The following is a 72,089-nucleotide window of genomic DNA, read 5'->3' on the forward strand; positions in this document are numbered from 1 at the left end:
TGAAAGAGTACCGAGATGGGCATCGCCAGCGCCGCTTGTTGGAGGTACCCGCTGCTGTTTTCAAAGGCACTGACGCAAAGCCTTCGACTTCGATGTCGACGAGCGACCAAACCAATGAGTTCTGACAAGGGCATCGCCAACGCCGCTTGTCTAAGCTACCTGATGTTGTCATCGAAGGCGACTCGATGATTAAGCACATCGAGGGCCGACTCCTGAGCCGAAAACATCGAGTAGTCTGTCATCCGAACCCAGGGGCAACGGTGGCTGATATCTCCTCTAAGAAGGCTACTGAGGGTGTAAAGGCGAAAGGAGACGTCATTCTACATGTCGGGTCAAATGACTTGTCGAAAGGTAATGGTAGTACAACCACCGCCGATGACATCATAGCATTAGCAGACGTGATTGCAGCAAAAGGCTGTGATGTATGCTTGTCTGGTGTTATACACCGCAGATGGGAATCGGTTCACCAGAGGCGCTGTGTCGATGGGGTTAATGGGCGATTGAGAAGAGCTGCCCGTGAAAGGAGATGGGGTTTCGTTGACAACGAAAACATAGGTGACAGGCACCTCGGCAGAGATGGGGTCCACATCAATAAGGCAGGACAAGCTGTTCTTGCCTCTAATCTACGCCACTTTATTGAGCGACCTCAAGGGCCACCTACACCTACTCAGCAAACGTCCTACGCTGAAGTTGTTGGATCTTCAACGCAGGATTTCGAGATGATTGCTCCGAGAGGAAGGCTAAAGTCTGCACCTGCTCTTCCAATGTTTCCACTGACAAAAGCTCAACAGGGGTGGGACGAGCATCTACGTCTTGTCATGGCAACATGCTGTTAAACTCTGTCTCTGATACTGGCATACTACATCATAATCTTCAGGATCAATCTCATGAACTGAATAAGAGTAACATTAAACAGTTGGAAGGTGGTTCAGTTCCTCCGTTTAGAAACAGGGGCTTAAAATTTGCCCATTTGAATATTCATAGCTTAGTTGCTAAGATTGACGAACTTAGATTACTTCTGAGAAATGCATCATTTGATGTTATTGGTTTAAATGAAACATTTTGCGACTCCATGATTGATGATTCTGAATTGTATATAGATGATTATATTTTATTACGTAGAGACCGTACGAGACATGGTGGTGGTGTGGCTGTATATGTATCCAAGAGGTTCAATTATAAAAGAAGGGATGATTTGATTTCATCTACTTTAGAATGCCTTTGGTTTGAATTGCATTATCCAAATAAGTCTCCCATCCTGGTTGGAGAGTTTTACAGACCTCCAAATTCTCACGTTGATTTCTTTGAAGAATTAGACGAAAATTTGGACTCTGCTCTCTCGGAAGATATGAGCTGTATTATTTTAGGTGATTTCAATTGTGATTGTATGCCACACCAACTTGATCTGAATGCTGAAAAGTTAATGTTTTATACAAATATGTACGGGCTAAGTCAGCTAATTGATACTGCCACAAGAGTTACAAATACCTCTTCTACTTTAATTGATTTGATATTTGTATCAGACAAGGAACTATACAATGAATGGGGAATATTTGAAACTAGCATTAGTGATCATTATTTGGTGTATACGGTTCGCGATTTTAGTGCAAAGATCCATAACAAATCTGAATACGCAGAATTTCGCTCGTTTAAAAATCTTGACGAGGAGAAATTTTACAATGAATTGAGAAGTACTCCTTGGCAGGTCATAAAAGATATAGATAATGTTGATGTTGCGTGGGATATGTGGTTGACTCTATTCAATAATATAATCAACAAGCACATACCAGTATGTAAAAAGCGGATAAGAAAAAAGGCATGTCCATGGATATCTGACGAGATTGTTAAGCTTATGACGGAACGTGATAAAGTTCTCAAAGCTGCTAAAGCTAACAAAAGTGATGATCTTTGGGACACCTACAAATATCTAAAGAATACAGTTATTCATCTCATGAGGAAAAGAAAAAGAGAATATAATGCAGACCAGATCTCGCAAAATCATAACAATAGTAAGCAAATGTGGAGATGTTTGAGAAACCTGGTGCCTAAGTCATTACCTATATCTCCCAATAGCATAAATGTTGATGGTGCTAATGTGTCAGACAATGCAAATATTGCTGAAGCTTTTAATGACTTTTTCATTTCTAATGCTACTAAGATTACAAAGGACCTGCGAAGGAATAAGTCTCAACTGAGAGTAGACGAGGACAATAATATTGGTCCAACTCATTCGCAATTTAATTTGAATTTGATTACTGAGGATTTTGTATTGAAACAGATTGATAATCTGAGTATAGATAAAGCAACTGGTGAAGATCACATCAGCTGTAAACTTTTAAAGATGACGAAGAATGTTATCGCAGAGTCTCTTTGTGATATCATTAACAAATCCCTGTCTACAGGAGTTGTTCCACGTGAATGGAAAAAGGCTCGGGTAGTACCAATATTCAAATCTGGAGATATTTCTTCTTTGAATAATTACCGCCCCATTTCAATATTACCTATCGTGAGTAAAATTATAGAAAGGGCCGTCCACCAACAACTCAGTGAATTCTTGGACGTGAATCAATTATTACACCCTAATCAGTCTGGATTTAGACCTAAACATTCAACAGCTACTGCCCTTGCAAAACTTGTAAATCAATGGTCGTTGAATATTGATAACAAAGAAATTTCTGGAGTTGCCTTCATAGATCTTCGTAAGGCTTTTGATACTGTTGACCATGAGCTACTTCTACATAAACTAGCTTGTATAGGTTGTAGTAATAGGACTATTTATTGGTTCAAATCATATTTAGGGGATCGACAACAAGTGACCCAATTCAAAGGAGCCAAGTCGCATCCATCAACCATCAAATTAGGTGTGCCACAAGGTTCAATTCTTGGTCCCCTTTTATTTTCAATATATGTTAATAGTCTACCTGAATGTACTCCTGAAGGTATCATAGATATGTATGCTGACGATACGACACTTACCGTCAGTGCAAATGATGCAACTGTTGTGGAAGAAAAATTAACTGTTGCGTTAAACAGAGTCATGGCATGGATTAAGGAAAATCGTCTTGTTCTTAACACTGAAAAAACTTGTGTCATGTTAATAGGCTCTCCTGCTAATCTCAAGAAAATTGAATCTTTTACCATTTCATTAAACGGCAATTTGATCAAAAGAGTTCAATTCACCAAATGCTTAGGACTTTTGATAGATGAAGAATTGAAATGGTCTAAACAAATCGAAAACGTAAGTAAACTTACCCAGAAAAACATTAGCATGATAAAGAGAGCAAAAAGTTTTTTGCCTCAAAAATCCTTAAAGTTACTTTATAACAGTCTAGTGTTGCCACGATTAGATTACTGCTCTGTTGTATGGTCGAACCGATTTCATTCTCATACAACTAAGCTGCAAAAAATTCAAAAGAGGGCCGCAAGAATAATATTGAACAAGACATATGACACACCGTCGGCTGATTTGTTCACAAGTCTTAAATGGATGACACTAGACAAGCGGTTTGAGTTAAGTCGCGTTATGATGATATATAAATGCGTTCATAACTTAGCACCTTCTTACCTTCAGGTAGGCTTAATCAATCCTAATGATGTACATGAGCATCATACAAGGCAAATAGACAGTGGATGTTTACGTGTGCCTAGATTTCACACTGATTGTTATAAGTGTAGCCCAATTGTTTCTTCCATATTTGAATGGAATAAGCTAGATAATTCATTGAGAACGGCTTCCTCTGTCAATTCATTTAAGAGATTGTTTAAACAAAGTTGTAATTTGTGAATGGCTCAGCCGTACATACACTACGTGCATGTTCTGTAATATTTACATGACTTATTCACATAATTGCGACTTAATTAATATTTTCCTATTGACATTACTGTTTACTAGGTTAATGATTATATTTATTTTGCAAACGAGTATTATTTTTGTAACTGTTCTGTATAAATGTTATAAACGATGTAAATATGTTCATTCAGGGCCCCATGGAAGACCACTACTTGTTGGTGAATGGGCTACCCTGTCAAAATATTAGAAATAAATAAAATAAATCAAAAAAAGAGGGCGACATACATTGATTAAAAATATATTCATTTCACCAGCTGGTTAATATAACACCGAAAAGTGACCGGCCAGGAAAATATAACAATTTGGATCCTCACAATTGATATCACGTGACGAGCTCTGGACCAATCACATCTCGGTATCTGTCTAAGCTATCTAATATTACCGTATATAACATATTGCAATTTAGTATGGCCAACAGCGCAAAAAACCAAAATCAACTCTATTGCAAAAAATAGAAAGCCCTTCGTACATGTACTGGTTCCCCATATTTATCTCACATAAGTTCAATATTTTACAAACTGAAAACACTAACAGTATTCGACATAAATTCGCTACAAAGTTTACTGATCATGTTTAAGTATTTTAATAATATGCTCCCTCTTTCATTTCAAAACTTTTACACTATGAATAAATCCATTCACTCTTACCCTACCCGTAATTCCTCAAATTTTCATCTAGTAAACCCGAAATTACTAATTGCCCATAGATTCTTAAGACACCATGGTCCTGACCTATGAAACTCTCTCCCAGAATCTATTAAATCATGTTGCTCCCTCTACTCATTTACGGCAAAAGTTTAAACGATGTTATTATCAAAATATTCAAGGTAGAATTTCTGTGACAACTCTTCACTCTGTATCATAATGTCATCTCTTCTTTCATTCGAATCATCATCACCATCATCACCATCATCATCACCATCATCATCATCATCATCATCATCATCATCATCCTCATCACCATCATCATCTGTATTGTCAATATCACCATCATCAAAATTTGTATTTTCAATTACCTATCCGTTCTGCTTAATAATAATCTATTTCATGGGTTTTGTTTGGGTCTGCCGTATTATCAAGCAATCTGCTTACAATGATGTCCTTCTTCCGCAAATAATTGTATTATGTTATATAACGTTTGAGAAAATTAGTATTTATGACAGTTTATCAATTCGTTTTTGTAAATAACAACTTTTATATATACAGTGTGAGTCAAAAAAAAGTTTACACCTAGAAAATTGCTAATTATTTTAAAAATTATCTATGAACAGTAAATGCTTATACATCTTATGAAAGAGTGTTTTATTCCACATCATTTGGTATCATTTTTGTGTGGTATGTGTTCACGCTTGGATGAACAGAAGGCATCGTTTGCGAGAGTGCAAAAATCGATTTGCGCCAAAGTTGCTTGTGTGATGTTTGAATAAAACAATTGGGATTTGAGTATTAATTCGGTCTTTGCAGATCCAAATAACATCCTGAACACAATTAATCATGCCACACAATTATCAAATATCGAATAACAAATATCAACGAACATTTGTGCGCGCGTGTGTGTGTGACTTTGCTTCTGCATGTGCAATGCATTTCATTAAACTTTCAATTCATTCTCTCACTCCGCCAATTCCAACATAATACATGCTGTAGGCATCACTTTGGCGCTAGTCGATGTTTGCACTCTCGCAAACAATGTCTCATGTTCATCCAAGCGTGAACACATACCACATAAAAATGATACCAAATGATTTGGGATAAAACACTCTTTCATAAGATGTATGATAATTTACTGTCCATAGATGATTATTAAAATAATTAGCAATTTTCTAGGTGTTAACTTTTTTTAACTCACACGGTATATATATATATATATTTGATTATTTATGATTCATTTTCAGAAAAATACTGATTGTACTTTATATTTTTATTGTTATCGAAAAACTGTGTACTTGCATGAATACACACTCAAAAAAAAAAAGTGCTAAATTTAGCACTTAAAGATTCAATTTTAGCACTTTTTAGGAGCTCGCATAGTGACTGCACTCGAAGTGCTGATTTAGCACTTGCACCCGGGCTACTTTGCTAGCACCCAAAGGAGCTGACTGTTGTGCTAAATTTAGCACTTAAAGATTCAATTTTAGCACTTTTTAGGAGCTCGCATAGTGACTGCACTCGAAGTGCTGAGTTAGCACTTGCACCCGGGCTACTTTGCTAGCACCCAAAGGAGCTGACTGTTGTGCACTTAAAGTGCCAAGTTTTGCTCTCTTTTGGGTGCTAGCAGAATAGCCCTTGTGCAAGTGCTAACTCATGCGTTGTTTGACATGCCCCATCTACATTTGGTATGTGGTCAAGGTGGATGTCCTTCGTCATTTACCACTTTCAACTCTTACAGGAAACATTTATTAAACCAACATCCACAAGAAGAACCTGAACCTGAAGTTGTACAGGGTATGGAGGGTCTAGTTGATGCTGATTTGGGTGTTGCTGTTGGTGAAGTGCATAATCCTGCAGAAGATGATGCATTTGATGATGATGATGATAGGATAGGCCTACTACAAGAACAAGATGGAGCAATGCATAATGACAGTACAAGACACTATGAATATGACAGACAATGAAAGCGGACAAAATATACAGTTCCTTAGGTAGACAAAGGAACATCCCTTCACTGCTATTATGTAAAAATGTGTAGAACAGGTGTCACATGCATATTCACCTGTTCTACACATTTTACATAATAGCAGTCAAGGGATGTTCCTTTGTCTACCTGAGGAACTGTATATTTTGTCCGCTTTCATTGTCTGTCATGTTCATAGTGAGAACAGCTGCATTTTTCATTGGTTCTCTTTTATCAAACACCAACATGACCCATGCTATGACAAACAGAGTGTTATCTGCTGCAACAGCTTTGAATACTGATGTTGTTGACAGTTTAAGGAGCAAAGTTATTCAGACTTTTGAGGCCTTGGGTATTGACCTGGAGAATGAAGAATGTAAGAATCTCTTAGCTGAATTTGATTCAAAAACAAATATTCACAAGGTAACAGCTATTATACTAACCGACCAATCAGATCAGGTTATGCAGTCAGCACTCGATGTTAAGTGCTGCATATTGTTATAGCACTCGTTTTCTGCACTCAAATATTCAGCACGTTTCGGTTTCATTGTTAAAGTTAACCCGTCAAGTGCTGATTTTGGCACTTCAAGTGCAGAATCTCACTCAGCACCCAACATTTAGCACCTCAGTTTTTTGCGTGCAGAAGAAAATCAAATCAAATCAAAATCAAATCTAAAATATCTCATGAAGAGATAGTCATTTCTGTGTACTATGAAATAAAGGATATTTGTTTTATCTTGCATGTTGAATACTGAATGAATACTCATAGCTATAGTCCTCAATTTACGCATGTTACGTTTGTATACCGTTCAGGTCGGACAGACTTCGCAGTTCACGCACCGCAGCACCTTATGAATAATGCTGAAATATCATTCACATATTTCATATTTCGATCTATTTACAAATGAGGCGGGGCTTACCTTTGGCTATTTTTCTATTCTATCTATTTGCCTATTTTGCGCGAAAACAATCGTTTGCTTTTTAACGGCATTCGTGGTGTCAGGTTCGGTTTAGTTGGATGGTATACATTTAGACGCCATAGGGACTTGCGCAAATCACCAGTACATTTTCGAATAGTTCAACTTCAAGCGAAGTTTTAACATCAAAGAACAGCCAATCGAGGAGGTGAACTTTCTTTCGGACTTCAAAATACGAAGGTAAGAACAGCAAATTTTGAAGTGTCGGTAGTGAACTGGGTCTTTTTGATGGGGGCGTGGATAATTATCATGTCGTAAACATAGAAATGAAAGGAAAAGGGAGACAGAGAGAGAGGGGGAGATTGTTAAAGAGTAGAGATAGAGAGAGAGAGATGCACAGCGCAAGAGAAGGAGAGCGGGAAGAAAAAGAAAGGAGAAGGGAAACAGAAAAGAGAGATGAGAGGGAGAGAGAGAGAGAAAGAGAGAGATGCAATGGAGGATGGTGCATTCAATATTTCCAGCATAAATATGATTGAATATTTACTACACTGTCGCTCATATAGTTGGAATATTTTTTTTTTACCTCAATTTATGGAATTATTTTGACAATGATTTATTCCCAATAGATCTAGATAATGTAGTATTCTGGTAAGTCGAGAGAAGGGGGGGGCGGTTGTCAGGAAGAATGCACTACCAGAACACAATGACACGACTCGAGGTTGTAGGATATGAGCGGAATTTTATTCCCACTTGAGCTATCTGCATAAAGTTCGATACAAGAAGAAAAACCTCTGCAAAGGCAGAAAAGAAACAACAAAAGAAAGAACATCAGTAACTACATGTTCAAAATCTCTTCATGTAACAATTTAGAGTCAACAATAATGTACATCACTTTAAAACCAAGTCAATGATACTTCAATATTCATCGAGTGAGTAATTCAATGTAAAAGAAGAAAATGTATTTCTTATCATTCCAAAATATTCCCTCTAGCTATAGGTGACATATGATGAACTAATTTCTTCACTGAAAGTATATGAATAATTATACAGGTCACCAAAATATGAAAGCATTAACTCTATTAAAGATTAACATCAGAATAATCCCCTGAAATATGCATAGTCATGGATATTTATTCTAATTAATGTCTAATTAATGTACATTGACTGCCTACCTATAATTCATTATAGCACATTGTTATCAACACCTGAAACAGAAGTAATATAACAAGCAGTGTTTGTGTTCAAAACTATTTATCACGCTCTACCATCCTGACTCACCCAACTAGGACTGTTAAACAACTACTTGTTGCTACGAAGACAAACAATGGAACCAGCTTCTTCAACTCAACCGCTGGAATCTAGAACAAAGACAATATCACTACTTGCCATGAATAACTATTTAACTATATATCATCAAATTGTTATTATCAAAACATTATAATGCGATAATCTGACCATAACAATTTAAATCCTATTTATGAACGTAAAAATGCATCAAGTATATCAATTAACAGATGAATAATGTGGTATCTATACTCTACTAAAATTGTCACTGTTCATTCATGGCCCTGGGAAGCGGGGGTGCCGGGGGTGCTGCAGCACCCCCGGCAAATTTTCAGGGGGTGCACAGCACCCCTGCAATTTTGTTTGTATGATATATTTAATGTAGACTACATCATTATGCTTCGTTTACGAAATTGTCACAAAGCCGACAGCCAAAAATTATGCTTTTTATTATTTTTTTTTAAATAATTTTCTTTCACAAAATCCTATAACATACTCGCGACACACGTGCGTGGTTAATAGTACATGGGTCTGATGCCATGCAAAGCTTGCAGTATGCCAATCTATGTGTGCAGTGACGATTGCAATTTGTTTTAATAGTGTTAAATTTGTAGACATTGGGACATTGGAATTAATATACTTGTCGGTAATTGGTGGCTCGTTTTGTCGGTAATCGGTGGCCTCCACACCCCCCCCCCCCCTACTGAAAAAGGTATAGCGATCGACGCCTCTGATAACAACACAGTTTATACAATCGAAATAATTAAACTTACCAAATAAGTACCAGACCCAGGGGCGGATCCAGCCGGCGGCAGGGGAGGGGGCCCAATTCGTGAGAAAATATTTAGCGGCGAAACAGCCGGCCGATAATTCGCATAGTGGGGGAGGGGGTGAGGGGGGGGGGGGGGGGAGTGAGCACTAATTTTTTTTTTTTTTTGCTCCCGCAAATTGAAAATCGTGCCGGCCGATAATTCGTTCAGGCCAACCCCCCCCCCCCTCCTGGATCCACCACTGGTGTCCAACAATTTTCCACAAAATAACTAAAATTTCTATTTTGCAAAATGTATGACTCCGGAGAGTCTTTGCATTTTAGAGTTCCTAGATAATATGCTTTCAATAAGACTCATTACCTTAGCCTGCTTATACACTCTTTCAATTCAATGGACTTGAATTTCTCTGTGCATTAACCTGTACAACTATAATTACTTTTACCTCATTTATCTCTAATCTTTTTTTTTGAAGAGCACCTAAAAAAATTGTAAAATAGGTGTTTTTAGTAAAATTATAATCATGAAGTTTGTATCATTATGCACATAATCAAGAAACTAAGGTTACCTGTTTACGATTCTATTCCATATGGTGTTTTAATTATTATGATAATCAGAAAGATTTGATTGCCGTGCACTAATCAAGAACGTAAGGTTACCTGTTTACGATTCAATTCCATATGGTGTTTTTAATTATTATGATTTGAATTTGAATTTGAATTTGAATTTGAATTTGAATTGAATTTGAATTTATTAACAACAACACATCACAATAATGACAGTACATATGAACAATCATACAATGCAAAAAAAAAAATAATACTGATACATGTATACATAACATAAGAGTAATGTCGATTGAACAGTAATGGTTTTAAAACGATATTTTTTAGACATACATCTGCATACTATTAAATGTACAAAAGATATATACTTAAATATGTATATTACTATGTTTAGGTGAAGTTGTTAATGGGAACTAGAAGTTAGCACAAGTGCTAGTCGAGCCTAGTTCCATTCTTTGGCAAGTTTTTTTTTTGTTAATTTGTTTTTACATATGAATGTAAAACTTGTTTGTTTTGTATTTACATATATACAGCAAAATAATACAATATCATGTAACTTTTTTTCTTTACTAAAATGAAAAAATTAAAATAAAAAAGCTTAAGCGTTAAAGCATTATAATGAAAGAAAACAAATCTTTGAAGAAATAAAATCATCAATGTGTTCATAAAAATGAAAAAGATGTATTAATAAAAATAATCATACACATGTACGTACATGCACAAATCCTGTAAAAGCTTAAGGCCGCTATAAGTGTATACATATATAAAAGGAAGACAAGTAATATAAAAGGAAAAAAAGAAGGGGGTGGGATTGAGCCCATGTTATTTACATAGAAGGTAGGTGGAAAGATGTCTCCGAAAAGATAACCTTGATGTTTTTAATCTAATTTCATCTGGCAGATCATTCCACAGCTTTGTTCCTACAAACGAAATACAAAATTGCCCTTGCGTTGTCTTACATTTTGGTTGATAAAGTAAGCCACTTTCTTTTCTCCTAGTTGCATATCTATGCTGTATCATCTGACAATAATCCACTAAAGAGTGTGGTAAAAAAACCTTTTACCAAATCGTACATAAATGTTGATACAAGAAGTTCATGAAGTTGAAAAATATTTAAAATGTTTAGACTTTGGAAAAGAGCTTTGGAGTCTGTTCTAAGTGGACTGAATGTAAGTGCTCTCATTGCCATTTTTTGACTTAAATATATACAATTTAGATTACTTTTGTAAGTGCTCCCCCATACTTCTACTCCATAAGAGAGGTGAGGCTGTATAAAAGCCTTATATAATAACACAAGTATATTCTTGGGAACAAAATGTCTCAGTTTAAACAGAATACCTACTTTCTTTCTTATGCATTTGTTTATCGTCTGAATGTGTTCTTTCCATGAAAGGTGACAATCAATTTCAATTCCTACAAATGATGCAACAGATACCTCTTTAATATTTGATCTTGATATTCTCACAGATCCCTTTTTGTCTATTGATCTAGCTTTGGATTTCATAATCATATAGTTTGTTTTCTGTAAGTTAATTGTGACTTCATTTGCATTACACCATTCCTGCACCTTCATTAAATTTTCACTTACAATTTCTATATCAATTTCTTTTTGTCTAGGATTAAAAGTATGAAAAAGATTTGAGTCATCAGCAAATAATCTGAAATTGAAAAAGTTTGTGGAGTTAGGTAAGTCATTTATATATAGTAAAAATAATGTTGGTCCAGGAACGGAGCCTTGAGGGACACCACATGTTATATTCAATTTCAAAGACATTTTGTCTTTATATTGTATAAACTGTGATCGTTTACACAAATAATCTTCAAACCATTGCAAGGCTAACCCACGTATTCCATAGTGTGACATTTTTTTGAGGAGAATGCTGTGGTTTATAGTATCAAATGCCTTTTGAAAGTCAATAAAGATGCCAACTGTTGTTCTACCTTCATCAATGTATTTCAATAGTGTATTTGTAAGATTAATCAAAGATAACTTAGTGCTATGTACGTACGTTTCTTACGGAAACCGTACTGGTGTTGAAACAAGATATTATTTGCTTCCAAATAGTCAATTACACGATTATTTATTATTTTCTCAAAGATTTTACCCAGTATAGGTAAAACTGAAATAGGTCTGTAATTACCAGCTAGAACTAATCAGAAAGGTTTGATTGTCGTGCACTAATCAAGAACCTAAGGTTACCTGTTTACGATTCTATTCCATATGGTGTTTTAATTATTATGATAATCAGAAAGGTTTGATTGTCGTGCACTAATCAAGAACCTAAGGTTACCTGTTTACGATTCTATTCCATATGGTGTTTTAATTATTATGATAATCAGAAAGGTTTGATTGTCGTGCACTAATCAAGAACCTAAGGTTACCTGCTTGCTTACTACTATTCCAAACGGTGTGTTTATTGTAGCTTGTTTTATATGCTAAGGAGTAATGAATAATACACCAACTCCTAATAAACTCTACTCTCTAATAATAGTATGATATAATTTATATCAGGCACCAACACCAATCTACTGAAATAAGTAGACTCCTATGTCTAACTAACTGCACCATAAACCCTTCCAATGGAGGCTGCCATCTTATTTGTTTACAATGGAGTACCCCCTCTTATTTGAGAATATTGCTTACACAGCACAACACAGTCTTGACTGACTTTTACCCAAACATATCTATCTAATCAAATTCCCTTCAAACTTCCCTCAGTGCACTATACTCAAGCTACAGTATTCAATACCATAACATTAAATGTGTATTTACACTCATCAACATTATAATAAACATAAGATTTTCTGCCTTATGGCCCGGTCCCACTGGCCGACGGACACAAAACGTATGCATAAAGGACACAGCGGACGAGCAAAATTTCGGGGATGGCTCCATCCGTTTTCATCCGCTCCAGAAATGGACAAAATTTGCGAAAATTTGCGAAAACAGAACGGAAAATAACGGACGTGGGTAGTATGTAGCGGGGATGTTAAACGGATGTTCATCGGAAGCCTAGCGGATGAAAGCGGATGGAAGTGGATGACAGCTTTGAATACTTTATATACGAGATGCATACGCTTAATACATCCTTTCTATTTCCGTGCTACTAACGATGTATATACGTTCCATGTACCTTGTCTTTCCTCCCTCTTTCCGTTTTCAGCTGCAGCGGATGTGAGTTGCGAGGATGCCCAGAGGATGCAGAGAGGATACAGCGGACGTTTAACGGATAATAACGGACATAGAACGTTTGTTGCTCGTATTTGTCGCGGATTTACATCGTACACGGCGGAAGTTCATCCGTTCTAAAAGTTTTGTGCAGCTCAAAACTTTTTGCGCGGATGAAATCACAGTGGACGGATGCTCGACGGATAGAGCGTATGAAACACGTATGCAATGAGTACACAACGGATGCATAGCGTTTTCCAACGGATGGCAAGATTTTTTTACGTTTTACATCCTCTTTGCATCCGTAAGTGCAGTGGGACCGGGCCTTTACATCGTTTACAAAGCCACTACAACGAGGAGACGCATGGTCATTCATGCACAACAAATTACACGTGTGTACATTGTGTATCATGTACTAGGCCATACACTGTATGTGCTCATGACCTCTAAACAGTGATGCGATCTCTTCACTATTAATACTTCATTTTACTTCATTCTTTCTACTCAATATCAATAATAACATGACTATAGTCCTTATTCTACACTATAACAACATTCAATTAACATTCCTCGACAGAAACATGAAATATTCTGGATACTCTACTGCGAAACTCTGATTGCCAATCAGCTCTTCTCACTGAGTTGGTTGAACAATGCACTAAACTTTCTGTAGACACAAGAAAGTTCTTCCCAAACTGCCTAATCACTCTCTTAATATTCTTCCGCCTAAATCAATTATTTATTCTTTCTGCAACCTAAATATTTCTAAACAAAGATATCACTAGCGATATTATTTTCGAAAGATATGTTTAACTAAACATATCATCAATAACCTACATTTCCATAAACAATCCAGATTCAGTATAATTACAACTCTCTCAATTTGAACTATTTAGTATGTGAATTCTGAATTGTAATGAGGCAAAGTACACAGGCCCCTCTCTGTTGTTGTGTTTTGGTTTATTGGCGATTAGTCAGTAATTTGACTATTGTCACCAAAATACTTTACGGCACGTGTTATATCTCTCATTTTTTCATTTTTTTAAAATATATTTATTTCGTTTTATATTTATCTATCTTTTAAGATAGTATCGAAAAATAATATCGTAAGCAAAACATTCATGGGCTTTGTTAGTGTTTCTTAACAGTACGTGCAGATTATTTGTTATATCACATACACACCATACAAAAATGTATATAAGATAGTACCTACACAAGCCTCTATATTCAATAATCTTATCATACCATTTATCATTGTTGTTACTTTTTCTTATTTTATTTTCTTATTACATTATGTTATTATATTTTTAATGTACTGAGTGTAATTTAGCATATTTATAATATTATATTATGTTTACTTTTCTTATTTTATTTTCTTATTACATTATGTTATTATAATTTTAATGTACTGAGTGTAATTTAGCATATTATAATATTGTATTATGTTTTACTGTTCTTATTTTATTTTCTTATTACATTATGTTATTATATTTTTAATGTACTGAGTGTAATTTAGCATATTTATAATATTGTATTATGTTTTATTGTTCATCAAGGGAGGTATTACTTCCTGATAGGGAACCGTTTCGTTCTGTGAACGAACCGTACAACAACTTTTTGTATACTGGACTCACTCTTTTTTAAGTATTCCATAATTTTTTCCGGTTGGGATTCGTTTATTTCTGTTAAAAACATAGCCCTTTCTCTAATATAGTTAGGGCAATGTACTAACAAGTGTTTTACAGTCTCTATTTCACTGGGGCATCTATTACAGAAACCAGTAGCATGAATTTTCAATCTGAGGAGATCCTGGTTAAGTCCAAGGACTCCAAAGCGGAGTCGATGGATAATTGTTGAATGTTGTCTCTCTAATGAACATATATATTGTTTATTAACATCTTTTTGAAATGTTTTCAAATAAGAGTTAGTTTTGTTCCACCTTTCTTGCCAAAGGAGTTTGGAACTTGTAATAATTAAGCTTTTCATTTCTGACATATTTAGATTATTATTGACTTCTATTTTCTTTACTAATGCGGCCTTTGCGTGGAAATCCGCCATCTCGTTCCCTTTTATTCCACAATGTCCAGGTATCCACTTTACGTATATATCAACTCCTTTACTCTTTAAGTGAGTAGTCATGGTGAGAATTTCCAGAATAAAAGATTCGTCCTTCTGTTGTTGTTATGCAATAAGTGCACTCATTGAATCACTAAAAATAACAACCCCCACATAAATATCTAATTCATCTACCCATCTGAGAGCAAGAATGATGGCAGCCAATTCAGCCCTGTACGAAGAGGTAAAATTTGCTAACCTTTTGCTCCGATGTACAGAATAGTAAGGGACGTAAAAAGCAGCTGCAGAGGTCCCTCTTTCAGGTACTTTTGATCCATCGGTGTATATATGTAATTGAGTCGCCCATTTACTATGTATGATTTCCAGGCTGCTTTGTTTTTGCTGTGTAGGATGATCTGTTTTCTTTATTCGAGTACTTAATTCAGTTGACACTGCCGGAGGGTAGAATAACCATGGTGGAAATGGGGAGGGGGTTATCGTTTCTATTCGTTTTCCCAGCTTGCTTTGTATTCTATATCCAAAAGGTTTGTTTACGTTTTTCCCCTTCAAGTATTCAAATTGCCAACATGGTTCAATGTTTTTTAACAACGGATGGTTCGCCCATCTTTCGATGTTTTGTCGATATTTACTTGAAAGCATTTGTCTTCTTATATCCAAAGGCATTTCCACCTGCAGTGATTCTAAGGAGGTTAAGGGCAGACCACCTGCGCATATCCTCAGTGCTTGGTATTGGACAGAGTCAATGGCTTTTTTGGTGGTAGCAGCTGCACTACATACGCCTCACATCCGTAATCAAAAAGAGACCTTATAAGTGCTCTGTACACCATAATAAGTGATTTCGAGGAGCTTCCCCAATTTGTTCCAGTTAGACATCTTAAGATATTTAATTTTCTTTTACTTCTCGTGATTACATTTTCGATATGTGGTTGCCAAGTTAACCTTTTATCAAATATAACCCCTAAAAAGCGATGAGATTTGTTCGTACATTAGCACTTTTCCATTCAGTTCTATATCAGGCGGTAAAGCGGCATTCCAGCTATTCGTAAAAAATACGGGCACTGTTTTGACAGGTGAGAGTCGAAACCCCCACTCTTCAAACCAACAAATTAAAAGATTCAAATATTTCTGTATTTTTTCAGTAATATGTACAATGTTCCTGCCTGATATTCATATTGCGCAGTCATCTGCATACATAGATATTCTTACATCTTGGTCTGTCGGTATATCACCCATCATTATGTTATATAAAAGAGGACTTAAAACACTCCCTTGTGGTAACCCGTTATGCGTTTTATAAGTTTTAGATGCTGTATTTCCAATTCGAACTTGAAAAGTTCGTGCTGTTAGATAATTTTCTATATACCTCAGCATGTTCCCTTCTATTCCATTTTTTGCTAATTTAAAAACCAGACCCTTTATCCAAGCTGTGTCGAACGCTTTCTCGACATCCAAGAAAACTGCTATTACATGTTCGTTACAGTTTATACTCTTTTGGATGTCATTTTCTAATTGGACAATATTGTCCGTCACACTTCGACCTTTCCTGAATCCACTTAAAAAATTGGGTAATAATTCATGCTTTTCAACATACCATTGCAGTCTATTTTTTTTATCATTCGTTCAATAATCTTGGCAAAACATGATGTTAAAGCAATCGGTCTGTAAGATGATGTATTTCTAGGATCTTTTCCATGTTTAAGAATAGGGATTATTACAGAATGCTTTAGTTGAATTGGAATTTCCCCGGTTTTCCATATTAAGTTAATGATATTCAGCATGATTTCCTTGATTGCTTTTGGCAGATTTTCATAAACAACATATGGTATATTATCTTTTCCTGGGGCAGTCCTTTTTCGGGATTGCACTGCCTTTTCCAATTCTGTTATAAAAAAAGTTTCATTTATAACATGATCTACATTTAAAATATGAATGTCATTATTTGGTGCCTTCGGTAATTCCTTATTAGTATCCCTGTCTTTTATTCCTATTTTTTTAAAGTAATTTCCAAAGGCATTTGCTTTTTTCAGATCGGAGACAATATCTTTACTATTTACAATCAATTTTGACATATTTTTTGTTTTTGTTATTAGTACACCATTCAGCCGTTTTATACAAGCCCAGATCTTAGATTCTGGCATATACCGATCAAGCTTCGTGCAAAATGCTCGCCAGTAATTTCGTTCTGCTTGGCGGAGCACACGCTGTGCTTCTGCTTTCTTTCTTAAGTACTCATCTACCTTTTCGAAAGTTATTTTCCGTGACATCTTATTACACATTCTATTTCTCTCTTTGATTTTCTCTGTACATTCTTTGGTCCACCAAGGCACCGGATTTTTAGAGACATTTCTCCTTTTCGGTACAGTTTCTTTTATACACAGTATAAATATTTCATGAAATTATCATATATTTCCTGTATATCATTATTTATAAGTATGAGATCATTTGTAATCATCTCTTCACATTTCTTAGCAAATTTTTCAAATTTATATGTTTAAAGGAGATAAAATCATCTGCACTTCTTATTGAAGCATCTTTATATTCAGAGCTTTTCCCGTCTAAAGTTGTTTGGATATTTATTGGAAAGTGATCACTTCCAGAAAGGCTTTCCATGACTCTCCAAGTACTTCTACATGCCAGTGAAGGAGTGGTTATACATAAATCTAAGCATGACAGTTTTCCTGTTCGTGGATCCAGTCGGGTTCCTTCGCCATCATTCAAAACAGTTAGATTATGATGATTCACGAATTGTTCTATCACTTGTCCATTCTTGTCTGTTTTGTCACTTCCCCACATGGTACCATGAGCGTTAAAATCGCCTACTATAATATTAATAACTTTATCATTTTTATTCACGTTTTTTAATAGCACATTCATAGAATATTCATTTAATTTCTTACAAGGATTATAAAAGTTCACAATTGATAACTTTTCATTTCCTGCGTGTATGTTTACTTGCTGTATTTCTAAATTTACATCATTCATTGGACCTTCATACTTGATTTTATTATGAATGTATATCGCACATCCTCCCCTCGCCTGATTTTCCCTATTTCTTGGGAGACATGTGTATTCAGGAATTTGAAGAACTCTATTTTCCTGAAACCATGTTTCTTGTATACATATCAAATCATAGCAATTTTTGTGTGTATTCAAATACTTTATAAGTTCTTTTCCATGCCCTAGTAATCCCTGTGCATTCCATTGTAGTATGGAAAACAGTATCATCAATGTTTTAAGTATCGTTATCAACATTGTTAGCACTACTTATTTGCTGCAGCGATCTTTTCGCTGCGACCAGAACTAAATTATTTATTTCTTTGAGAGTTTTGCCCTCTGTGAGTGAGAGGATCAATTGACATATAAAGTCAATTATCTGATCATCATTTGCTGTAGCTATAAAGTTCAGGGGTACAGAAGGATTTTCTTTCTTTTCATTGTCTTTTTTTGAAGTGATTGTTGTTGATGTTGTTGAAGGATTTTGTGGGATTTTTCGAGGGATTTTCGAAGGATTTTTTGAGGTTGTTCGAGGTGGTAAGACATTTTGAGTTTGTGGTGTGCTGGTGGTTGCGGGAGGTACGCTTTGTGTGGTTGCAGCGTTGGCATATGAGCCAGGTATCGCATCATTTGGTTTAATTTGTGTGTTTTCTTGTTCCTCTTTCCTCATTCTGGAGGTTTGTGTGACAATGTTAGTTTGAGGGTGATTTTGTTTATTTGTCCATATTTGTGATGCTTTAGCATATGTGATTTTTTATGTGATTTTGATGTGTTGTACTTGTTTAGCTTTTTTTGCTTGTGTGCAACCATTATAAGCAGCAGAATGCTCTCCTCCATAGTTTACACATTTCGGGGTGTCTTTTTTGGTGCACTCCTCAAACTTGTGGCTTTCGCCGCATCTAACGCATCTCATGTTAGACCGGCACGTTGCTGCCCCATGCCCAAATCTTTGGCACTTGAAGCACCTGACTACTTTGGGAATGTATAATTTTACCAACTTTATTTGGTAACATATACTTATCGATGTTGGTAGAGTGGATGTACTAAAGGTCAGGATGACGCTTGTTAGAGGAATCTGCTTTGATTCGTTTGTTTCCATTTGATCTTTATCTTCTCCATTCTTCACCCTTTTTGTCATTCTTTTAACCGCTGTTACCTGTTGCGTTCTTAATTCAGACAAAATTTCTTCCTCGGTCATTTCTGTTGGAATGGCGTAAATTACCCCTTTGGCGCCTCTTGCACCCTCGGTCACTTTGACGGGAATATTCCCTATATTATCCAACTGTAGGATTGCTCGAACTTGTTTTGTGTTCTTACACTTAACTAGTAATCCACGACGAATGAGGATTTGGAAGATATTGCAAAGAAGAAGATAGCTTTGTGCATGAATAAGCCTACAAGTGATGATGAAATAGTGAAAATGCAATTCGCAAACATCCATAGATTACCTCGTCGACGTAACATGTCAGATCCTGAAGGAGATAAGGCCCCAGATGCTATCATTATGAGATTTGTCAAATTTTCTGACAAGGAGAAGGTCCTACGTGCATTCTACGCATACAATTCATATCAGAGCAGAAGGAAGAGGGGAGGTATAGCTGCTACTAGTGCTGATGCTACTCCTGGAGACAGAGACAAGGATGACCCATTGTTTCGCATATCCATTCGCACAGATTTGCCAAGAAAGATGAAGATAAAGAGAAGCCAGTTAGCCTCTAGAGCATATGAGCTGAGGAAGCAAGGATTTCTAACAAGAATCAGAGTAGTTGGCATTGATGTTATTCTTCAAACAAAGAAAGCGAGTGGTGGAGATGACTAGAAAAGAGATAAAGAGCAGTAGTTATGTAACAAAACAGTCATGAACTACACAGGCTGACAGCAAGAAGTAAGACATTAAAGAGACTTTATTTTTAAAGGAAATAAACACTTAACTTGTATAATTATTAGGCTCTCATGCTTATAGAAAAGTGATTCATCATGGGAGGGGGACCATGATGCATTTTGACCTGGAATCGAAGTTGTATTGTTTGTTTTGTATAGTTTTGTGCATGTTATGTTTTTTGTTTTGTGTAGTATTGTGTATGCTATGTGTAAAAAAAACAAAATCCCTCTAAAATATTTATGTACTTCATTTCTCTCTGCAGTGTTATCATCTTCAGAAGTAAGAATAATTTTGTATTGAACAATGCTTTCATTTGTTATGAATAGTAAAGATATAAAAATATTATCATTAAACTGCCGTGGACTTGGAGAACGTTGTAAAAGAAAGGATCTATTTAATTTTTTGAAAAAGAAAGATGCAAATATATAATGTCTACAAGACACTCATTATGTTTTTGAATGGGAAGAAGAAATATTAAAAGAGTGGGATGGAAGAGGTTTCTTTTCATATAAATCATCTAATGCTAGAGGAGTTGCAATATTATTTGACAAAAACACACATTTTGTTATAAAAAGAGTAAAGAGTGATACTGATGGAAACTACGTAGCCCTTAGAATTCAGTTTGGTTTTCTAGAATTTTCACTGATTGTATTATATGGGCCAAATAGTGACTTCCCAGAATTTGTTAGTTGTATAAAAAAAAAAACATCTTATTAGAGTATGATGATCCTCACAAAATTATTTGTGGTGATTGGAACCTGGTACAGAGTGTGGAGTTAGACACTTTTAATTACCTTCGACTTAGTAACAAAAAAGCAAGGGAAAAGGTACTTGAGATTTAAAAAAAAATGACTTTATTTGGTTGATCCATGGCGTCAACTTCATCCTGATACAAAATTATATACCTGGCGACAGCCTACACCATTGAAGCAAAGTAGGTTGGATTACTTTTTAATGTCTTCAGATATATTTTCCTTCGTTAGAAAATGTGAAATTGGTTTTGGCTATCGCACTGATCATTCAATGATCAGTTTAGACATTGTGTTAGATAAATGCCATAAGAGATTACCTATTGGAAGTTTAATAACTCATTTTTGAAAAAGTCTGAATTTGGTAATCTTATTAAGGAGAAGGTTAATGAAGTTTCCCTACAGTACCTTTATGTTGACTGTCTTGATGGTAAACAATTTGAACATGTTAGTAAAGAAGATCTGAAATTTACAATTAATGACCAGTTGTTTTTTGACACTTTGTTGATGGAGTTGCGGGCGGTTACAATAATGTATGCAATTCGACAGAAAAAGAAGGAAGAAAGTGTAGAAAAGGACCTTGAGACTTAGATAGTTAATTTAGAAAGATTGTTGGAACATAATACAAATACCAGAGAAAATTTAGAAAAAATTAAACTATTAAGAGATGAATTGGAGCAATTCAGACACCAGAAGCTTGACATGGCAGCCAAAAGACTACGGCTTCAAACAATGCTATATGGGGAAAAACCATCAAAATATTTTTTGAATCTAGAAAAACAAAGGATAGTGGAAAAAACGTTTGTAAAATTGATTGACGACAATGGTACAGTGTTGCAACAACAAGAGGATATCCTGAAAGAGGTTGGGTTATATTACAAACGTTTGTATAAATATCATCCGCATTGTGATGCAGAAGATCTTTTTTCTCACATAAGTGAAGAACATTTTCAAAGTCTCACAGAAGAAGAGAGTATTTCGTTAGAGGGAGAAATTTCTCACAGTGAAATTGAATATGCATTAAAGAATATGAAAAATAACTAGATTTGTAATACTTGTTTGGAACAAGTATAGGTGGGCTGATCCAACAAAAAATTTAGACAAAATAAAGGGTACATTTGAGATAGATTTTTGTCTCAGCTACAAAATACTCGAAGTTCAGCGTAAATGAAGCTAAAACGACGTAGTCATGTCCCATAGAGAATACACGCAAAATGTGAAAAATTGACATGCCTCCTTTAATCGCAAAAATACGCCATGATGCCTTTGTCAAAATAAAGAAAAGTAGTAACTGCATTTGTAGAAAATTGTCTCAGCTAGAAAATATCAAAATTTGAAAGAAAATCGATCAATATTTACAGAGATACAATCAATTTTCCATAAATATGCTGACGTCATAATATGCAAATTGGAATTTTGAGTTCGGAGGCCATTTTGATGACGTCATAAGTTAATTGAGGGTCAAATGAGACATGAAAAAATATCTCCGAATCATACTCTATTAAAAAATGAAAAAAAATTGGGGTCACCTTGCATCCTAAAGAGCTACAATGGATTTTGTATAGGCATGTTTTTGCCCGTATATGCTATGTATGACAAGAGCTCGCGCGCACGGAAATTTTTGTTAAACGGTCGATCATTCCGTTATTAATAGTCATAAAGAGACAAACATGGTAGCAATTTGTTTGTAAAAATATGTGAAATATTATGAAAGAAAAAAAAAATCGATTCTACATTGTGTAATAGTTTTACGCGCGAAAACGCGCGCGCATGCGCGTGTGCGCGATTTTTTATAATATGCTTAAAATGGCCTAAAACGTATGCAAAATGATTTAGAGACGATTTTGAGCACTTTAACATTTTGCGCGCGCATTGACGCGCGGACGTACGCGCACGTGCGCGTTATTTGACCTGAAATTGACCGGACGGATATTGACCTTGATCATGATAAATATGAATAAGAAATAACCATTAGTTATGAAGATATGATCATGAGTTGATTTTCGTAAAATTTTACAAAATGGCGCCTAGATGACGTCATCAGTGAAGGTCAATGTTGAAAACGTTATTGTGTTTTGTACATATGCCTACACATATGTGTGCTAAATTTGATTGAGCCATTTTCAAGTAATCGTGCTTACAAAAAAATGGTTCGAAATAAGAAAAATAACGAATAATAAATAAAGGCAATTCTAACGAAATTATAAGGTGGTCTGTACGTTATACAGCCCACCTGATAAAGCTCCTGGTCAGGATGGATTTACTGTGGAATTTGTCAAAGTTTTCTTTGAAGAATTAGGCATTTATATGATGCGTAGTATGAATTGTGCTTACACTTCTGGAAAATGATCTATCTCGCAAAATATTGGTTTGATTACATTACTTCCTAAAGGTGACAAAGTGAGACACTTTATCAAAAATTGGAGACCAATTTCTCTGTTGAATGTTGTTTATAAAATACTATCAAGCTGTATTGCTAATAGACTAAAAAGAGTATTACCTCATATTATACATGCTAATCAAACAGGTTTTATGTCTGGACGATTCATTGGTGAAAATATTAGAATTTTATATGACATTATTGCTTATACTGAAAAAGAAAATGTTCCTGGAATGATTTTGTTAATTGATTTTGAAAAAGCATTCGATACTGTTTCTCACCACTTTCTGTATAAAACACTTTCCCTTTTTAAGTTTGGTAGTTCGTTTATAAAGTGGATAAAGATATTGCTTAGTGATGCATACTCTAGTGTTATGGTTAATGGGCGAATAACATCAAGATTTCGTGTAGGAAGGGGATGTAGGCAAGGGGATCCAAATTCTCCATAATTGTTTTTGTTGTGCGCCGAAATTCTTGGGATTTTAATTCGAAATTCACACTCTGTGAAAGGAATTTCTGTCGGTTCAAAGGAATTTAAGATCCTTCAGTATGCAGATGACGCAATATTGTTTCTTGATGGCACAGCTGCTAGTTTTTGTAATGCACTACATATTTTGGACCTATTTGGAAACTGTAGTGGGCTGAAGATCAATATCCAAAAAACAAACGCAATTTGGATTGGGGCCTCAAAATGTAATGAAGATATAGAATTAGAAGGAAGACAAGTGAATTTTGTACATAATGATTTTTTTCGTTATCTTGGTGCTGACTTTCATGTTGTTATTGACAAAATACCAGATTATGTAAAACGCCAAAGTAAAGTAAAACGCCAGATGATTTCTTGGATCAAAAGGAACATTACGGTTCTTGGAAGAGTTACAGTTGCTAAATCATTACTGTTACCACAGTTTAATCATCTTTTTATGGCAATCCCAGATCCTTCAGCAAAGTTAATGAAAACCATAAAAGTTAAGTTCTTTAACTTTATATGGAAGAATAAGCCAGATAAAATTAGTAGGAAACAGGTTGTTGGTACATATGAAGAAGGGGGACTTAAAATACCAGATATTGAGTTTTTTAACATGTCACTAAAGTTAACATGGCTTCGAAGAATGGTTTTAGGAACATGTAAAGATGTTAGTCATTTAATGCAATCGTTTTTAACAAAACCATTTGTAGTAGGGTTTGGTGATGAATATTTTTCGGCATTGTCTCATGAAGTTGCTAATCCTTTTTGGAGACATGTGTTTCACGCTCTGTCTATGTTGAGTCGTATAGAGGGAGATGATTGGTTAACTTATCCGTTGTGGAGAAATAGCTCAATAAAAATTGGACAAAAATCTGTATTTTTTAAATCTTGGTATGAAAAAGGCATCAGATGTATAAATGATTTGATTGATGATAAGGGAAAACTTCTGACTCGTGAGCAATGTGAACAAAAATTCTGCTTGAAACTAAATTATTTGTCTTATTATTCTGTAACTCAAGCTATAAAGTTTCGATATCAAATGCATATTGAAAAATGTGAAAAAAATGTAGTAGATCCTCTAATGCCGTCACATATCAAAATATTAGTACATGACATAAAAGGTTGTCAATATATTTACAAAACTTTTCTTGGAAAAACCAATTGTGTTAACTCAATATGTATGAAATGGGAACGACATTTAGATTATACCCCTGAATGTATAAGAATGCAGAAATATCATAGAATGATATTTCGTTTTACTCCAGATATTGGTTTAAGATATTTTCAGTTTAAGATAGTAAATAGGATTCTGTATTTGAACAAGCAACTGTATAAGATGAAAATAGTGAGTAACGATAAATGTTCGTTTTGTAAAAAAGAGTTGGAAGATATTGTACTTTTCTTTTACAATTGTGAAATCAGTAAATCAATCTGGAATGAAACGGTGAAATGGATAAATGAAGGTTCTCGATTACAGATAGAGTTTAATTTAGAAAATGTAATTTTTGGTTTTGAAGACAAAAGAAACGATGCTTTAAATTGCATGGTGACTTTGATTAAGCATCAACTATTAATATTTTGTTCAAAAGCTTAATAACAAAATTCCAAATTTTTAGTTCTTTGAAGAAGAAAATTATTCAATATTATGAAGACGAGAGATATATCCATTCTATATCTGGTATGCATAACAAATTTGTTACTAAATGGCAGGCACTTCAACATTTGTTTGTATGAACAACAAGGAGAGAAATGTGAAAGTATTCTGTTTTGTTTGAGTTAAGGAAAGACTTAATTTCATTGAATCGTAAAAATGTTTGTTTGACTCAATAAAATAGCCTATGGAGGGCTAAAACGTTTAAAAAAAAAAAATAATATTAACAAATAAATTGCACTTTCTCTATACTTTTGTCGAAAAAAACGTAATAACCCAGCACAATGTCGTCTCTTTTTGCATTGCTTGGAGAAGAGCTAAATAGCGAGTTTCAATTGCACTTCGGCTGCTCTTGCAAGCCCTTACTCGTTCCATTGTGGTCAGGCGGCTTCGGGTGAGTGGCTTAATATACTCATCGTTAGCTTTCTTCTGGTATTAAACATATTTTGATTGGCTGTATATTGTTGACAGAATAAAGGAAACCTTATTTAAAAAACCTTCAGCGTCTGAATTGACTCTTTGACCTGTTCCAAATGCACGCACACTAGATGAAGCCAGTGGCCCGTGACCCCTGCAATCAACACTCAACTTCTTTTATGAGACAAGTTCAAGCAAACGTTTCCATAAGTGGGTAACCTTGTCAAAAAATACTACATGTATTTCCTTTTCTCTTGTATATCCCATAGTATATACTAATGCTTGATGAATACAATCAATCACTCCATCTTTGTTTTTGTTAAACGGCTAACTTTATTTTGACATGTAATGGGTCTCCACTTCTGCTACAATCTACTGCAGGAGACTGCTTTGATAGGTCCACTGCTGGATCCCGGCCAACCCTGCTACGTATACATTGAGCAAGCTTATCAATCCTTCGGATCTAGGCCACTCAGATACACAGTGTACTGCTATAACATGACGTCATTTGAGTTTCCTTGTTTTGGCCGATGTCGTTCTGTCTAGAACGAGCAAATTATTATATTTTAAATAAAGCAAAAACCAATAGAACAGTAGCATGCACTGGACATATAGACGGATAGACAGTGACTTACATCACAATTACGTTAACAGTTACGTAAAACGATAATATAGTACCCAACCAAAAACCAAAACAGGAGAGAGAGAGAAGAGAGAGAGAGAGAGAGAGAGAGATGGAGTGTTAAAGGATATCGTATTTCTTTGTTTGTCGTACATATCTTAATATAGTTCGTTGATTCTTTGGAGAGAGTACATTTTCTAGGCTTAGTGGTACATTTTTATTTATTTTGTCGTAGTTGTATTCTTTCTCTGTCGAACTGATAACAATCAATAATATAATGTTGTACATTTTCTGTTTTGTTACAATATAAACAAAGACCATTTTTATGTTTGCCTAGTTTGAAGAGAGTTTCGTTCAAAAGGCAACTACTGACTCCCAGTCGGTGACTTGTGCTTTCATCCCTTCTACTGTGCAAGTTGGATTCTAATGTAGGTTGAATTTTCGGTTGTATATGGTACAAAAAACGGCCTCTTTGGGAATTATCCCATTGGTGTTGCCAACAAAGTATAAGTATTACTCTTTAGAAACTACACTGGCTTACTGTAGAAAAGCGCATCATATTCAAACTCTTATTAATTATATTCAAGCACAATACAGTTTTTCTCTTCCATACCAGACTGATTTGCTCGAACAATACCACCCACCCCAAACCCTCCGTTCAAGCAAGCAATCATTACTTTGGGTACCAAAGGCCAATACTATATTCTATGGGGGCAGATCTTTTGCAGTTGATGGACCAAACCTTTGGAACAATCTTTCCAAATTCAAACAACAGGCACCCACTTCTGCAACGTTCAAATCTTTACTAAAACGCACCTCTTTGGCCTTATAATTAATAAGCTTAAACTATCCTTACTTACGTTATTTGTTTTGACCATGTTAGCTATCTTTTAATTATGAAAGTTTAAAGATATTCATTTTAGTAGTTATAAGATTTGTTTATTTCTCTTTGTTGATTCCTTTTATGTGATTATATTTCTCGTCATTCATGCTGGTACAGTGCATAGAGAAACTTATGTTTATCATGCGCTTTATAAATATTGTTTTAGTATTAGTATTATTATTGCCTCGTCGATTTATCTTGAATTTTTGAGAGCATCTCTTTACAGCTGGAAGGAGGAATATTTTCAATATCATGTGTTATTGCTGTTTTGGCTAAGCTGTCGGCCTTTTCAATTGCTAAAATGCCACAGTGGGATGGTATCCACTCACAGCATACACTTGTACCATTTTGTTATATTTGTGTTAAAGTGTTAACGATTTTCGACCCAATACTAGAAGGCTAGAAGGCCTTTGGTCTGTAGCTGGACTGTAGACAATTTATACTAACCCGATAATATAACAATTGTGATTTCCTTTAGCATTTGCGTAATACAAATCCATCATCATTAACTTTATTTATTCCGATTTAGAACATGCAGAGGATACTTAAAGCACCCATGATGCTGCGAAAGGTTTCTTGCATCGCCACGTTGTTGGTCTTATTACCAGTCGTTTCTGCAGTGGTGACTCTCCGTCCAGTTTCCACCATCTACTTGCCGTACAGCTATAACGGAGAAGAAGGTCTCTATGGCATTGATGCTGGAGCAGTGGAGCAGACCGGCTATGATTCTGCGACAAAAATTGGTTATTCTGCAGGTATTAATCTCCGCTTTTGGCCTTACATATCACAAAAATCTACTAAAACTCTATTAGGAATGTGCATCTTTAAAGTTATAGGTGTATTTCTATTTCAGAGGTCGGTGAAAAGATGCTTCGATTTCTCAAAGAGATAAGTCCGGGACGATATGAATATGCACAAAATTGACATTAAACGCTACGTGGGACTACAACTCTCCTGCACGTATCCCTATAGATGGGGCTACTCTCACGCTTTCGCGAACATTTCGCTAGTGGGTTCGTTGATGACAATTGCCTTCGATCTGTTCCAGCGATAACCGTGGGATAAACAATTATGAAAAGATATTTCGAGAAAAGCTTTGATATATTTAGATTTAACATTTATCGATCTGGCGTAATGACGGAAAATATGAAGAATACTGCAATATTTTCAGACAAAAAAATGGCTCTTTGTTTTGCCTAGTTTTCGCATATTAAACATAACTGCAATAATAATGAGTTAAATCAACTCTTCTTCTTCAATTTGACATATCAATCATTTCATTCGGTGGTTTTTAAAGTGAGATTTTACAGTTTACCGTAGCGATTTAGCATAAACAAGTTGTTTACTTTATGCAAATTAGGCTTCAAGGACAAAGCTTTCGCACAGTTAATTGTACCCTATAGCCCCGCACCTGCTCTTTCTTCTTGATTTGACCTACCTTGTACGCAGAGTTGACTTTCTGATAAAGGCATGATCTAAAATTTAGTGTATTTGCACGTGTTTGAACCCTAATAAACAGCTGAGAATGGGACCAAAAGTTTTAAGAATAATAATGCAAGGTCATGGGGATGTCAACTTCTATCTCTCTCAGCTTAATAGTCCGAACAATAGAATCAACCGAGCGGAATCAACAGAAATGTCTTAACAACAATCGAAACTTCTTCCATGAAGCCTTACATTAGATTTTTTTCTCTATTTAAATAGATCGTAAAGGCGGGTGAAGAGGATAATAATACTTCGTCGTTAGCCATGAGAATAACAATTTCTATATCTCTCTGCTAAATAATCCGAACAATAGAATCAACCACAAGTGGTCAACTGTTAATATACAAATACACACAGGTGTTTGTGCGTTATGGTCGATGCAGCGCATGAGGGTATTCAATATGGTGCAATAAATGTCTCCCCGCAACCTTCATCCACGGTTGTTATCACCAAAGTGCACGCCGTGCGGATAGTACCGTGCATATAGTAAAACAAAATTATGCAAGGTCACGTGATCCATTTTGACGCTTCTCATTGGCTATACATTCTTGAACCCATTTTATAAACGAATTTGTCATGAGTCCTGAAATTTCAATGTGTTACTGTACGTCATAGTAGTATTAAAGAGCAGCAATGGCGAACGATTGTTGCTAAAATTCAGAAATTGTTGCTTAGATTGCTTTTCCCTAAAAATTACCATGAGACATGAAGATACATTGAATTTTGATCAACAAACAAGGTATTGGTCTCGAAAACAGTCAGTAAACACTGGAACTAGTATGCATAAGTGCTTGCCTACTAAATTTGAAGGTTAATAGAAGCTTAAACTATATGTTATGATTACCCCAAGTTTACTGTATCCGTTTTTTTAGAAAAACACTCCATATCATCGTTGTTATTATGAGACGGGTTATAGCATCTAAGCAATCCGATTGGTCAATTGAAACCACGTGGGCGTGCGTTAGTTTTTCCCACCGTGCAAAAGAGCTCCCATCAAAAATTGATAACACTCGCTCGAAACCTGCCGATATCTCTTTCGCGTACTTCAGCCAAATTTAATTTGTGCATAAGACACCCTTACACGGTTACAAGAGTGCGCGTGCGCAGACATGGGCGCCATTTTAATTTACGGGTAATTTAAAATGGCGCCCATGCTAATACACCAGTTTACGGTTACATCAGTGCGCATGCGCAGACAGGCTGACCTCGGGTCATTGGCTTTGAAACAAAGCCAATGACCTGAGGTCAGTGGTATTTATGCGTAAATTAAGATTGCGCCCATATGCAAATGATGATGTGCGCGCACAACGCAGCGCGTAGGCAGTGATGTCATCATAATTTGCATTGGCGCAATCTTAATTTACGCATAAATACATGACTTCTAGGTCATTGGCTTTGATTAAAATGGCGCACATAACCGTAAACTGGTGTATACGACGTGACCGCATAGCGCAGGTAGTGACGCAACAATACATGCGCATTTGTAAACATTGATAACGCAATGTTTACGCGCAAATTAAAATGGCTGCCTTAACTGAAAAGGAATGTTTTGTCAATACACTGTATCTAGATCTAGATCTAGAATATTCTAGGCCTAGTTTAGTTAGATCTAACTTAGATCGATCTAGATCTAATATCTATCTACCGTATTCTCCAGATCTAGACTATATTGTAAGAATGCCGATCCGTCTTATAAAACAAATAATGTACTGTTTCGCTAGTGTGTTAGGTCAGTTCCAGTGCACTCAGTTTAATCAATGCGATATCGATAACGCACTTGCCCTGCGGGCGCGTGCATTTATGGGCACTGACTAAACTTCGTGCACTTGCCCTGCGCTAACACACACGTAACAGCGCATTATTTGTATACTGTTTTTTCCCGAACTCAGGTGATAACTACATCCACATCACTGATTGGTCGGATGTAACCACGCCCACAATTCTGGAGCGTTTTGCAGTCGACACGACATGTAATGATATCGAGACCTGCGGCGACTTTGTGGGATTCGTACTCGAGGGACCAAGGAAGACAGACGATGGAACTCTGCATGTTTACTCCCTCTACGACAAAGCATCTGGAGATTGGACAAAGCTCCATGAAATATCACGTACGATATATATATAAATACGTACACATCTGTCTATAAACTCTAAATGTGATCTATATATTAATGAAATAGTCATATCATAGTTCATCCGTTGTATGTATCATGTATGTATAACAATATAAAGGAAATGAACTTCATTATGTCGTTAAAGGAAAGATAAGTCAAGGGTGAGGTTTTGGAATAATAAACATTAAAAGAAACTTGATCAATGTTGATAAAACTGCATGCACAGCCCACGAAAACTGATATGTGGGACTATATGCCATGAGGTCTGAGAGTATGGTCTAACCATCTAATGATTATTCCTTTTTGGGAGACATTTGTAATTATTCTTCCAAAATGGCATACAACGAATGAAAAAGTTCACCAATTATAAAAAAAAACACTTTCTACTAGAACTTAATCTTCTCTTTCAACTTTGAATCTAGTTGGCAGCAAACCTGATATGCTTCATTTCTCTCACGATTGTCGTACTATCGTCGTCGCGAACGAGGGAGAAGCTGCACAGAATGCCGACCAGACAGAATTCATTAATCGAGAAGGATCTATTTCCATCATCCGATTATCTGTTGACGGTTCCACGTTCAAATCGACTTTGCTTAACTTCACACAGTTCAATGATAGGTAAACCATTAAGAAGATAGCATTGGTGATAATGAGTGTAATGATGATTACATTAGTGGTGGTGGTGTTGAAGATGATGATGATGGTGGTGGTGCGTAGTGACAATGATGAGGATGATGATGATGACTGTAATGGTAATTATTGTGGTGGTATTGGTGATGATGATGGTAGTAGTGGTTATAATGGTTGTGGTGATGGTGGTTGAGTTGACGGTGATATAGTATTAATGATGATGATGGTGGTGTTAGTGATGGCGTTGGAGGTGGTGATTTTGATGATTGTGATGGTGACGATGATGGATAATGATGATAATGGTGATAACGATAAATAATGCAGTTGGTAAAGATTATGATGAATTTTTTTTTAACTGACTTTTGTTGTTGTTTTGTTTAATTGTAAATTAAAATTGAGTCCAAGATGTCGATGATCCATTTCACGTCCTCCAACGCTTTTGCTTTCAACCTCTTAGGTCGGATGAATACGTTGCAAGAGGAGTACGTTACCCATACCACGGAGAGTTAGACGGTGCCAATGATACGTTCGCCCAAAATCTAGAGCCTGAATACATCACCTATAACTATGATGACACGAAAGCATTCGTTGGATTGCAGGTGAGCCAATTCCAAGATTATTGAGGACAACATCTGAAAAACAACAATCGAAGAATCGAATGAACATCCAAGGTGTTGGGAGATATAGCTAAATCTTTCCAATTTTGTTTTAATTGCCAATAATCGCAACGGATGTGCCTACAATTTCAAAAGCGTCATAATCGAGATTTATAGGTTTCACCCTACTGCGTCACAAATCACCAATAAAATGTTTGAATTGCTTCTTCAAAACTCGATTTGTTATAAACAGTTTCCATCTGTTCTTTGTTTTCTTAAAAGCTACTTCAAAATCAATCTAAAAACTGAATCGTAGACCGATCTGTACTATTGCTCTTTAAGGAAGAGTCACTTCAATTGAAGAGTTGAAAATGGTTAATTTTTAAAATATTTAAATCGAATGATGATCTTTCTCGTCCGCGGCATTTTCGCTTCCAAAATGAATAGTGTTTTTTGTTGCCTTTAAAGGAAAACAACGCCATCGCCGTGGTGGATCTACTGGCTGATGAAATAGAAGACATTTATCCCCTGGGTGAAAAAAGTTGGCTCAACCTGGATCTTGATGCAAGCGACAGAGATGATGGTAAGGAGATCGCTTCTAACTATTACCTGCTTACGTCACTCACTCAATCTATTTTTTTTAATTATTAATTTCTCTTTAAATAGCCTTGTGTCAACTATCAGAATGTGTGAACATGAGATTGCCATGCTTCGTATTCCGGACTTCGTTTTTGTAGGCAATACATTTAGGTTAAGATGAACATCTTGCCTCCAGTTTTTATATCAAGAGATTTTGTAATAAATTTATTAAGACAATCATCAACCAGCTAATCAATCCTGTGTCAATCGCGTTAAAATGAGAAGAAAACAGATCAAGCAAGTGATCGATTGAAGTTAATGCAATAGCAAGTTGGTTTGATAAAGAACTACTTACTTGCCAATTTTCATAGAACCAGAAATAAGGTTTTGTTTAAATTCGTTTCATTTTCAGGAACACAAAAAAAAAAAAATGTCAAGCCTTTAATATTATTGACGGAATTCGCTGAATATTGAGGAAAAACAATTGAGCCAACAATCAGTCGTTCAACCAATCAAAGAGTCGCCTAAATATAAAACTATAAAAGATAACACATATCGTCGTTTGCTTGACTGAGGGCCGCGTCAGTGACTGTTTTAGCCTGCCACACTTAATCTAAAATAAATAGTGCAAAATGAAAGGTGCAATTAACGTTAAAACTGCAACTTAAAGCCCCACTGTCCTACTTGTAGCTACTTGCTCCCTCTATATATAAAACTTCCCAATCGGTGCCTGTTGGTCCCCCCGATCCTCTTTTTCTTATGTTAGTTGAGAGCTGAGTTAACAAGTTAACCACCTGTCAGTGACCTCGCTGTGTGGTCTAATCCCTTCTGGCCCAGTCGTATTGACGGTCTTTAAAAGGCAAATGGCATTCATGGGCTCAATTAGCGCATGTACTGACGAGATATGAATAACGCCTCGTTTGAAATGGTCATTAATTGGATAAATTCACGGTGCGTCATATGTTTCTTTGCATCAGGAATCATATTCAGGAGAAACGACATCTTCAGCATTTACCAGCCAGATAGTATCAAGTATTTTGAAGTGGACGGAGTTGGTTATATCATCACGACCAATGAGGGCGAGTTTCTTGAGTACGAGCTAGGAAATGAGGAGTGGGCCGAAGATCAGAGAGGAAATGACTTTAAAGCTGGTAAATTATTCATGCATTATCTATTGTGATATGTAGGTGAGGATGTGCATGTGTGTGTGTGTGTGTGTGTGTGGGTGTTTGGGTATGTGTTTATGTATATGATATTGATTGCAAGAGGATTGACATCATTTCAATTTTGGGATTTTGACCAACTGATGTACATGACTATCACTAAAATAACAAATAACCTTTTTAATTGATAATTAAAATGTTAGCCTTCGAGTTTTTGTTCATTTTGTTGTTGTTGCTGTTTTTGTTACCTTTTTTCTTTGTGGCTAAAGTCAAGTAGAATTATTAACTGGATAGACATTATGATCTATGAACTGAACAACTTCAGTAATGTCAAATCAAAATTTCGTATTTTCTACGCTTATCATGTTTACAGGGGATTTCGCGGAAACATTTGACAATGAGCTGATTGCGAAACTTGATGACGATGATATTCTTGGTGAGTAATCAAATTCGAATATCTTTTCCCCTTCGCTTTCTTTCCTCCCCCCCCCCCCTTTTTTTTTTTTATTTATTGTTTCTTTTTTCGCTCTTAGTTCCAAGGGGACACGTATCCCAGTGTCTCCCCTTCCACAGCTATATAGAACATTAGATTAATGTTCTGATTTAACGCTCTGTATATACAGAACTTATAATCATGGGCATGAACCCATTTAGACTTTGGCTCGAAAGGTCCCATTTCAATTTTGTTAAGGCATTGTTCAAAAAATGCAAAATCTGAGATGCATGGCTCTACGTGTTATCAGTGTCTGTGATATGGTGTAATATAGAAGCCCTACACAAATTGAGCTTCAAAATTATCAGAAAGTGCTTTTAAAAACTTTTTAAAAACTTTGAGTTACCGGTTACACCATACTCATTTCCTCCAACTCTTAAATGTAATAATGGGTTCTTTTATAGCGCTCATGTCATGAACATTGCTACTCTTGGCGCTCCATTGGCGGACTTTACAGCTCTTAAGCACCTTAAGGAATTTATTCCTGCCAGGTACCCATTAACCTTACCTGGGTCGAGTTTGGCAAATGAAGTTTAATGTTTTGCCGAAGGACTTTAGTGACAGGGATTCGAAGCCGATACCTTGTGGTACACGAAGACTTCTCCACTGAGAAACAATACCTCTACACCTATTTCAATTTCTCTTTTTCTTACCACGGGTTGTTTACAGGACGTCTAGGATTCAGCAAAGTCGACGGCTTGGACAGCTCGGGAAAATTCGAGAAGCTTTATTTCTTTGGTGCTCGAGGCTTTTCCATCTTCAGGGCCTCCGACATCGCACTCGTCTATGACAGTGGCGACGAGGTGGCGAAGATCATTGCTAAGTTCTACCCCGACGTCTTCAGCACCGACACCAATACGGATGATCCAGCCAACGAAACACCGGAAGACTTGTTTGATAAACGCTCCGATAATCAGGTACAATTTCTTTCACCATTTCGACCAAATGAATTATCTTTATTTCTATAAAGCCTAAATCTGCCTCAAGATGAAATTTGCACAGCAAAGCAAGAGCTTACTTCGTACATGTCATACATCCGTTTTACATTGTTCAAACTTGTCTAGCAGGGCTCCCACTTAGCCGAGTTGTATTAGCGAGTTATGGGGAGTTGTGGTGAGTTGCCTCAAAGAGGCACTCGCAATAACTCGCGAATAATTTGGTATGGCTTAGCGTAACTCTTTACAACATTCCACGACTCTCCTCGAAGTCGCGAGCAGTTCCAAAATTTGGAACATGTTCAAAAAATTTCCCCGATTCGTTGCAATTCAAGGTGAACTCGCCTACACTCGTAATATAGACGCATTACTTGTAACAAGCTCCCGCTGCACTCTTCATAACTCGTAGCAACTAGCCACCTTATGAAGGGTGCAGAGCGAGCTTGCTACGAGTAATGCGAGTATATTACGAGTGTAAGCGAGTTCACCTCGAGTAACAACGAATTCACCTCGAGTAACAACGAATCAGTGAAAATTTTGAACATGTTCAAAATTTTCGCTGATTCGTTGTAGCTCGAGGTGAACTTGCTTAACACTCGTAGCAACTCGCCACCTTATGAAGAGTGCAGCGCGAGCTTGTTACAAGTAATGCGTGTATATTACGAGTGTAGGCGAGTTCACCTCGAATTGCAACGAATCGGGGAATTTTTTTGAACATATTCCAAATTTTGGAACTGCTCGCGACTTCGAGGAGAGTCGTGGAATGTTGTAAAGAGTTACGCTAAGCCATACCGAATTATTCGCGAGTTGTTGCGAGTGCCTCTTTGAGGCAACTCACCACAACTCCCCATAACTCGCTAATACAACTCGGCTAAGTGGGAGCCCTGCACGCACTTAAAGGCCCGAATTCACAAAGGAGGTTTGTCGACAAACCGAGGTTTATGTACGTCATATGACGCGTTTTGACGCGTTTTTTACAAACCTGGTTTGTAAAAACGCGTCGAAACGCGTCATATGACGCACGAAAACCAAGGTTTGTCGACAAACCTCCTTTGTGAATTCGGGCCATTGGCTCTAACATGTGTAATTAGCCGTATCCGGACACCTATCCCCTGGACATCCACCCCCGGATAACCACCCCCAGTCAACTACCCCCTAGGACAACCACCCTCTAGAACTACTACCCCCACGGCAATTTCCCTCTAGAACGACTACCCCCAGGACAGCTACCCCCGGACAACTACCCCCAGAAAATTCCCCCTAGGAAAACGACCCCCGGACAACTACCCCCTAGGACTACTACCTCCAGACAACTACCCCCTAGGACAGTTGTCCGGGGGATAGTTATCCTAGATGATGGCTGTCGTAGGGGGTAGTTGTCTGGGGGTAGTCGTCCTAGAGCGTGGTTGCCCTAGGGCCTAGGGGATAGTTGTCCTAGGGTGTGATTGTCCTAGGGGGTAGTTGACTATGGGTGGTCATCCGGGGGTGGATGTCAAGTGGGTAGTTGCCCTAGAACCGTAATTAGCTACTGCCATTAACATTATTTGGTAAAGTGAGGCCCTCGGTTCGTTCCTAGCTCAGTGACATCCCTTGGGAAGATGTTTTGCCCACATTTGCCCCTTTCAATTCAGATGTATCGAATGGGTACCTGGAAAGGCTGGGTTACTAATAACTACTTGACCAGCAGGGAGAGCAGGAGAGGCTTCTCTGGTTTCTGGGTTAACCAGACCAATTCATTAATTACTAAATATTTATATGACAGTTAATTTTTCATATTCCGACTAACGTTAGTATGTCTCATAAATACACCTCCTACTTAGGGTCCCGAATGTGAATCGGTGGAGATCGGCGAACTCGGTGGACGTCGTATTATTTTCGTCGGCATCGATCGTACATCGGCCATCCTAGTCTACTCTCTCGAATCTGGTGAGGTCGTACCGACGTTCGAAAGCGTGTACCGTGCTGGTGGTCGTAATGATACGTTCCAGAATCTTCTTGACGACCGTAACTTGGGCGACCTTGATCCTGACGATCTCAAGTAAAGGCAGCATTTTTAACACGATCGCTAGAACTTTCGAGAAATCAACCATGGGCAATTATGATAGTCTCGTCCATTACCTTTTGCAATGTGACGTGTTCCACAATCTGAAAATGGTTAACAATTAACAGGGAAATTAAATTGCCTTTGAGTAAATTTCTGGAAAGTATTTGCGATCGGTTTGTTATTCCCTTCAAAATTATTGGAAATTTGAAATTGTAAATGTCAATGCGCACCTGGACATGAGATTAAGTATTTTTTATAAGATAATTGTCAAGAATTAATTGGAAATTTTTGAGAGGAATTACTTCACTGGACCTTCTGTTGCCTTTTTCATAGTTCTTTTTTTTCTATTTTGTCTATTTTACCTAATGAAATTCATTATATCAAATTTGTGTGGATAATTGTTTGTACGACTCTTTTGTGTAAGAAATTGGTTTCCCTATATTTATGAATTGCACTTTATGTTTATTTTAAAATGGAGATAAACTAATGAACAATTTTGCAATGACTCTTTTGATAGCAGTCTTGCTGAAAAGCATATGCGCTTCACTCAGAAATTAAAGTTTGTTCCCGACTTGTCAGCTATTTTTCATTATGATAGCATTTGAAGAGCGATCCATCTCGGGAGACATTTATAGCATGACTTTTCCCTGGCTTACAAGGAATAGGAAAGCTCACAAATTATTTATCGTCTTTACCAGAACTCAACCTTCTCTTAAAGCTCACTGAGTGACCAAAATAGAAAATATCAAAAAAAGTATAATCAGATTTAGAACGTGTTTTTCTTATATCGTACATTGTTTATTTTAGATTCATCCCTGCATCCGCGAGTGTGACAGGAGTACCCATGCTGATGGTTACGAGTTCAGTCAGTGGGACTGTATCTCTCTACGAGGTTTATGACGATTCATCCCCTACAGGTACGTAAGACCCCCTCCCCCTATATCTGTGCCAGGGCCAAACCCATAATGCAATAGTAGTTCGTAACCCTCTTCATATTTGTATGGATGTAGACTATATTCTGGCCTGGGCTGCTCCTACAATAAGGGTTACAACGACTAATACTACTACTACTACTACTACTATCACGTCTACTACTATTACATTGGCCTATGATATTGTTAAAGGTACTATAAAGTTTTGGGAAATCTTAAAAATTGGCTGGATAGTGATTCTTTACAATTTTTTATATATCTGGATGCCCCTGTGGATGTATTATAAGCACTTGAAAATTTAGCCTCTAAAACACTTCTGCTTTCGAGAAAAATTGAAAATAAACATGTACCTGTGCTCCCGGTAAATGTTGATAAATTTCATATAGCACCTATGGCCGTACAATGGTAGCTGCGACCATGAACATCTCAGAATATGTAGTTGTGTTATATAATATCCAAACGGGAATAGCTAATTGATCGAGTTTAGTCATGAAACATTGTTTTATAGCTTAATTAATATATTGACCTTGAGAGAGAGCAATACAACATAAGGAATTTATTATTTCCAATTTCATAACTTTAGACTCGATTTCAACCGCGACGACGATCACTGAATATTGTAGGATCGCATATGCTTCCAATATGTTCATTTGAACCAAATCCATGACCCCATACCAAAACTTTGTATTATTACCTTTAAATATAGTTACACCAAATTATGTACGTCCTCATTTTGAAAACATGTTAAAACATCCCTGTTGAGATAAAAAAAAAAAAAAAAAATCTTTGATCCGATAAAGAAAGTGTGAATATCAAACTTTTTTGATATAAAAATGCGCTTGATGTTGGGGCTCTATTCCATCTTCTTAAATGAATTTTCCCGGGGGGAGGGGTACATAATGTACCTAATGAACAAAAGGACACTCGAAATCCTAATCTTTTTTCCCACTTCCCTTTTGCTGATTATACTTTCAAACATTTCTTCCACAGACAACAACGCCGCCATCTTGATTTCATCTCAAGTCGTCTTCTGTTTGACTCTGCTCTTTGTTTTTCTGCTTATCTAATCATAAGTTATTTCTATTAACGATTGGGCATCAGCTCTAAAGCTTCGAATAACTTTTAATAAATTAGTCATTACGGGATATTAAATTGGAAATGTTTAGTCATCGAGATGGTTAAAGGTATAGACCAGTTCTGGTCATGCGATTGCATTGTGAAAGAAATGTTGTGGAATCGATCAGAAAGGTTGATCATCTAGCATATATAAGTATTGGTGTGTACTGCAAGGTTCTGGAATCATCAAAATGATAAGAAATTTGGCCCAGTCTTGGTATAGTTACAAGCACTGTACACAGAAAAATGTATATGGGACTACGTAATATCTTTCCAGTCCGGATAGATAAAATAATTTACCACATATATCAACTAGTAGGCGGTTTCCCGGCAAAATTTGTATCATCACGTATTTAATAGTCAAAACATATTTTTTTCACATGATTGATAATAAGAGCTTCCATTTTATTTTTTGAGAGGAGGGCGTTTCCAAAACTGGTCTATACCTTTAACACTTGAAATTTCTTTTGTCATGGTTATTGCTCTCTTCCTTCCTCTCTCCCTCTCTCTCTCTCTCTCTCTCTTTCTCTTTCTCCTCATTTAATAATAAGTTATTTTAATTAATTAACTATTGGGCGTCACCTGTTAAGCTTCGAGTAACCTTTAACGAATTAGTCATGACAGTATATTTTATTTCAAATTTTTAGTCGTCAAGATGGTTAACACTTGTAATTTCTTTTGTCATCTTTATGAACGTCTCAAAATCTGTTGCGAATTTAAGGATTGTTTCGCAATTTTTTCCTGGTATCAAACGCCATATTGTATCGAAAAAGAGGCTCCTCTTGCTCATACATATCGATATCATACAGTCTGAAACAAAAGTCTTTGAGATAGCAATCATAATTTGCATGATCAGGTCAAAATAGGGCATTATTTCTTTGTTAGATGATATAGGCCTAAGTTTAATAAGGTCCTTCGCACTGTGAGGAGGCTGATGTAGGTATATAGTTTTTCTTTAAACATTTCTTATTCGCTACCTGGTTTCCATACTTTAAGTCTTTTTATAGGTGGTATTTATCGTTAAGATTATATTAGTCTTGTTAAGTAAATTTAAGAAGTAAGAAACCAAGATTTATGTAGAATGTGATGAAAAAATTGATTATGTAGTATATGATTGTCATGAAAGGAATTTTTTTCCAGGCGAGAATGGAAATGTACTACTCAAGGAAATGTACTACTCAAAGGAAATGTACTACTCTAAGGTCAATCATTTTGCATTTAAGATACACAGTATATGGGGTTTTTGATATGCATGATTTTGGGTTGGCTATTGAATGTAGATAGAAATAGAAATAGCTTGCATACCTAGGAGGTTTGAATGTGAAGGACATGGCAAAGAAAGGGGAAAGGGAAGTTGCTCTAGAATAATGGGCAGAACCCTTCAAGTCAGTGCTACGGTGCAGACGTTTAATGCACGAGGTAGATTTATTTAGTAGGAGAAACATTTTCTTCAGAGAGATCTTCACGTCGGGGCGAGATAAGCTATCAAGTCGACGGGGATTTCTACGCAGTCTAGAGACTGGCCAAGCGACCAGGGGAGTCATCGACAGAAATAGAGATGAGCTGCAAAGTCGACGGGGATATCTACGCAGTCTAGAGACTGGCCAAGCGACCAGGACCAGGAGGTTATGTTCTATTAAATTGTTTATGTTCTGATTTTGACGCCACGATTTGTAGGCTGAATATTAAACCTTCATTATACCTTTATACAATTGTGTTCTGGTGTGGTTTTCTGATGAGGTATAGCAGTGTAAATAATTTTTAAAAAGTCACTCACGTGACAATGATGTAATTTTCCGTTCGAAATAAATTGGCAACTGTCATGCTGGAGGTCTGACTTTGTGTGTTACTTCACGCTTAGAACCATCATAGTCGTTTCAAAGTCCAGAAGCTTCACACGGAAATTGGCGTGTGGGACTACAAAAAATGTAGCCAATGGCTGAGTATAAGCTTGCCCTAGGTCCCACCCCCCCCCCCCTCCCATTCAGTGTTATTTAGGGTACGCGTATACATGTTCCCTCCCTTTGAAAACGGGTCAATGTCGCTATTCATAAGGTCCGCTATTCATAAGGTCCGCTATTCATAAGGTCCGTTATTCATAAGGACCGCTATTCATAATCAAAGAAGAGGGTCGGTATTCATAATACGAGAAGAGGGTCGCTATTCATAATGCAAAATCGGGGTCGTTATTCATAAGGGTCGCTATTCATAATAGGAGAAGAGGGTCGCTATTCATAATACGGAATGAGGTTCGCTATTCATAATAGGAGAAGAGGGTCGCTATTCATAATAGGAGAAGAGGGTCGCTATTCATAAGGTTCATTATTCATAAGGACCGCTATTCATAATCAAAGAAGAGGGTCGGTATTCATAATACGAGAAGAGGGTCGCTATTCATAATGCAAAATCGGGGTCGTTATTCATAAGGGTCGCTATTCATAATAGGAGAAGAGGGTCGCTATTCATAATACGAAATGAGGTTCGCTATTCATAATAGGAGAAGAGGGTCGCTATTCATAATAGGAGAAGAGGGTCGCTATTCATAATAGGAGAAGAGGGTCGCTATTCATAATACGAAATGAGGGTCGCTATTCATAATAGGAGAAGAGGGTCGCTATTCATAATACGAAAGGAGGTTCGCTATTCATAATAGGAGAAGAGGGTCGCTATTCATAATAGGAGTAGAGGGTCGCTATTCATAATACGAAATGAGGGTCGCTATTCATAATAGGAGTAGAGGGTCGCTATTCATGATACGAAATGAGGTTCGCTATTCATAATAGAAGTAGAGGGTCGCTATTCATAATATAGAGTTAGGGTCGCTATTCATAATACGGGATGAGGGTTGTTATTCATAAAATGAAATAGGCCTAAGCAATATCCAAAATGCTCATAACAAATAGAAATATTGGACGGAGGACACCCCCAAGGCGACACATGGCCCTGAATATTTGTCTTGTTTTTAAGTAGGTTTTAAATTTCGTATTATGAATAGCGACCCTCTTCTCCTATTATGAATAGCGACCCTCTTCTCCTATTATGAATAGCGAACCTCATTTCGTATTATGAATAGCGACCCTTTTCTCCTATTATGAATAGCGAACCTCATTTCGTATTATGAATAGCGACCCTCTTCTCCTATTATGAATAGCGACCCTCATTTCGTATTATGAATAGCGACCCTCTTCCCGTGTTATGAATAGCGACCCTTATAAGTAATGAACCTTATTTCGTATTATGAATAGCGACCCTCTCGTCGTATTATGAATAGCGACCCTGATTTCATATTATGAATAGCGGTCCTTATGATTAATGACCCTTAATATGAATTATGAATAGCGACCCTCATCTCACGTTATGAATAGCGGTCCTTATGATTAACGAACCTTATTTCTTTATGAATATTGACCCTCTTTTGCCATTATGAATAGCGGACCAGGAAGTACGGGAATTTACACGTTATGAATAACGGTCCTTATGAATAGCGGACCTTATGAATAGCGGTCCTTATGAATAGCGAATAGACCCCTTGAAAACACCCCCTAAATTCGGTGTGTAAAGTCAATACAGGCCGATTTTATGTGGATTACGAGCCGGACTTTGTTGCGTGAAAAGTACCCCTTTACCGGAAATTTGGGGAACATGAATGCGGTCCCTCCGTTCTCGGAGTGGGGGGGGGGGGGGCAATGTATACTTCTAATTGATCTAACTAATCTGTTTTAATCTATAGTTTTAATATTTTAGTATGACATAATTTCAAAGGAAATTTCTTACGAGTAAATCACTGCAATCTTATTCATTGATATGGATATGAAGTGGGAAAAATAGAAGAAGAAAAAACTAAATAAAAAACATTAGAATATTTTTTTGTTCTACTTCTTTTAAGTTTTCAATCTGACACCCATCGTATGGGTAACTCATTTTAAGGTGGGCGCGATGTTAAGTGTGCGTGTGTGTTTGAGTTGGCAAGTGAATAGGAGAGATTTTCTTTTTTAAAGGATATAGAGGTGGAAATCTTTCATATTAATGTCCTTCCTTTAACATGTGCCTATTACAAAGGAAAATGGGCACCTATGGGATATTGATAGATGCATTTATCAGACGTGTGCAAAGGGGAATTTATGAGAAAGGGAAGTGGCTCTTATTTCTAAAAAAAGAAAAGGTGTATTTCTGAGTGGGGAGGAGGGGCACTTATTACAAAAGAAATGGGCACTTCTCAGACTGAATAGGGCAATTATCATCGGTAAAGGAGGGACTTATCAGAAGTGGTAAGAGGCAATTATAAGAATGTGGAACGGGCACATATTAGAAATAAAAAGGGGCACTTATCTGAGGTAAAAGGGGGCATGGGTACTTTAAAAAGTGTGTGATTTGTATGATATTCTGGACTGTACTCATGAAAGTTGCACAAACGAGCGGATTTATGGGTTCGCGAGTGTTAACACCCTACGATGATCGGCCGATTACACTAGGAGGACGTACAGCGGACATCGGCCGATGTCCGCCCGATGTGTACATCGTCGCCGAAAGTCGCCGCATGCGTGTTCCCGATCAGCAAAAACAGCAGGGCTGACCTTTGGTCACCCTAGGGTCACTGGCCGAAAAGGACCAAAAAACACGCATGCATACCATGACATGCTAAATAAGCTACCTCTCGCGGCCGGCCGTCGTCCACACTAGTATAAGCAAAGATGGCAGAGTGCCGCGGTTCCATGACACATGCTCCGCCGACGATTGCTCCGCCGACATTTACTCCGCAAAACGCGACAATTGCTCCGCGACATTTGCTCCGCGACATTTGCTCCGACGTCAAATGCTCCGCCGACAATTGCTCCGCCGACATTTGCTCCGCCGACATTTGCTCCGCCGACAATTGCTCCGCCGACAGATGCTCCGCCGACAATTGCTCGGCCGACATTTGCTCCGCCGACAATTGCTCCGCAAAACGCGACAATTGCTCCGGTGACAAATGCTCCTCGAACGACAGTTGCTCCGCCGACATTTGCTCCGCCGACAATTGCTCCTCCGACATTTGCTCCGCATGAAGCGACACTTGCTCCGGTGACATTTGCTCCGACGACATTTGCTCCGCCGACAATTGCTCCGCCGACAGATGCTCCGCCGACAATTGCTCCGCCGACAATTGCTCCTCCTACATTTGCTCCGCATGAAGCGATACTTGCTCCGGTGACATTTGCTCCGCCCAAAAAGTGTCCAATAAAATACAAATGATACTAGTACTACGACAAATGATTCGCCGACAATATTTTTTATCACGGGTTATTTTCGTTTCTTTTTTTCTTCATTTTCTGAATGCATTTCATGAAATATTGTAGATGAAATTAAAATTAATGAATGTTGATGATGGGAGGAAAAAGGAGTTACCTAAAAGTCATTTCGAATATACTGAAATAACCATCTATCACTGTACGTCCCATATAATGTACACTAAACATTTATTACATATCGTGGGAAGTTTAACAAAAAAAGTAGAGCAGCAAGCCACATTCCCCAATACGCGCATACCTCCTAGTTAATTTCAAACAGCTCATCAATATGTAAGACCTGACCTCAATGCAAGCAAGCACATGCATCTTACTAGGTAAACCATCATTACGTAAAGCATTATACAATGTACTAGGTCATCATGGAAGTTCTAGAAAACAACAGGGGAGGGATCAAAATAAGCTTTGAAGGGCACTTATACGTAAAAGAGAGAACTCATTCAGACGGGAAAATTAGATGGCAGCCTTTCTGCTTATTCCCGTTTATACAAATCATTTTGTTGCAGTTTGATGTTAGTTCTTCATGATAAGCCAATTGCTCTTCTTCCGGTGGTTCCGTGAGTCTCTTAAAGTCAGTGAAAACAAAGTACTCGAATGAGACGGGGTGTTTTACACACTAATATATATATATTTAGTAAAGCACTTAACTGAAGGAAAGAAACCTATAGAAAACGGACTGGATATTATTGAAAATACTATTCTAAACAAGAATGTACTTCATGTACTACATTACGTTACAATTTCACGAGAGAAATATAACTCGAGAGGGGGAGAAGAGAAGAAGTGATGAAAATGAAAGAAGACTAATAGCATGAGAGGAAAGAAAAGAGCTCAGGAGACAAGAAAAGGGTGTGAAAAGGAAAAGGAGGAGCAAGAGAGAGAGAGAAAGATAGCCTTGAGCTTTGGATCAGCCAATGAGTAATACATGAAACAGATTTTGAGCGGAGTAATTATCTTTCGCCGGAGAACTTGCATAAGGAGCTACAACTTGATTTTTTTTATAAATCAAACATTATAGGGAAAAGCAAAAAACGGCTGAGCATTTATTGCACTAATTGCCAGAGGAGCATTTATGTCTTCCACGAGGCCGCACTTTTGAATCAGAGAGCAATTTTATTGTCGTAGTAGCCTTTTTTTTTTACGGGTCACTTTTTGAGCGGAGCAAATGTCGGCGGAGCAAATGTCGGCGGAGCAAATGTCGGCGGAACAATTGTCGGCGGAGCAAATGTCGGCGGAGCAATTGTAGGCGGAGCAAATGTCACCGGAGCAAGTGTCGCTTCAGGCGGAGCAAATGTCGGCGGAGCAACTGTCGGCGGAGCAACTGTCGTTCGAGGAGCATTTGTCACCGGAGCAATTGTCGCGTTTTGCGGAGCAATTGTCGGCGGAGCAATTGTCGGCGGAGCAAATGTCGGCGGAGCAATTGTCGGCGGAGCAATTGTCGGCGGAGCAATTGTCGGCCGAGCAAATGTCGGCGGAGCAAATGTCGCGGAGCAATTGTCGCGTTTTGCGGAGTAAATGTCGGCGGAGCAATCGTCGGCGGAGCATGTGTCGGGATACCAGTGCCGCACGACTATCATCTTTGCTATAACTAGCTAGGCGGCGGCCGGTAGTCTCGCCAAAGAGCATTCATTACCCCCCCCCCCCCCCCTCCCCCTTTTCCCCCCATGTCTGGCCCTGAGGGATAGAACAATACCCTTAAACGCGTATACCGGCGCGTACAGCAGGATTTTGAATCGTTTTGAAAAATAATAATAATTACAGTGCTTATATAGCGCCAAACACTTTCTTTGTCAGAAGTCTCTAAGCGCTCTACAATAATGCAGCATAATTACCCTGGCATTAGCAGTGCAGCTGTTACGCGCGCTGCGTTTCAAGGAATAAAGTACCCTTTTTCTTAAAATTGTCCCCAAATTGACGTTTTTGATGTGATAGTAGAAGGGTCGTTATGAACCCCACTGAGGGAGTGATAATTTCCACCATCATCCGATTACAGAGCAGTCCATATTTGTTTTATATACTTCATCCTTTTTATTGCTTTATGAATAGGTCTAGCTGAAGGTCTAGCTTTAACTAGTAACAAACAGGAAACGAGATCAAGAGGATTTACTCACCAGAATAAGAAGAGTATTTGCTCCTCACACTAGTAATCAGTATCACAGTAACTAACATATTTACAGAGTCTTTTGTAGTTTAAAAATCCAACGCTAAAAGAAATTCAACATCAACAATCTTTGCTCTTCACAGTCAGTAACATATTTACAGTCTTTGCTGTGCAACTCGGGAACATATTTACACTCCTATAGGCCCGAGACTTAAGCCTATTTATTATAAATGTTTACAACACAGCCATGAAAATTAACATTTGTGTTAGCTGTGTTTGTTGATGTGACCTTCACCGAAGAATTTGTGATGTCTTGCAATATGGCTGGTGATTCGGCAATGTCGTTGAGGAGAATTTCAACCTGGCTATCACTCATTGAACGGTTTGTCAGGCTAACAGCCGCCGCACAGTGGGCCAGGGAGGAACCAAAGTGCGCCAAAACTCATTTTTGGTGATTTATTTTTTTCATTTTTTTTCTTGCCCAGTTGAAAGGTAACACATTGAGGAATACCTCAGCAAAATATTTAATTCCGGTATACACAATAAGGGTATAAATTGGTTCTAGGACAATTACCCCCTGGGCAATCACCCCCCGGAAATTTACCCCCCGGAAAACTACCCCCGAAGGACAATTACCCCCCGGAAAATTACCCCCCGGAGAATAACCCCCCGAGGACAACTACCCCCCAAGGACAATAACCCCCCGGAAAATTACCCCCCGGAGTATTACCCCCCGAGGACAACTACCCCCCGAGGACAATTACCCCCCGGAAAATTACCCCCCCGGACAACTACCCCCCGAGGACAACTACCCCCCGAGGACAACTACCCCCCGAGGACAACTACCCCCGAGGACAATTACCCCCCGAGGACAACTACCCCCGAGGACAATTACCCCCCCCCCCCGAGGACAACTACCCCCGAGGACAATTACCCCCCGAGGACAACTACCCCCGTGGACAATCAGGATTCAATAGCAAAAGACGATCTGATACATTGAGAGATGGCTACGAGCCTATAAGACCCCCTTCATGAACCCATATTCGCTCAAATACTAGCACGTTGTCTTCCTCGTTACTAAACATTTCCCTTTAATACATATACACTGTCGCTCATAAAGGTGGAATATTTTGTTTTTATACCAATTTATGGAATTATTTTAAAAATTATTTAAAAATAATAGATCTAGATAATAGTATACATTCTCAGATTTTATTGATCAATAATTTGCCAATGTGTGCTTTGCGTGACTGCTAAAGCATATGTATGCTACTATGCTTATTAACTAGGGGACCTATGCCCTTAAGTCATAAATGACAGTAATGAGGATTAATGCCCCGCAAAAGGGCACTAATATAGCACATCGACACGGTTTTGATCCTGGGGCCTCACAGTTACGAGGCCATTGCTTTGTCACTGAACCATGACTGTACGCAGCGGGGGCTAGGGTAGGGGGCAGTTTCCATAAATAAAATAAAACACAGAAAATGCAATAAATTTTCAATAATTTATTGTATTTTACCCCGGTTCCCAACATAAACAAATCTTCTGTGTGCCCATGCCTTGAGCCATAATGCAAAGCCGTCCAGAGGATTTTTTTATGTTGGGGACCGGGGTAAAATGCAATAAATTATTGAAAATTTATTGCATTTTCTGTGTTTTTTTTTAATTTATGGAAACTGCCCCCTACCCTAGTCCCCGCTGCGCACAGTCATAGTTCAGTGACAAAACAATGGCCTCGTAACTGTGAGGCCCCAGGATCAAAACCGTGTCGATGTGCTATATTAGTGCCCTTTTGTGGGGCATTAATCCTCATTACTGTCATTTATGACTTGAGGGCGTAAGTCCCCTAGTTAATAAGCATAGTAGCATACACATGTTTTAGCAGTCCCCGCAAAAACACACATTAGCAAATTATTATTCAATAAAATCTGAGAATGTAAACTATTATCTAGATCTATTATTTTTAAATAATTTTTAAAATAATTCCATAAATTGGGGTAAAACTAAAATATTCCACCTTTATGAGCGACAGTGTAAGTTATACAACGGCAGTGCGGCTGCTGATTTCCACGAAGGATGTAAGTTTTAGTTAATTGTCAAGCGCTTCTCAAAATGCATAGAAATACATTTCTCTTGAGCAGCGTTATTTCAACTTTTTGAGTCATGGTACCCTCTTAAAAAATGAAAAGTTTCTCCCATTTTGCATGACTCAGGCACTCGCCATGTTCATGGGTGTCGATCCCGGGGGGGGGGGGTGGGGGGATATATCCCCCCCCCCCCAAATATTTTAGGTTGGGGGGGGGTGGCCTGTCCAATCATCCCCCCCCCCAACAATTCACCATCAAAAAAAAAATGAAGAGAAACATTAATGATGAGAGCCCGATGAGAGTAGTTAATGGTTATTACTCGCAAGATGACCATCAATATACACATTTTGCTATCTCATTTTCATAATACATAAATGAGACATCCGTATATGAGACAAGAATAAATTGAATTCTCGCTCATACGGCTTCATCAGGAATTGATCAATTTATTCAGTCAACAGCATCATAGAAATGCAGTGCGCCAAATGCAAAGCCGCAGCGTTAAAAAGCAACGAGCTAAATATCAAGCGCAAAGCGCAAAAGTGCAAAAAAGAAGTAGAGAGTGGGAGAGAGAGATAATGAGAGACAGAAAGGATACAGGCGCGTATACAGGCGCGCGTAAAAAACGCAGGCCAAACAAAAAGAGAGAGAGAGAAAGAAAAAAGGAAGAGGACGTAGGAAGAAAAAAGATTAAGAGTCAAGAACGGTACAACGAATCGTCATCTTTCTCTTATAATGTGATGAAACGTCGAAGTTTCGCGCGGGAGGGGGGGGGGGAACTGAATTCAGACAAGGATTAAGAGTCGAGAATGGTACAACGAATCGTCTTCTTTCTTTAGTAACTTAATGAAACGTCAAAGCTTTCGCGCTTCGCGCGGGAGGGGGGGGGGGAACTGAAATCAGACAAGGATTAAGAGTCGAGAATGGTACAACGAATCGTCTTCTTTCTTTATCAATTTAATGAAATGTCAGAGCTTCCGCGCTACGCGCGAAGGAAGGGGAACTTTATTCAAACAAGGATTAAGAGTCGAAAACGGTACAACGAATCGTCTTCTTTCTCTAATAATTTAATTAAAGGTCAAAAGAAATTGAATTTAGACAAGGATTAAGAGTCGAGAACGGTACAACGAATCGTCTTCTTTCTCTAATAATTAAATGAAACATCAAAGCTTCCGCGCTTCGCGTGGGACGGGGAAAAACCCCCTCCCTGCAGCCACCCCCTTTAGGGAGCGCGCTTCGCGTGCTCACTACCGCCCCCCTAAAATAAAATCCTTGCTACGCGCTTGAGAGGATAATAACCCAAGTTGCAAGCCCACATGGGTCCCATATTCTCTGAAATGTTATCTTTATTGAGGGTGACTTGAAAAAATTAATAACTTGTAAGGGAGGGGGTGCAACCTGCCACACATTTCTACCTCTTGGTTGCTTTGATCCATTGCCGAAATTATTTTGGCACCTATCACCCCCCCCCCCCCCCCCAACCACGGATAAAAATCGACACCGTTGTGACCAACAATGACGGTCGCATACTACCGGGTACCCATTTAACACCTGGGTGGAGAGTAGCAAGTGCAGGTTAATATCTCGAAAAAGGATATTAGTGCCGGTGTCGTGATTCGAACCCTCGACCTGCGCATATCATACTCCCGCATGACAACATAATTATATAGATAACGTGAAGAAAACCTTAATTTCGGATCATGGTCGAGGGCCCATTATACAAATACACGATCAGCTTAAAAAGTGACAGAGGATGCATAAATGAAATATTACATCCTAATTTATTTGTTTTGCCATTGTTGGTGAGAGAGGCTGTAAGGCGTACTCATCTGCGCGCAATGTATTATTGAATTTCTTTAAAAAATGTAATTTCTGTTATTTACTCGGTAGCAAAACTTCGAGGGAATTGGGCAACTCCCACCCCTCCCCCTCCCACACTGAAATGAACTTCACAAATAACATAGAAATTGAAAGTTTATGAAATTTTCTATAAAGAGCAATTTGGAGAGAAGCTCGCATTATTTGTCACAGTGTTAGAAATTCCTCGGGGGTGATTGTCATCGGGGATAGTTGTCCTCGGAAGAGGGGGTAGTTGTACTTGGGGGGAATTGTTCTCGGGGGGTAATTGTTCTCGGGGGTAGTTGTCCTCGGGGGGTAATTGTCCTCGGGGGTAGTTGTCCTCGGGGGTAATTGTCCTCGGGGGGTAATTGTCCTCGGGGGGTAGTTGTCCTCGGGGGTAATTTTCCGGGGGGTAATTGTCCTTGGGGGGTAATTGTCCTCGGGGGTAATTCTCCGGGGGGTAATTTTCTGGGGGGTAATTGTCCTTGGGGGGTAATTGTCCTCGGGGGGTAATTCTCCGGGGGGTAATTTTCTGGGGGGTAATTGTCCGTGGGGGGTAGTTTTCCGGGTGGTAATTTTCCGGGGGGTGATTGCCCAGGGGGTAATTGTCCTGATACGGTATAAATTTACTCCTTCAAACAGCAAAATCCTACATATTCACAGTTTTAGTGCAAAGTGACTTATTTTATAAATCTTTCAATTAAACATGAAGTTTTTAAGTTATTGATATGAAATTGCTCTCACATATTTCTGATAGTTCATTTCGTTGCATGAATGGATTAAAATTAATAGAAACACAATCTTCATGATATACTTTAGGGTAATTCACTGAAAAATGGACTAATTATCCATGTTTTTGTATAAATCCAGAGGAAATGTTTAGAGTTCCGCTGAGTTCCGCTTAAATGTTAATACCACCATTTTCTCTGATGCCTCAACTTTAAGTTGATACCAAATTTGGCTGCCCGATCTTGCCCGTTGTTATGTTGGAGCCGATTTCCCTTGCCACATTGCCCCAAATTTGTTTTATTTTGGGGGGTCCGCGGCTGAATCATGAAGGATTCGCGGTCATAAATCACGGCGCGTGGGGGCGCGTGACACCGCGGACCAAAATAAACACATTTTTCGGTGCAATGTTGCAAGGAAAACGGCTCTAACATAATAACGGGCGGAATCAGGCAGCCAAATCTGGTATCAACTTAAAGCTTAGACATCAGAGAAAACGTTGGTAATAAAATTTAAGCGGAAATTCTTGGAAATCCAAACATTTCCTCTGGATTTATAAAAGAGAAATCTCCCAAAATGGGTTTTGACGCACTTTGCTTCCTCCCTGCCCCACTGTGCGCCGGTGCTAAACGTACTATGCTGGACAAAGACCTGGTCCTGTGACTAGGACTAGACCTAACTTCGCTAGGCCCAGGCTGTGGATCTAAAGTTGGCCTGACACCGAGGGCTGAATAACTTGCCTCAATGGTGCGACTGTAGTATTTGACAATAGTTTCTGATTGATGGCTCGCACCTGTCATGATGTGTCGTAGCGAAGCCGGGGATCGGGGATCCAGTGATGTGACACTCGTAGCGCGCAAGCAGTGGTTCAGTGGCGAATCCAGGGGGCCCGCCCGCGAATTTTTTTTTCCCAAACAGGTTTACCTATGAGAGTAAAATCCTGCCTCCTGATTGGTTCAGAGGTATACGCATCATGAATATTCATGACTGAGCTGAAAGATACTAGTAGTATTACGCATGCTCATCGAAATCCAAGTTTGAGTTCGTTGATGCAGCGCAGCTATAGTACGTAGGCTATACACTGCATGCATGGATATGCATGCGCAGTGATTGGCTCTAAGTTATAACTTTTACATGAGCTATTACTATTAGTATTATGGCGGAGTCTACAAGTAGGCCTACAACTCTCTGCAATTTTGGTATGCATATCAATAATAAAAGCTTGTCTTTGACATGTGTAGAGCCTGTATATATTACTTTATGTCCTTTGTTTTCTTTGGCCAGGTTCATCTGTCACAAAGGAACCAGAACCACTGATATGTTTGTTTGTTTTGTTTTATTTCCACTTTTTCATATCAATACAAAGAAACATACAAATAAATATAATGAATAACATGTAAGTTTGACAAAATTTGTTTCTAGTTAAAATAAAAGTTTCATACAAAAGGAAAAAGCAGGAGACCACATGTCGTAAGCGTAAATGCTTGAACATGACCGTGGCATCTGCTGAGTTAACAAAATAAAAGAACAACCCATGCAACTGCATTGTATTCAATGTTAAATAAGATATAAGTGAAGTGATTAAAAGTGAGCATGGCTGAATTAATTTTGAGTGAAAATAACAAAACAAATTTAGTGAAATATTTCGTGTTGAGAAGTGCATTTGTGCAAGGTGCAAAAATTAGCTTGGTGGAACAAAAAAGAGACTAATACCGTGATATTAATTGTGTGTTGGTTTCAGTTACGGGTGATAATATTAAATGTTTGTCAAGATATCATGCTCAGAGCAACACAGTGGCTTTGACCCACATCCAACCATCTCATGTCGGACCATCCTGATAAGATAATTCATACCCCTTGTGTGTGTCTATTGTGTATTCTTGACAGCTAGTGTGTGCATTTGTTGCTTATGTGTTTGTAAATACATGAGGGTGGGTGGGTGTGTGTTTATAGAGAGAGAGAGAGAGAGAGAGAGAGAGAGCGAGAGAAAGAGAGAGAGAGAGAGAGAAAGATAGTGTTTGTATGTATAGCCTATGTGTGAAATTGGAATATTAGTGTGTGTACTGTAAGTGAACTCTTTGAGAAAAAAAATCCGCAGTGTAAAACTATATAAACCAAGCACCAGAATAACCAGACATGTTCACAAACAAACAGACCCCCCCCCCTTCCCCCAATAAAAATCCCCTCGCACCACAGCTAGCTCACATACATTTTGTACACCTAAATGGCCAGCAAAACTGAAGTCCACGCGCATGCGTAATACATATACTGGTACTGCAGCTCAGCCACAGTGCTGTGAACTCAGCTCGTGAATATTCATGACGCGTATACCTCTGAACCAATCGGGAGGCAGGATTTTACACTCATAGGTAAACCTGTTTGGGAAAAAAAAATTCGCGGCCCGCCCCCCTCCCCCTTGGGAAAAAAACGTATAAAAACACGTTAATTTTACCTTTTTTTAAGATGGGCCCCCTCCTCTGGCGCTCAAGGGGGGGTGCGATTTTTGAAATTTTCGGGAGCAAAAAAAAAAATTGTGCTCACTCCAGTTTATACTTGGTTTGTAGCCTACACGATACACAAGACTTTATTCCATTTATCCTGATATCCAGCCGTCTAATAAGCCAATTTTCTTTGTCTGTATTCCCGAATTAATGGCTTTTTGTCCAGTAAGGCGGGCCCCTGGATGCTCATCTGACCGTAATTTAATGCTTAAAACCTATGAGCTTCTGGGGGCTCCGCTTCATGGATCCCAAGCCAATTTATGACCTGTTAGTGTCACAAATAAGGTATCAAAATATGCCAATTTGACATTTCATCTCTTGCATGATAGCCGACGTGTTGAGATTTGCGAAATCACTTATGGGTTCCTCAAGGCAACGCCATCTCTTGCCACAAACGCGCCATGTGCTTACTTGCCGCAGCTTGAGAAACTCCAATCATTTGTCCTTACCACGATGCAAAACTCAGCGCTATAAACAATCGACAGTTCCCTCTCTTGTTCGTTTGCTAAATTCAATCAACTGAAATCTTGTTAGACCTGTTTACAATGTATTTTCATTATTCAAATTCTCTCTCTCTCTCTCTCTCTCTCCGTCTCTCTCTCTCTCTCTCTCTCTTTCTCTTTCTCCTCTCCTCCCTTTCTCTAGCTTTTTCTCTCTCTTTCTCCTTTCCCTCCTCCCCTCTCCCACTATTTCTCTATTTCTGTCTTGTATTTCCTTTTCTCAATTCTCTGACAACGTGATAATTACTCGTTAATAATTTTCACCAATATGTTTAGGTCATTGACATTCACCAATGTTAATCAGTATAATAACAATTCCATAATGGCATTCGTATTAATGTATCGTTTGATATTTCCGTATTATGTGCATTTTACTTTTATAATGCTTCATTAAAGGTAAAGACCAGTTATGGTCATGCGATTGAATTGTGAAAGAAACGTTGTGGAATCGATCAGAAAAGGTTGATCATCTAGCATCTAGCATCTGCAAGGTTCTGGAATCATCAACATGATAAGAAATTTGGCCCATTCTTCGTAAAGTTACAAGCACTATACACAGAAAGATGTATATGGGACTACCCTATATCTCTCACAGGACCATGAGAGAAACAAATTTACCAAATATATGAATTAGTAGGCAGTTTCCCGGCAAATTTGTTATCATCATGTATTAGTCAAAACATATTCTTTCACATGATTGGTAATGAGAGCTTCCATTTCATTTTTTGAAATTGGGGCGTTACCAATACTGGTCTTTACCTTTAAGCTGAATCAACTCAATTCTCGTTCATTTGCTTACATTTTTTTGTCATAAATTGAACTCTCTTTTCTTTTTTTCTCTCTTTCTCTCATCCCTCATCTTGTTTCCATATTTTTGTCCTTCTCTCTCTCTTTCAAATTTGATCTCTCTTTATCATTTACCTCTCCCCTGTACCACTTTTCACTCTTTCTTTCTTCTCAATTCACTGACAAATTTATTATCACCATTTTATAATTTACAATCATTTTTTTCCACTTTTTTTTCGTACTTAAACGTATTACTAAATTTTTTAATTTACTGTTTTTAATGCATTTTTATATGATACAATGTGAGCCAATTATTGTTAGTCTTCGGACTTTTTATTTGGTATATTTATAATAAAACCGAAATTTAATTGAATTGAAGGAAAAAAAGGGTTACATATCTTTTTAATTCGGCATATTCCGCATGACAATTCAAGCAGATCGCATTATTTCAATGGTAAATTTGATTACAGAATAAAAACGTGGAGTATAATGCTACATAAATATGTGTCTCAGAAAACACAAGTTACAGAGAATCTACTTGTATATTGTACTCCCTCCTTCTTTCACAGAATTATCTCTCTGTATCTACAATCAGTCCTTCCCTTCTTTTCCCTCTTATCTGCACTCAAACAAAAAATGGAATTAACTAGTATAGTCTTGTGTAAAGCGATTTAAAATATATTTTAGATAACCATGTAGATGTTGAATATGTTTTAACTGCAGGGTCAGTCTCAAATAAAGGACCTTGTCCCTTTTTATTTGCTGCCTATACTTCATCATACATGATTTGCCTGTTTATAGTAATTATTTGACTCTTTGATGTGACGTATCTTGTCATTTTGAAATTCTCCTGTAATATTTAATGCTTCCGGTGTGTGGTGGACGATTTGGCGAACTAACTAGTTGCCCAAGACCCATAGTAATGACACCATGCACTGTAATTTGGTTATACACTGTAGCAGGCAAGGTTCAATCTGCGATTTAATAAAAGGATAAACAATAATAAGTCAACTTGCATAAACAGACATGAAAATAACATATCATGTATCAAATCCTAATAACTATCTGTTATCATAACAAAGGAAAACAAACAATGCTTTCTTCACTATATATCTGACTACGGTAAATACATGCAACAAATAATAACTCACCGACGGTGACTTTGACATTCTTCAAGGTCATATCATTATACTACTACTACGTACATGTACATTAAGACGCACTACCGTGCACGACAATTACGTAACCTACACACGTGTACAATCTTTCACTTGAACGATTCATTCATGTCATATTTCATCATCTCAAATTAGTGTCATAAACATCATATTTCATTAAGCTATCTAGCTGTAAAGACAATATAACTCATAAACTTCAAGATAACATATTCATTTCTACTTACATCATTGGGCTTGTATCACAAAATTAAACGAAAACTTAGGCAACTCTGGGAGGCAACTATCCCATGACGTGGAAAATCAGTAACACACAAAATCCAGTACGCCCTCAAGCGACCTAATCCATACACTTTCTACAAAGCGACGCCTGTGACATCACAAGAATCGGCTTAAAGCAAAACGTCATCCTGTACTCCACATTCCGGCCCTCTTAAATGAGAAGCCTTTCTGAACATTTAACAATACTTTGTTCATTTGAAACATTTCAAAATTAAGTCTATCCACAATTGCTACTCGCAATAAATCATTGTTCCTTTAAATTCTTCAACTTCTTATACTGTTCAAGTGACCTTTTTTTTCTTCACACCTTTAAATAACTAATCACCCTTAACCTATTCAATGATCTTGACCATTAATATCAACATAAAATATCTGAAGATTTTCTTTTCAGCAAACTACTAAGTAATTTCAAAAGCTTTGACATTTGCATAAAATGCACCAAGTGTATATCAAATGCACTTACATAAAACAAATATCCTTCTCAACATCACCATGACAACCCTATCAGAACTCCCAACATTCCTTGTCAGAATTTAGAATCATTTTGGTAAACATCGACGACTCCAAAGATAACTGTAAGCAACCACGCTGCTTCCTCACTATAATTCCCGACACCAGGAATGACACTAAAAATGTTTTAATCCAAAACTAAATCCTCCTACTGACTCAGACGATGGGAGATCTGAGAGTGATGTGTCAAGTTAAACATACAACCAACAACTTGACTGTACCGTAAACACACATTTTATGTTTGTAAGTAACTTTCTACTCGAGCTTCACATGAAGAGCTGAACTCTTGACCTTTCCTATTTTAATACCCTTTGTATTTGGAACACTGTACTAAAAGGCAAACTACATGTATACTACATGTGCCTTGACATGAGGAAGGATAAATTTCCAAATATGCTTAATTCCTGATAATCAGGCATACTTTCAAATAAAAATTTGCATATATATTGCATTAATCAACATGACAACTAGTAGAACCTTTCTACACACAACTCACATTTTCTGTGTCTGAATATATGAAATAATCTTTTACAACTTTACCACTATACTACCAAGAAAATGATATGCAAACCAATTCTGGAATAGATTCCATCTTAAACCAGAATTTTAAATGAAGCAATACATTTACATAATTGTATATACAGTAATCTGATAATCACTGAAGCTACAACTGCACATTTACTGCAACTTAAATGCTGCTAAATGCCATGTTTACATTTTACACTGGAAAAATAACAAATTGTGTGAAAATTTGCAAATTACTCCATAACTTCAAGTGTAATACACTAATGTTCATTAGTTCATGAGTCTTTGAATTGCAGACAGTCATTTTTCTATAAATGTATCAGTTTATGTCCTCTTCTTGTAAGCCGTTCAGTTTCTCAATTCTCAGTTATCAGTCACTATTGGGTTGCTATGGTGACTAAATCTGAATTGTCGGAGAGTTCCAGATCACTAGACGATTCATAACTCAACAAAAAATTATATCCTCGCGTTGAATACGAATTGTCACATTTTGACACTTTCACGTAAAATAAATGTTGGCGATATCATGACATCACATTTCATGATAATAACATTTCTGCTCTAATTGGATCCTTCTGATTTCCAATCAAAAATCACTGACAAACGATCTTCATATGATCATATCTCTGCGACGACATCCTCTGAGACACAAATTCTCCTTGATCATGAAATTTATATATCTCAAAAATTTCTCTTTCTTATATGATTAAACATCACGTGATCCATGAATTCCAAATGAGGGCAATTAACAATCTCCTTCCAAAATCAGGCACAATTTCGAGATAGGACGAACAATTACGCTATTCTTTGTCTTGATGTTCGCACTACGGGTGAAGCCTTTCTTGTCTGGGAAAGTTTGAAGTACTCTTCCCAGCAGCCACGAATTCCGCGGAGTGTTTGCATCGGCAACCAGCACCAAGTCACCAATCTGAAGATTGCGATGCGATCGATGGTACCCATCTTTCTCTTCTTTGCAACTGCGGTAAGTACTCTCTAGACCAGCGCCTCCAGAATACGTCGGCGAGATACTGTATTTGACGCCACCTCCTTCTCGAGTATACATCTGATCTGTCCGTCACTGTTGGTGGCAGTTGCGGCTTCCTGTTCAGCAGAAGTAGGTGATTGGGAGTCAAGGCCTCAAGATCATTGACATCATCTGATACACTTGTTAGAGGCCTGTTGTTGACGATGCTCTTAATTTCGCAGAAGAGAGTTGTCAGACTTTCACCTGAGAGCACCTGTTGCTTAGTTACTGCCAGTATGAGCTTTCTCACAGTCCCAATCTGCCTTTCCCAGACTCCTCCAAAATGGGAAGCAGTGGGTGGGTTGAATGTCCATTTGATGCCTTTCTGGAGCAGGTCTGCGCTGATTTGAGCTTTGTTCCATCCATCTATTTCTCTTTTCAGCTCTCTCTCAGCGCCCACAAGATTAGTGCCATTATCTGAGAGCATCTCCTTGATATTGCCCCTGCGAGCGATGAAACGACGAATGGCACTGATACAAGAGTCCGTATCCAAAGAATGAGCGACTTCCAAATGAATGGCGCGTGTGGTAAGACATGTAAACATGACTCCATATCTCTTCTCCATGCTGCGACCCCTTTTAACCTCAAAGGGGCCGAAATAGTCAATGCCAACCTTGGAAAATGGAGGCTCGTCAGGTAACAGTCTATTCTCAGGCAGGTCAGCCATCTTCTGACTCATCATCTTCCCTCTTTGCCGCCTGCACATGACACATCTGCTAATCATGCTCCTGATAGCTGCTCCTGCTCCAAGCATCCAATACTTCTCACGGAGCACAGAAAGGACATAATTTCTTCCACTATGCCCTGCCTTTACATGAACATCTCTCAAGATCAGATCTGACACATGACTTCCCTTGGGTAAGACGACTGGGTGTTTAGCCTCTAATGGTAGAGCTGATCTCTCTAATCTTCCTCCAACTCTAACAAGACCCTCGTCTATCTTAGGGTCCAGCTTGTAGAGTTGACTTGTCTTTGTCACTTTACCAGCTGAATCGGTCAATGATTCAATCTCCTTCTGGAAGAAACGTTTTTGCACGTAATGCAAAATTCTCTTCTCTGCTTTCTGCATGTCGTCGTAACTGATCCTTTTGAAGTCCCTCAGCTCTTGCTCTGTCTGGGTTTTTCCTTTGAGTTTCAACCACTGCAGATCTTCAGGCCTCTTCCGAAATGGAATGGGAAGTTGATAGTGATCACCATCTTTGCAAACTCCTTCCTGCCAGGTCTTCAAGGCTTTCTGATCATTGATGGACATGCTCTTTTCATCATCATAAAGGTATTCTGTCCCTTCTAGCTTCCAAAATTTGTGAACTTGTTCTTCCAGGAGCATGTTACCATCATCAGAGATGAAGCTAGACGAGGCTTGAAAACTCTGTAAACTACTTCCATTTCCAAGTGGACCATTTAACGTCCATCCAAGTATTGTCTTGACAGCATAAACTTCACCAGGTTTACCTGCTTTGATTTCAAGTGGCATCAGGGCTTCAGGCACATCCTGTCCAATCAGTATGGTTACTTGGTTCTTCCCGGTGACTGGAAGATCAATACCACAAAGATGTTGATATTTCGAAATATCTTCCTCCCTGGCCATGTTTGCAGTACTGATGTTAAGGCTCGGACGAGTTAGAAATTCAGCCTCTATCGTCTTGTCTGCTGTGGAACCTTTAACCCTCAATTTGACGGCTTCACATTCCATTGCTCTTTTAGGGCTTTCCAGTGTTGAGACCTGAATGACTTTCTTTTTCCCCTTTGTCTGGAGCACATCTATTAATTCTTGCAGACAGAATGAGTTCGTAGAACCAGGGTCCAGCAAAGCTAAGGTCTCAATGCTTTCTCCACCATCTGCAGCACTGACAGTAACCGGAATTATTGGAAGGGCTACTCTGCAACCTCCGGCCCTCGTGGCATTGGAACTAGCATGAGATGCTACATCATAGTCAGTTTGAGTTGATGAGTCATTCGATTCCCTTCTTGTTCTCCAAGGTGTAGGATTTCCTGAAGATGGTCTCATCCTTCTCCCGGTATGGAGGAACTTGGTATGCCTTTGATTGCACCCCTTGACTGAGCAGGTCCTATTAAGGATGCACTTTGAGGATACATGACCAGGTAACAAGCAATTGAAACAAAGCCTGTTCTTGAAGGCAAAATCAAAGCGTTCATCAGGCTCCATGGCTTTAAATTCCTGGCAACCGAAAAGGTCATGGCTGTCCTGACACATGATGCAGTTCTTGGTCGATGAATTCACAGAGGTAGTAAACATGCTTGCCTGACCTCTACCTGACACAGTTCTTTCCTTTACACTCCTTGTACTTCCTAGATTCTTTGGTCCACCCATAAGTAAGGCTCCAAATACAGGATCATTGAGTTCATCAGCTGCGCCGGTGATGAATTCAACTGCATGCTGGATGTTAGGCTGTCTGCCACTATCCCTGATGGTCTTTACGAAACGCAACCACCGGCTCTTCAGATGGAATGGCAAACGTTCAATGACCTTCACCAGCTCACTTCTGCTGCTCATCTCGTGAAGCATTCCAAGGGCCATCAAAGTTTCAGCACAGGTCTTTAGCTGATCAGCAAAATCCCTCAGATGTTTAGGATTGCTCTGAATAACTGGACCTTCCGTGACCTTCCTAATCCAGGCGTCACTGATCTTATGGTCACTTCCAAAGCGATCCATCAGAAGCGTTCTGGCATGAAAGTACCCATCATCTTGATGCATCATGAGACAACATTGGATTATGTCTTTGGCAGCTCCAGTACAAAGATGATACAACTTGAGCAACTTGGCGTTATTGTCCAATGACGAATTTCCAATGACACTATCAAATGATCGTATGAACTCAAAGAAATTCAACGGGTTACCATCAAAAGACATAATGTTGGTACTTGAAATTGTGATGGCTTCCAACAGCTGTTGATGTTGTCTCTGTCCTTGCTGTAGATGATGTAAGATGTCAGAGTCCATCTTACCAGTTATCTTTTCATCTTGACTGGTCAGTGCCGGCTTCATTCTCGTTCTAACAGGAGTTGATGAACCTTGTTGTGAAGGTTCAGACTTGGAAGGCTCAGTCTTCTGTTCTATGGACCTGGTACCTCTATATACAGTTTCCTCCGCTTCAGCGATCTTTAATCTAGTCTTCAGAAGAAGCTCAGCTTTCCGTTGTTTAAGCTTCATTTCTTCTATCTCAAGTTCTTGTTGGTCTTTAAGAGCTGCTACTTCTGCGGCTAAGGCAGCTCTCTTAGCCTTCGCCCGTATCCTCCAACTCGCCGAGGTGGTGCTACTCCCCCTTTGGCTAGCTGAGTCCTCAGGTCTAATACTGTCCGACTTGTGGTCCTTGAAGGTAACCTCTGGATCTGTGCTCATATCCATGCCGGTTACACTCATGATGGAGGATATGACAGTCACACAAGTTGATATTGAACTGTTGTGGTGGACGATTTGGCGAACTAACTAGTTGCCCAAGACCCATAGTAATGACACCATGCACTGTAATTTGGTTATACACTGTAGCAGGCAAGGTTCAATCTGCGATTTAATAAAAGGATAAACAATAATAAGTCAACTTGCATAAACAGACATGAAAATAACATATCATGTATCAAATCCTAATAACTATCTGTTATCATAACAAAGGAAAACAAACAATGCTTTCTTCACTATATATCTGACTACGGTAAATACATGCAACAAATAATAACTCACCGACGGTGACTTTGACATTCTTCAAGGTCATATCATTATACTACTACTACGTACATGTACATTAAGACGCACTACCGTGCACGACAATTACGTAACCTACACACGTGTACAATCTTTCACTTGAACGATTCATTCATGTCATATTTCATCATCTCAAATTAGTGTCATAAACATCATATTTCATTAAGCTATCTAGCTGTAAAGACAATATAACTCATAAACTTCAAGATAACATATTCATTTCTACTTACATCATTGGGCTTGTATCACAAAATTAAACGAAAACTTAGGCAACTCTGGGAGGCAACTATCCCATGACGTGGAAAATCAGTAACACACAAAATCCAGTACGCCCTCAAGCGACCTAATCCATACACTTTCTACAAAGCGACGCCTGTGACATCACAAGAATCGGCTTAAAGCAAAACGTCATCCTGTACTCCACACGGTGAAATGAAGTGAATGAATGAACGACTATTAATCCCCTACACAGAACCAGCTCTTGTTTTCCGTTTACTTAGCTATATTCTGCAAACTTTCCAGTAGGGAAAAATCGATATTTTAAAGTACACCTGAGTCACATAGTAGCCTCTACACCTCCTTTGCAATTTACTGGGCTGGCCAACGTTTCGACAGTTAATCCCATTGATTTTTGTGTCAGCTGGTTCAACTAGAATGAAGGCCTAGTTGTTTATACTCACACTCTGAAGAAGACTTGTATAACTCTCACCTGGGGGGTGTTTCACAAAGATCCTAAGTTGAACTTATCTCTAAGTTGGACTTAAAAATTATGGAAAGCCGTTAGCATCTATGAACATATTTTGTAAAAGTTATTTTAAAAGGCATAAAATGTTATACAAATTATTCATATTTTCTATTATCAAGGAGATTTCACGTTCTTGATGTGGAATTTATAAAAAGTCTAAAATACTTGAATTTTAGCTTTTGAATAGGCCTATATTTTTATTTTAAGGCTACAAATGGCTCTCCATAATGTTTAAGTCCAACTTAGAGTTAAGTTCGACGTGGGATCTTTGTGAAACACCCCCCTGGTGTAATATTTTTCTATACTGGATGGAATATTAAGCGGTGTATAAACCAATTTCCGATATTTAATAGACTTGAAATGAAGGAATGTGACATCCCAACTGAGATTCACCAGTTCACCATCCGAAAGCATATCACGGGATAGGCAAGCATTTATATGACTTTGCTAAATTATGCCATTGACTTCCTTTTCTATTCAACGTCAACGAGAGCTGGTATAGATACATCAAGAACACAAAACGCACTTTGATCAATAATCATCTCTTTGTTTGAGTCATTGAAAATGTTCGCATATTGATCCTATTTCGATCGTTGGTCTACATACTAAAAGCTAGCTAATTATATACATAATATACAGTGATCCTTTCTCGAATACGTTTGTGGTAATGTTTGTGATGGGTCTGGGGCCAGTTCCATATAGCTGAGCTGTATTATCAGATTATTTTGGTAAGTTTGTTTCGTATCTGTTTGGGTTTTTTTTTTTTGTAATTGGGTGTGAGTTTGTATATATAATACACTTTATTAAATGAAGTAGTTTGCCTCGAGAGTGTAAAAGTGGATTTCTTCTACAAGCGCTCAAAGAATCCATCGGGACGAACTCTACAAGTTCTTCTAAGATATAAACTCGATACTCGGTTTAAACTGTTTTGTTCAAATTTGGTGCAATGCAGGATACAATGTTCGCATATTGATCCTTAACAATAATCGCTAAGCTATCGATTTCGGCAGTAATGCGGGAGCGCCGTCTTTCAATAATTGTAAGAAGGCAACTATTTTGATCGTTGGTCTACATACTAAAAGCTAGCTAATTACATACATATATACAGTGATCCTTTCTCGAACACGTTTGTGGTAATGTTTGTGATGGGTCTGGGGCCAGTTCCATATAGCTGAGCTGTATTATCAGATTATTTTGGTAAGTTTGTTTCGTATCTGTTTGGTTTTGTTTGTGTAATTGGGTGTGCGTGTTTATATATATACACTTTATTAAATGAAGTAGTTTGCCTCGAGAGTTCGTTCGTTCGTGTCTCCTTAGATCAAGATAAATGTATCTTGATCTAAGGAGTAGTTGCTACAACCGGCCGTGTCAGACACGTTGCCCCGGGGTGCGAGATAAGACTCTTGTAGCGTGCCCCACTTAACACAATTATACAATATCAATTAAAAGAATGAAGCGATTAATATTACTCTCATGTTACGGCGAAAAAAATATTGTATATATTATGAATCAATTGATTTGGTCGATCCAGGTTGATGGCACAAACACGGCACTACTGGACAAAGAGTGTAAAAGTGGATTTCTTCTACATGCGATTGAAGAATCCATCGGGACAAACTCTACTAGTTCTCCTAAAATATAAACTCGATACTAGGTTTAAACTGTTTTGTTCAAAATTCGGTGCAATGCTTTGCAATGCAGGAAGTCAGTCCGAGGTCTATCTTTGACTGTATTATTTCTTAGATCGGGTTTACCTGAACTAGAAAACGGACAATATAAGTTTGCTATCACTGGCGTGATATCAGGGCAGCCTTTCTCGGCGACAACCTATTGCGTTTCAATGGAAAATATTAACAATAATTAAAAGTGTTTGTATAGTGCATAACGCATAGGCATGATTGAATGTCTCTACGCGCCCTATACAGATCAGGGCCCCGTTTCACAAAACTTGTCATCAGTGACAAATGACAGTATTTTTTATAAGCTACCGAAATCCATGCTTCTGATTGGTTATCAGCAGATTTGTCACTGATATTTGTCATTTGTCATTAAAAAAAGGCTTTGTGAAACGGGTCCCAGAATACAGAGGGAGTGGAAATGGTGCACTGGGTTCATAAGTGAGAGATTTTACAAAATGCTTAATAAGTATCTTTTCAAATTACTTCTGAACTTTTCGTATGTTTCTATATTTCTAATGTATTCCGGCACTTTTGATGAAACCTTTACTGTTTCGTTTGTTTAGTTTTTCTCAATTTCTTCAATTCGATTTTTGCGAATTAGCCGGACTTGCCGTTTAACTCCTTGACTTGCTATTGGAAAGCTGCATAATGGCATCCATGCTAAAGCCAGGGTAATAATTGTGGAGCGCTAGGAATGTCAAGTCTGAGACATGAGCACCATACAAGAACAGAACCCTCTATTATTATTAGTAGTAGTAGTGATAGTAGTAGTACATGTAATAGGAGTAGTCACTCTAAAAAAAAAAGTGCAAAAAAGGGTGCAAAATAAGAGTTTGCACCCTTTACATAAAAATGAACCCTTTTGAAGGAAAAGGGGTGCAAAAAAGGTTGCAATATAATATTTAGCACCCTTCCCACAAAAATGAACCCTACCGACCAAAAAAGGGTGCAAAATAAAAGTTTTCATATTGCATGCATATTCATGATTACTTTACACGTGTTCAACATAAAAATACATTCATCATGATTTGTTAAGCAAATTATGACAATGCACACCAATTTTGTGATTTGTATTTTCCTTCGGCAATCATTAACCAATAGATTATTTTGTCTGATCATGTTACAATTACATTCACGTTTTAGCAATAGATATATTGATTATATGATTACTAACCAAGAAACAACGTGCATGTCTAATATGTATTTGTGTACGAGCAATTTTCACAAGTATCCCACAAGTATGGATGCAGGATTGCACCTTTTAATGGGTGCAGGATTGAACCCCTAAAGATGCTGCTATTGCATCGGTTTGCACCAATAATGGAGCAGGATTGAACCATTAAGGGTACTAACATTAGGTATAGCACACCAAAAATAAGTACAACAAACACATGTTTTCTGATGATTGCAAATGATCAAGCTTTATGAAAGCTTCAAAAAACAAAAAACAGAATTGAAATCGGTCAATGCGTTGTAATTTTATACCATTTTTTTGATATCGCAACATTACCGAAAAACCTCCCAGAAATGGTCAAATTCGACAAAGTTAATTCATCACTTTCTTGGACACAAATAACAAATTAAATTATCAGACACTAAAATATCATCTTTGTGGTAAAAAATACAGAAAAAGAAAATTCATATACCTATCTATTACCGTTTTGAAAACAGAAGCCAACAAAATAAGTAATTTTTGCCATTTTTTGCGAATCTGCAGATATGAAAAAGTTGTGAAAATAACCAAGTCCGCCTAATTAATATGCGCATCTGTAATCAAATCAAAACCGAACATGATACATCAGTGAAACCTATGTTTATCAGACAGGTATGGAAATATATTTCATTTGAAATATTAAAAAATCATGAATATTCATCAAATATGAAAATTAGGTCATTTCAGCTGATTATATATTCGCGCACTCATTATGCTAATTAGGAAAGTCAAACCGTTCATTTTTGGGGCATTTTTTAAATCATTTATTCATGGATCATATTTACACCAAATATTAACCTTAAATTCCAAATATTTTTGCAATGCCAATAAAATATGGCCATGGAAATTACTTGGATCACCGTCACAGTTATTCCTTCATGTGTTTCACAAATTATTCAGAAAAACCGATCATATGATAAGAATTTGCAGACTTTCAGCTACATCACAGTATATTTGCCTATTTAAAAGATGTCAGATTTGAGGATTTATGACGATTTTCCGAGAAACCATTCAACAGGCCATAACATTCCACAGGGATTGAATTTCAGAGTAACAAGAAGTTTAGTGACCCCAATACAGTTGTGGCTACCTTGAGTGTAAACAACAATTTGATTTAATGAGTGAAACACATGAGGATATTGCATATTTTGTAGGGGATTTTTATACATTGAGGTGCATTTTCACCACGCAGAATAACAATGCTAGTCAATGGGCGATCAGCGGGCCATGTCACACATGGCTGAAAAGACAATATTCTAATTAAATAATTTAACATATTTCCCACATGCCTATAACAATGGCACTACACAGAATTGTAGTTAAAGGTATGCTTGAAATATATGTGAAATACAATTTTTAAAATATTGTTTAGTTTTTTTTAAATAAATTTACAAAAATTGCTATTTCTACCAACTGACTGCTGTTGTGTGTGTGTGTGCATGGGTCAAACTGTGTGCACAGGCATTGTGATCCCCCTACTAACATGTCTCCTAAAAGGTGCAATCTGGCACCCTCTTAAAGGGTGCAGGATTGAACCCATAAAGGTACTGCTAGTGTTGCATCGGTTTGCACCCCTAAAGGTGCATGATTGAACCATTAAGGGTAACATGTCCCCAGTGGCGGATCCAGGGGGGGGGGGGGGGGGGCGGGGGCCCGGCCCCCCCCCCCCCCCCCCGAGTAAGAAAAAAGGGAGACCATAAGAAGGGGGGAAAGGAAGTAAAACAAAAAAGGAAAAAACAGGAGGAAAAAAGAGAGAGAGAGAGAGAGAGAAGGAAAAGAAGGGAAAGAGGAGAAAAAGGGAAAGAAAGAAGAGGAAGAAGAAAAGAAACGGGGGAAGAAGGAGATCGGGGGGGCGAAAGGGCCTCGCCTCCCAGGCTGTTGCCTCCCACCCCCCCCCCCCCCCCCCATCAAAAAAATAAGAGAGAAGGAAGGAAATGGAAAGAAAAAAGGAAAAGAGGAGATAAAGGAAAGGAAAATTGAGGAAGAAGAAAAGAAAAGAAGAGGGTATCAGTTGTAATTTTCCCGCCAACAAGTTGTGGATCGGGGTGGGGTGGGGCAAAAAGCCCTTGCCTCCCCCCGCCCCCGCTAAAAAGGAAAAAAGGAGAGCTAAAAGGGACCGAAAAAGAGGAAGAAGGAAAAAAAGGGTGAAAAGAAGGGGAAATAGATCACTTGCGGTTAATCCCGCCAACAACGTGTGGAGAAGGGTGGGGCCGAAAGGACCTTGCCTCCCCCCCCCCCCAAAGCAAATCTAAGAGAGAGAAGGAAGGGAAGGGAAGGGGAAAGAGGAGAGAAAGGGACAGGAAAAAAAAGAGAAAGAAGAAAGGTAGGGGAGATCAGTTGCGATTTTTCCGCCAAGAAAGTGTAGCTCAGGGGGGGGGGGGAGCGGGGCACTGGCATACTGATCGGGAGGGCGCTCGGGGAAATAAAATTTAAACGTGGTTTTTTTTCTAATTCCATAGCGGTGGTTAACACATAATGCTGAAATGACATAATTTCAGAGATTTTTCCTCATTTTGTAGTAAATTATACTTTTTATGCGTTTGTTGTAAAATGACGAATTCCTAAATTTACAGCCAGGCAAGAAATATGCTTCTTGAGATGCCTACATGTCAGGGCCTGCGGAACGGCGGAGATCGGGAGCCTCTAGCTCCCTCCCCCCCCCCCACTTTTTTGAAAAAGAATATTAAAGAGAAAGAAAGAGAGCAAGAAAGAAAGAATAGTTAATTGCCAGTGTCACAACAAAATAAGTTTTAAAAAATGCCATTCTGACCGTAATTAAACGCCTAAAACCCCTGAGCTTCCGGGGGCTCTGCCCGCGGGACCCAGCCAAGGGATCCAAGCAGTGGCGGATCCAGGGGGGGGGGCCCGGACCCCCCCCCCCCCCTGAGAAAAAAAATCATGTAAAAACACGTGATTTTTTTACCTTTTTGGGGGTTTGGGCCCCCCCCCCCCCCTGTCGTTCAAGGAGGGGTGCAATTTTTTAAATTTTCGAGGACCCCCCCCAAAAAAATGTGCTCACTACCCCCCCCCCCCCCCCCGAATCGTCTTCTTTTTTTTCTAATAATTTAATGAAACGTCAAAGCTTCCGTGCTTCGCGGAGAGGGGAGACTGAATTTAGACAAGGAATAAGAGCCGAGAATGGTAATACAAATCGTCTTCTTTTTCTAATGATTTAATGAAACGTAAAAGCTTCCGCGCTTCGCGCGGGAAGGGGGGTAAACTGAATTCAGACGAGGATTATTTTCGAGAACGGTACAACGAATCTCCTTCTTTCCCTAATGATTTAATGAAAGGTAAAAGCTTCCGCGCTTTGCGCGGGAGGGGGGGCAACTTAATTCAGATGAGGATTGAGAGTCGAGAACGGTACAACGAATCGTCTTCTTTCTCTAATGATTTAATGAAACGTAAAAGCTTCCGCGCTTCGCGCGGGAGAGGGGGGGGGGAACTGAATTCAGACGAGGATTATTTTCGAGAACGGTGCAACGAAGTGGATACGTCGCCGGACTGTCGATCACAAGGTCCGCGGATCGAGTATCGCCGCCGCACTGATGTCCTTTGGCAAGACATTGATCTAGATTTGCCACACTCTACCCAGGTGAAGTAAATGGGTACCTGATAGGAATTTATTCCTTGAAACGCAGCGCGCGTAACAGCTGCACTGCTAAAGCCAGGGTAATTATGCTGCATTATTGTAGAGCGCTTAGAGACTTCTGATAAAGTAAGTGTTAGGCGCTATATAAGCAAGAATAATTATTATTATTAATAGAATCCAACATTTGCTCTTAAACAGGTGTATGAAGCGTGATGGATCAGTTCGGTGTCACACATGGCCAGGGCTGGATAAGAAGATGCCAATCCGCGTTGAGGAGTTCAAAATACCTGCTGAACATATCTGTGCTTCTCTCGATTGCCTTCATGGTGTTCGTCTATTCGATAAAAGGTAAGTTCTACGAGGGTTAACTTTACCGACGTCCACAAGAGCGACAGTCCACTATCTTCCCACATGTTTTTCTTTGTTTTGTCGGTCTCTTTATAGGCTCATAGTCTCTAGGATATTTTGGAAATTCTTCATTTCTATATTTCCTTTGTTTTTGCCTCCCTCGTAGTGGACTGTCGGTCTCGTGGGCTGTCAGTCTCGCAGGCTTTCCGTTTACTGGGATGACCTCCATGCACAGGGAATAAAGACATGACCCCTGTAAAGTAAAACAAACAAAATAGCTTGAAGCGTCCTCCGCCACTAAACTTATCTTCATAAAACAATGGCCTAATCTACTTAGATAGGTTCGAACTTTACACATTCGGGATAGTAGTATACGAATAATACACAGCAGTGAGGGCATTAGTAAGAAGTACCCACACAAGGTACCTTCCGAACAGTCTAACACGCCCTAGGCGGTAGCCGAGGGTGTTTGGACTGTTTTGAAGGTACCGAGTGTGGTTAATTTTACTAATGCCTGAACAAAATGAAGTATACTATTTTTTGTATAAGATTATGTTTTATTTGTTTTATAAAATTATGTTTTAATTTGTTTCATAAATTGATGTTTTATATTAAACATGATTTTACTAATGACCGGTCATTAGAATTAGATAATGACTGGTTATTATCCAAATTGCGCGTTAGGCAAAATGAATGTCTGGTCACGTGTACACTTTCAAACAATAATTTGATTCGGATCCACGTCATCATCTTATAATTACTTCTACCGTTATCACCTGCAATATTCCCCCTCCCCCCAAACGTACTTATACAATTAATTTCCCATTCATGCAGCAGTATTTGTTATCAAAAAGTGAAAAAGATGAGGACCCTGTAAAGTGTATTGTGTGTCTGTAAGGTAGCATTGTTATGAGTTTTGGTTTCATCATATAGCGCAGTGGACTATATCTATATAGTAGCTGAGCTTTATAAATAAATCTAATTATTATTAATTGATAATAATCTGTCAGGATATTAGAGAACACGTCTTGAATGAGATTATGTAACAGTTACCATTTTAAAGACCTGGAATTTTAGATAACTGCCTGCAAATGCTCAATGTGATTTAGGCAAAGAAGTACTTTCCTTATGAATATAGACCCAATTTGTATAAATAGACAAGGTGAATGATGAAATGAAGTTCATATGAATGAAATGAATCAAATAATATCATATTCATTAATCTAAGTCTCAATGATTACGCTTGATCAGGTAATTGGCTTCAACGCGGTGTGAGTACGTCTTCGGTAAATCCCATTCCCGAGTCCGGCTGGTATGAGGCTGAGCCTGTCAGTGGGTAAGTTTGTTCTTTCCTTTTCAAAACAAAACGAACAAACAACAAAACAATACAGTACACTGCAATACAATGAATAACCTAAGATATTGAAAAAAGAAACAGAAATAGTCTTAATACAAACACTGTGCATATATTATATTCGTATGAACTAGTTAAGAGAGAGACAGAGAGAGAGAGTGTGTGAGAGAGAGAGAGAGAGATGGAGAGAGAGAGAGAGAGAGCGGAAATCTGTCTCTACATCTAAGGTGCCATTTCACCCAAAAGAATTATAACACAAACAAGTATTTGCGGTTACGTTCTCAATCATGTTATACAATCTGGTACATATATTATTATAATCTTAAGACCGTGTATAATGATGTGCCATGTACATGTATCATTTCATCCTTTTTTCTTGTTATTCTTTTCTTTCAGAAATAATGATGGGAGAAGAACCGAAGAACATGGAGGTGTGCATGAATACCGTGCCGAACGTACTATGAACACCAGGACATTGGTCCAACTCATGGCTGACCAAAGTGCCAGTCCGACATTTTCTCTACTGGCCAATGTTACACAGCATAGGAAGGGCTTGCCAAATTATTACATTCATGGGTTGAGATCTGGAATGGGAGAGGATTACGCTAAGTGCAACATTGCTTTTGTGCACCTTCATAAAGCAGGTGGGACAACAACTAAGGCGTTATTTAGGAAAGCGCGTCGAAAAGCAAGAATGAATGAAGTTAAAATGTCCAA

The 72,089-nt window shown here is 38.1% G+C and overlaps 3 protein-coding genes across 6 annotated transcripts in view; 2 read left to right on the forward strand and 1 right to left on the reverse strand.

Moving 5' to 3' along the window:
* The first annotated feature begins 27,819 nt into the window (after positions 1 to 27,819).
* Positions 27,820 to 43,949, forward strand: LOC115924824 (mesenchyme-specific cell surface glycoprotein-like). The gene is made up of 11 exons (XM_030987688.1): positions 27,820 to 28,044; positions 30,664 to 30,882; positions 31,311 to 31,506; positions 31,976 to 32,117; positions 32,583 to 32,697; positions 33,671 to 33,844; positions 34,230 to 34,292; positions 35,019 to 35,266; positions 37,105 to 37,322; positions 38,136 to 38,245; positions 43,780 to 43,949. Exons 1-11 carry the CDS (start codon positions 27,822 to 27,824, stop codon positions 43,947 to 43,949), a joined length of 1,878 nt encoding a protein of 625 aa, XP_030843548.1. The 5' UTR covers positions 27,820 to 27,821.
* A 14,667-nt stretch (positions 43,950 to 58,616) lies between these two features.
* Positions 58,617 to 62,860, reverse strand: LOC100889776. The gene is made up of 2 exons (XM_003730525.3): positions 62,672 to 62,860; positions 58,617 to 62,243 (listed from the first exon to the last, which is right to left on the reverse strand). The coding sequence occupies exon 2, from the start codon at positions 62,100 to 62,102 to the stop codon at positions 58,617 to 58,619; it is 3,486 nt and encodes a 1,161-aa protein (XP_003730573.2). The 5' UTR covers positions 62,103 to 62,243; positions 62,672 to 62,860.
* Positions 62,861 to 63,453: 593 nt separating this feature from the next.
* The window catches only part of LOC752737, a 13,905-nt gene continuing 5,269 nt past the window's right edge, over positions 63,454 to 72,089 (forward strand). For 2 of the 4 annotated variants that reach the window (XM_030986633.1, XM_011669383.2), the window contains exons 1-4: positions 64,218 to 64,383; positions 69,869 to 70,018; positions 71,270 to 71,354; positions 71,769 to 72,089. The exon at positions 71,769 to 72,089 is cut by the window's right edge. In XM_030986633.1, coding sequence (XP_030842493.1) covers positions 69,883 to 70,018; positions 71,270 to 71,354; positions 71,769 to 72,089 — 542 coding nt within the window. In that variant the 5' untranslated portion in view covers positions 64,218 to 64,383; positions 69,869 to 69,882. Of the gene's footprint in view, positions 63,915 to 64,217; positions 64,384 to 69,868; positions 70,019 to 71,269; positions 71,355 to 71,768 lie in introns of those variants that run through there. The other 2 variants (XM_011669384.2, XM_030986632.1) reach the window with 2 other exon arrangements.

The sequence above is a fragment of the Strongylocentrotus purpuratus genome, unplaced genomic scaffold, assembly GCF_000002235.5.
Source record: "Strongylocentrotus purpuratus isolate Spur 01 unplaced genomic scaffold, Spur_5.0 spur5_scaffold_16, whole genome shotgun sequence".
In the NCBI taxonomy this organism is placed as follows: Eukaryota; Metazoa; Echinodermata; class Echinoidea; order Camarodonta; family Strongylocentrotidae; genus Strongylocentrotus; species Strongylocentrotus purpuratus.

Excerpts from the sequence above, each read along its gene's own strand:
- LOC100889776 (XM_003730525.3), bottom strand. The coding sequence starts at position 62,102 with ATGAGTGTAACCGGCATGGATATGAGCACAGATCCAGAGGTTACCTTC.
- LOC115924824 (XM_030987688.1), top strand. The coding sequence starts at position 27,822 with ATGCAGAGGATACTTAAAGCACCCATGATGCTGCGAAAGGTTTCTTGC. Across the intron at positions 35,267-37,104 it reads ATAAACGCTCCGATAATCAG|GGTCCCGAATGTGAATCGGT; the intron begins GTACAATTTCTT and ends CCTCCTACTTAG. Across the intron at positions 37,323-38,135 it reads CTTGATCCTGACGATCTCAA|ATTCATCCCTGCATCCGCGA; the intron begins GTAAAGGCAGCA and ends TGTTTATTTTAG.